At 49.0% G+C, this 72,089-nt stretch overlaps 1 long non-coding RNA gene across 1 annotated transcript; it reads right to left on the bottom strand.

Moving 5' to 3' along the window:
- Positions 1 to 12,331: 12,331 nt before the first annotated feature.
- Positions 12,332 to 41,717, bottom strand: LOC121836317. Its single transcript, XR_006077880.1, has 4 exons — positions 41,679 to 41,717; positions 37,985 to 38,035; positions 15,169 to 15,219; positions 12,332 to 12,430 (listed from the first exon to the last, which is right to left on the bottom strand). It is a non-coding gene; the product is annotated as an uncharacterized LOC121836317 (long non-coding RNA).
- Positions 41,718 to 72,089: the final 30,372 nt, after the last annotated feature.

The raw sequence follows: 72,089 nt of genomic DNA, 5'->3' as shown, positions 1-72,089 counted from the left end.
TTCCATTACCTGTCCTTATCTATTCCAATGTATATTTTATTGCTTCTAAGCATAGGCGTAGACTTCGGGGGGGGCATCGAGGCTCGTGCCCCCCCTGGTGAGATCCGCGGGGGGGAGAGGGGGGCAGGGCAGGGCCTTACCCTCGGGCCCTGCCCTGCCCCCCTAAGATACAGCGGTGTGCTGTATCTTAGTTAAGTAAGCGGCAGTCGAAGGCATACGCTACAGTGCGAGTAAATGGAGCGAGCGTGGGTGGCCAAATCACAGCGCGCTCGGCTCTCGCATCACGATAGTTGATTCAGAGCTGTGCCTATCGCTATGACATGTGCGCGGCTGTTCATAAACGGCTCCTCTCGACTGTACGCGGGTCTAATTGAACCAACACAAACAGCTAACAGTGCGATAGGAATCTGTAGCAATGGTAGTACTCATACCGGGAAACGACGCGCGAAGCGGCGTGTTGTCCGTCGGCACTCCCATCGAAAAAGGCAAAATAAAGACACAAATACTATATATATACAAAAAATATTGTGCACAGAAGAGAATAGAAACCCTTGGAAGCGATAAAAAATACACTGGAATAGATAAAAATATGTAATGGAATCGAAAAACAGGATTAAGAGAAGGCAAGCGACAAGGCAATGCGATCTCAAGGCAGAGCGGCCAGGCGAGGACAATCTCTCCCACAATTCCTCGCGGGCGGGCCGGGGCGCTCGGGAAAATAGCGAATCGTCTATTAACTGAGCAGCACCTTTCTGTAGGATGGCTAACCCAACCTAAAACCCCTGAATATGTTTGTGTTAGTTTCTTAAGTGGTGTCAAAGTGCCAGTGCACGAGGCCCGTGCAGCACTTGGACGCAAATGGAAGTGTAGCCCTGAAATGAAAGGCATTTGGAAGTGAGTTGCATGTGTCTCGCGTTCATACAATTCAAGCTGAACCGTATGTATGCGATTTAGCGAGCGACGGCAATGAGCGATGGAGAGCTCTCATTGCTCGGTTTTTGGATTTCTAGAAAGCTTTGCTCATCGCCTCGGTCGCTTGCTCCCGTCGCTTTCATGTGGCTTGCCTCGTCGTGCAGCTGATCGAGCGATAGCAAAAAGGGTCGCCATCACTTTTCTAGTTGCTCGCTAAATTGCTTACATGCGTTTTATGCTTTATAGTTGTTGGCACTTGCCAAAATGTGAAGCATGCATTTTATTCAGGGCTTTGCCCTTGCTGACTCTCAGACTGCTGGGATAACTTTGGGTTCCAGTGAAATACGACCACGTGATTTCTCCCTTTGCTTATGAGCTGAGGAGGAAGTAGTTTAAAACACTTTTTTTTTCTGTTTCTTTTGACACTAGTCAATGCGCGTTTTTTTTTTTTTTTTTTTTTTTTTTTTCTCTTCTAATCTTTACAGTGAAGTACTGCCAGAGGGTTAGTAAATAAGTGCACCATACACAGAATTTTTTTTATAAGAAGTCAGTGCCCCAGTTGAGAGAGAACTCGTTTATACTCTTCGCAAGCAACATCATCAATACAGACCTTACTGCTAAAGGCGCACGTCACGCAATGTTTCGAGTAGTTTCCGAGGACGAAAATCGAACTTGAATCTAACCTCGCACAGTGGAAGCGAATACAAGCGCCATCACACTAACGGGTACCTTTAACAGTCATGGGTTCCGCAAAACACACCGCCTAGCTGTCTGGTACCAAGCCGCCACCCGATTTGCAGAAATCAAGCTCCCTGATACACTCACCAAGTGTCTCGCTTGGCCCCCCTTGCCTCCGGTGGGACCTTTGCCTTTGGTTGCGTTCCCGCAATCTGAGTGCCCGTGCAGTGACAGGTCGGTTCCGTGGCTTCCTTGGCAAAAGCTCGAGGGTCATCCAATGCGGAAAGCACCTGTGCGACAAGGAACCGCACACGTTCGCTTTCACGCCGACTGCACACAAAAGGATCACGTTATAAACGCTCCGAACAGAAAGGACTCAAAAAGTAAAACGAGTGAGCGAGCACTCACCAATTAGACTCATATCCACAGCTGGTTTTATGGGCACGCCGGCACCTAGGACACTTCCTTTTTCCAAGAACGTTCTTCGATGTTTGTTCCTAAAGTCTGAAAGCGCCCGAAAGTTGCGAAAGTTTTGAAACTCGCTTCGTTTTTGAAAGTTTTTGCGTTTTGTTACGATGGCGATGGCGATGCGGCGATGCTCGTTGGTTTCGAGTTCCGACCAAGTTTATTTGACGCAACGTGAATTTGCTTGTTTTATTCGACTTAAATTAAAACTTTAAGATATAAAAAAATTGTTTTAAGATTTATAAAATTATTTGTAATAAAGCATGTCGAAGCGCAATGTGTACTAAACTGGAGCTTGGTTTCGTCAGCTTCGTTTCAATTTGACATGGCGGCGACCACTATTGTGCCGTGTACCGTGCTCGACCTATTTACTGTGCATTGGTTGTCCTGTTATCCACCTCTTGCGATCCTCATCAGCCCCAAGCATGCTGTCTAAGTATTGTGTCCTCGCCGGAAAGAATATCCAGTCTTCTTGGAAGCGTTGCTCGAATGTCGTCGGCACCCACGAACCGACTCGGCAAGCCTCACGTCGTTGCTTGGTTCCTCCGCGTTTCCGGCGATGGATCCCCCAGCCCTGGCCTCAGCCCTACAGGACGTAGCCGGTGAAAAACAATCTACGACAACGCGGTGTCTTTGGAATGCGATTGCTACGATCAGTGGCTCTTAAAACCTCAGTAGCCCCCCTTCAATAGTGAACTCTGCGATGTGAGCGCCCTTACCTTCAGTGTCCGGAGACTGCTGCAAACCTCCGACGAGAGCGGACGTCTTCTCCGGGCTCCGCAAAGCCCAGAGAACTGTACGCGACTGTACGTGATCCTGGTATAAACATCGCCGCGCTCCGTCGGCCCGCCGCAGCACGTCCGCCGAGAGATCGGTTCGCTCGAGTCTCGTTCTGCGAGCGGCACGCCCGTTTCTGCTTCGAATATGGCTACAGCCGACATCGCCGCTTCGCAGCTCACCAATATCTCTGCGTCCATCCTGAGACAGGACATGAAAATCTCTCTAGAGCGAGACGACCAAGGTGGGAAATGAATCACCCCTGGAAAGCCCCGCAAATCTCGTCTTCCGGCCGACTTCGACCCCGAACTTCACGTAGTTATAGTGCATCTCCCAGTCCGTCCTGCTGGCGCAGCTGCGCTGCCTCTTGACAGTTTGCCGGCGTTCTTGCAAGCCGCACAGCTCCTTGCTCATACATGTACCGACGTGTCGCTCCACCTCCGGCAAAATAACCGTCCTCCGCACCCATCACGAAGCGATCGTCAACTGGCTACTTCGCATCACCAATATCACCTTACAAAACATTTCCCCTCCCGTCCACTCCTACCTACCCCCGACGAGATCATCAATGATCTGGAGTCTTATCAAGGTGACATCCTTCACGCAAGGCGAGTAGGCACAGCAGGTTCAGCCATCATCACCTTCATCGGAACCCATGTCCCTTACACAGTGTACTAACGCCGCCTTGAATTTCGCTGCCGTCCCCACAAACCTCGAGCCCATCATTGCAACAGCTGTGTCGAGTATGGACACCGCACTCTGGCCTGCCCGGGCAACCAGCGACGCTGCCCCCCGTGTTCCACCACCCTGGCCCGCCCAGACGAACCCCAACCCTGTACTCCCTGGTTTGCGTTGCTTCAACTCGCAGTGTGGTTCTCAAGCAGGGCACTTGGTCCCGAATAAGCTGCTGCACCTTCACTCACTCCATGAGACGCATCCCTGAACAGTTCTAGCGGCATGTAAAGCGTGGATGCAGGATTCGGTTTATGGCAGTCACCTTGACAATTGCTGCAGTGGAGCACACTGCTTACAGAAAGGATCGTGCTAAGAACTGTAGGGGTGTGCTGGTCATGGTACCTTTTCTACTACTCTTTTGGCGACGCCACGACCTGGAGCTGGAGCTGGAACCTCTCACAAGCATGGCAAGGGGCTGCTATACTGTGCATGCTACCTGGCTTCCGTGAAAGCTGAGTCCTATGACCTGCCCAGCGAGCCACTGGTGCTCATTAACACGATTTAATTAAATGTGTGCTTACTAGACGTCTTCAAGTTGAGTCGCTCGGAGTGCAGTGTATACCATGGAACCATTTCCAGTGGCCCCAAATACTCGACAGTTCGACGGTACAGTGTGCTCAGTCCACTTGTTCTCAACATGTTTATTAATTGTGATCCCTGCAATCAACTCCACTGCTGTTACGAACGACCTGATACTGGTGCCGCTTATCAGGTGGCCCAAGAAACCACCAGGGTTTGCAGAACAACATCGACAAGGTCTACTATAAACAGCCAGCTATGCTTCTTCGCACAGCCTGACGACAGTTTTGTTCAAAACGTGCGGAACACTGGGTTTTGTACTTAGCGTGTCCAGTAGACCAGGCCATAACAGACTTACGTGCCTTTCACCAGTGGCGTACCAACTTGGTTTTGAGTGGGGGGGGGGGGGGGGGCAAACCCCCTTCCCCTCCCCTCCTCCCCCCCCCCCGGGACCGAGGAGCAGTACCCTTGGTATCCCTTGGGCGCTGCCAGCCAGTGTTTGCCCTGCCCAGTGGTGGCTGTTTTAGGGGGGGGGGGGGCAAAACACATGACTTGCCCCCCCCCCCCCCCCCCACCCACTCTAAGAACTGGGGGACAAGCGCCCCCCTTGACCACCCGGTTGGTACGCCCATGCCTTTCACAGCCCTGGTTCTGCCACACCTAAAGTATTGCAGCTCCATATGAGACTCCTGTGAGGTTGATCTTGTAAGATCAGTTGAAAGTGTTCATCGAAGGGCAACTATACACTATTCTTCGGCAGCCAAGCTCACTCCGGATCACTCACTGCTTTGACATTGGCTAGAATTCTGGCCCTTCAATGGACGACCAGAGTTGATCTCAAGTGTGGCCCTCCAGCGGGTTGTCTTATTATGCCTCCTAAACAGCGTTGTGGAACTGCAAGTTCATGAGACAGCACTGAAGGGAGTTGTTTGCAAGAATTGGGCTGGTGCCTTTCAACCGTTTCATACTGTAGAGCAACAGCCTTCCTTCTTGGTGTGGTCTTCACTGTTCTGGCAATCCCTTTATTTGCACTCCCGCAGAACCCCCCTAACAATCATCACAAGCTCGAAAACATCTGTAGACAGGAAACTCGCTACCTTCACTCCCACTGAGGTAGAGCAGTGCCTATGTGCTTTAACGTGAATTGCAGACTTTTACTTGATTTCTATTTTGTGTTTCCCCCCACTTTTATTTGTTCCTTTTGCAGGGTACTGCGGGTTTCTTGGTATAGTCTTTGGCCTCTTTACTATAACGAATTGCTCTTAGCAGGATTAGACGATAAAAGCACTTCTAACGCTTTTATCCTCTACTATGGTACTCTTTGGCACACAACTGTACTATTTTATTCAACCTAACGAAAAACGGGTTTTATGTCCGTTAAGTAAGAAACGGACACATTGTCCGTCAGAATTACGACAAATTGTTTGTAAAATTACGGAAATTTTTTACAGTGTAGCGACACTGCATTCCCCACCTCCTAGTAGGACACAAACAGACGCTAACGACCAAAAAGTCACGGGGCAATGGACGGATCGGTATCCGTTGCCCTGGCAATATCCATTTCGGTCCTTTTTAAATCTTCGAAGCGTCGAAAGAGTCGTACAGAACCGGCCGCGTCAAGATCGCGATGGAGCGTTCATCGTATACAGAAAGCGTACATTCAGTCAACTTATCAGTATTTCTTGTCTTCCCGGGACTCTTGCAATGATATTGTTCTTGTACTCCGTTACGCTTTACGTCCGGACGAAGAGGACTCTACGAGTTATCTTAGCCAATCCCGCTTTGTGAACGCAGTCCGTGATGCGCTTTCCGCACGCGTCGCCGTGCCCCCTCTCCGAGGTGAAGTGACGCTCACACGGCCTTGGATTGGCTCCGATGGCTCGTAGCATCCGCTGCGCCCGGATGTAAGGTGAGACAGAGTATAATGCATATTTGACGAAAAAAAAAAGTATATATTTATATATATTTTTATGATATTGAGCCTTAACGCCGCATGCGGTGGCTTGCGAAAAAGTGCGTCTTTTCGCGGGAGTTTTGGTGTAGTACAATCTCGGTATACGAGAGATGTCTTTATGCAGCAACCTGTGTGTCACCGCGAATTTGGATCGGCCCACCAAGATCGGAGAGACCCTGGAACAAAATGTGACCTATGGTGACCTCGGCGCTACTTTCCCAAAATCCAGTGACTTTAGTCAAAGGAAGAACACGAAGCATTTACAAACACAGAAGTCAAAAGAGAAAAAAAAAAAAAAAATACACAAGCTTATTTACGTTACCGGGAAGAAAAGAAGAAAAAAAAATTGTTGACCGCAAGCTTTGTGGAATTGCAGCGCAGAAAAAGTCCCTTCCGGAAAAATCCCACAGGACCTCTCGTCAATCCCACATTGCACAGCGCGGCGCGGGGTATTGTGGTTCCTTTTTCTTGCATATACGCTCGGGCCACACTCTCAAGAAAAGAGGGTGTAAAAGGGTGTAACGTTACACCTTTTGTCCCATATAATAGACCCCAAAACTTCATTTCGATGTACAGAGCCCTATAGTTGAACAGACGGCCCCAAATTTTACGAGGGGCTTGATAACGGTGCGATATAACTTTGTAAATAGCTAAAGTACGTATCAAAAACCACATAAATAAAACAGTAGGGCCAAGGAAACCCCGATTATTTTTCTTTTGTTTTGTCTTTTGCTGTCGGTAAAACGTACATTAGCTACTTTATCCCGGTACTCTATCTTGGAGATACCTTTCCGCTATTTTTTTTTTTGCATTCGCGTACACGCAAGCGATTCTTTGTCAGCACCGTCTGTGGTGTTGGCAAAACGCAGAAGCAACCAGACGCTCAGTCTATACGACAAAACTAAGGAAATTGCGGACGGGGATTTTCTTTTTTCTTTTTCTTTGGAGCCGTTCGGCGAGCCATTTTGGGCCACCGAGGTTCCGACTTTTCAAGTACCAGCTCGTCTTAACTCCGAATGAAGACTGCAGCGTAATGTCGAAATTCGACTGCCAGCCCCCAACCGCGCGGGTCCTCCCTTTTTTATGCTCTCGACTACTGCTCTGGCCTGCATGCGCAGTCGATCACGGTGCGGAGCAAACTCGAGAGATCTGGGGAAAACAAAAAAACAAAAAAACAACAAAAAAAAAACTAGTTCCCCTGTGGCGTCAGCTCACAGAAATACGGAAGCCAAAATGTCACCGACGTGAATTATGGGCGAAGATTTCGAGCTGGAAGCAGCGTCGCTTCAGTCTCACCATCCCGTATATATACGGCATACGAAAGACACGGTGTTTGAACCAAGGGCCATTCAGTAAAGTAGTACAGGCAATGTCTCCAAACCCAAAATTCCAAAAAGTAAAAAAAAAAGAAAAAGTGAAAGCCGTTTACACCAAATTAGAGCGCAGCTCTCGAGGAGGAGGAAAGGGTACTGAGGGTCACGTGTCATCGGGAGGGGGCGGTCACGTGACCTCGGGGGGTCACGGGGGGTCACGTGACCTGCGGGAGGGGTCACGTGACCTTGGGGGAAGGGGGGATCACGTGACCTGGGGGTCTCGTGACCCCCAGGTCACGTGAGCCCCCAGAGAAATTTTTGCGCTAGATTTACCGGGGAAATTTTTCCGCTAGATTTAGCGGGGAAAGTTTTCCGCTACAATTAGCGGGAAAATTTTTCCGCTAGAATTAGCGGGGAAATTTTTCCGCTAGACTTAGCGGGGAAAATTTTCCGCAAGATTTAGGAGGGAAATTGCTCCGCTAAATCTAGCGGGAAAAATTTGCCGCTAGATTTAGCGGGGAAATTTTTCCGCTAGATTTATCGGGAAAAATTTTGCGCTAGATTTAGAGGGGAAAATTTTCCGCTAGATTTAGTGGGGAAAATTTTCCGCTAGATTTAGCGGGGAATTTTTTCGCTAGATTTAGCGAGGAAATATTGCTGCTAGATTTAGCGGGGAAATTTTTCCGCTAGATTTAGCGGGGAAAGTTTTGCGCTAGATTTAGCGGGGAAATTTTTACGCTAAATTTAGCGGAGAAATTTACCCATAATGCACCGCGCGGTTACGCCGACGGCGACGGCGACGCCGCTCGAGCCGGAAACGGGCGCCTAGGAGCTGCGCTCTAAAAAAGAAAGAAAGAAGGGTTGTTCTGGAAAGGGGGTGCTGCTCTTCAGGTGTTTTTACATTTTTGGGTGGTGGTTTACATCGCAGAGAAATAAGAACGTATTACGAAAACATGCATATACGTACATACGTCTCCGTGCAGGGCTGAAAAAAGTTACGTAAAAATGTAAAATGTTAAAAAAAAGAAAAAAGGAAAGGGGTACAAAACAGACTTCTGCCTATCTCGAATATACTATGCTCGATATGCTCTATTTCAATTACTTTTGGCAGTAGTTTGGTATCTTCCAAATACATTTCAATGAGAGCATTTGGTACTTTATCTTAATTTACGTTTCTCGGTGCATTGTATTCCTTATGTAAAATAAATTTTCTAATCATTAAAAAAAAAAAAAAACATGTTGCAGGAAAATGTTACCGGAATAGGATCCGGCACTCATAAGCTCAAATGTCAACCGATTGCAAACTTGAACCGTATACGACCGAACACGAAACACGAAATAAGCCAGAATCCAATATATGCATACTCAAAATGCCTTCAGAGCAACCAAGATACACAAATAAGGAATGGACGCAAGGAAAAAAGTTTCCAATGTGCTTTTTGTGTATGTTTTGCTTTGTCATGCCAGGAAAGTGGCCTGGTTGCCAAGAAGTGTGGCATGGTTGCCATTTTCCTGGCAACTATCCCCACCGTTTGTGGGAATGGTTGATAACCCGACCCTGAGTCGAGGAAAATGATTCCAACAATGCAGAAAACAAGCTACGAGCATGATGGGGTGTCAAAAGGGCTGGGCGACGATTAAAAATTATAACCCGATCAATTGGCCCCATTCATTACCATGCATAATATTTTTTAAAGATCAAAATATATATACATTTTTTGCCTTTGTTAAAGGGGCCATGGAACGAATTTTGGGTTGGGATGAATGATTTTAAATTGGGACTTTACTAATCGCATATCGTTTAGCTGACCAAAAGAAAGAGGCTAGAAAGTCAAAAGCCAGCTTTTCGGTACGAACATTTGAAAATATAGCGGACTATTTTGTACCTTCTTGCCTTCGAAAGCTCTCCGCCTTTTCACTATGATACATCCGCGGTTCCAAAAGCTCGTCACCGGCGCCAAACTGACGTCAACAGAGCCCAGCTCACGCACTGGACACGAGAACTGCGTCACTCGGACGTATGCGCTCGTCAACAATCAATCCGTCGACGAATATTTGGATTCGCGTTCGTGGCCAATGAGTGCCCTGACGGAACTTATTGTCACTGGGGAATGACAAGTTCTATGGTGTGCATAAAAAGCACGGTGGAACCTAGGAGTCATCGCACCGGTGCCGAAGGAATGTCACGACCACGTGATTTCACAATTCGCGTTTGAGTTGAGAATTAAAGCTAAGGAGGAAGAAGTAGGGAAATCGTTTTATGACAATTTCCATTACGAATGAACTGGGATACGTAGTTGAGAGAACAGTACAAAGACACCGAAATTATTACTTCACCTGCATGAGGCAAAGAGGTTTGTTGATATTCTCTGGCAAGGGCGGCCTCCTTTGATTGTTCCCAATAGTATTTGCTGCCCTAAACGGAGACTCGCACGGCGTTCAAGTGGCTAGGGCACGTGTAACCTTCCGCGGTTGTCTGGAGTTACGAATCCTGCCCTGAGGGTTTACTTTACGTTACCCTTCATGTAGGTGTATTCGTCCATGTCTGCGTGGTGAAAGCATTTAATGTTTGCTTTCTTTTAGTTGTTTCATAATTTTACCGATTAACCGGTTAAAAAAAGTAATCGCGATTAAAGTATGCATCGATTAATCGGTAGGTTAATCGATTAATTCCTCAACCCTAGTCCTCTCAGGAAGGCGTGGAAGTGACATGTTACTCACTTTTTTTTTGTTTGTTTGTGTATTTAAAAGTCGTTTAAAGGGGCCCTGCAATCATATTTAAGCGTCTACCTTTTTTGCGGTTTCCACGTCTCTTGGAATTCGGGCAAGCCAGCGGGCACGGGGAGAGTAACTAAATATTAGGGAATTGTAGTAGACCGTTTCCGCAGCCCGCTAAGCACCCGGATAGCTCTCCGTAATCCGCCACAAGACCTTGAACTATGCATGGAAGGCTGGCGGCGCGCATGCGCAGCTGCACCGTTTTCTTTGGGGATACCGTAGCGGAGGAGAAAAGCGATCTACTACAATTCCCTATTAGTGCGTCATATTTTAACCGAACGACGCGGAAACCTCCTCCACCAACGGGGGCGACCCGCGGTACCGAAAGCGCGCAAAATGTGACGTCTTTGGTCCTGGGCTTACTACTGGTCAGAGCCGCTAAAAGCTTCTTTTTAGCCGAAATACAAAATATAAGTGGCGGGAACCGTTTCAATTATTTATAAAAGTAGCTTTTGTTCAGTATTTTACATCAGAAAAGAAACAAATACCGTTTATTAAGGACGGAAACAAGAAACGACACGTCGACATACCCGCTTGGTGGAAAAGGTGGCGCATACTAGAAAGGAGTAGTGGGATCAGGCGCCGACACGGAAAGGTCCCTAATGTATGCGGCGGCACTGCGGTCGTAGGGACTGGAGGATCCGACCGGCTCCGAGCGTCCCGAAGGCCTTCGGCGAGCAGCTTTGTCTAGCGGTTTGGCCGTTTCCCGGCCAAACCGTCGCGAAGTGGCTCCCATTCTGAACTGATCTTTACCCCGTGTTTGCTGTCGTTTGTGGCCAATAAAGTGTCATGCCAAATTAGTGTTTAATCGCACAGCGAATGCAATGAGAGCCGCTCTGGCTGCCCGCTGCACACAGCCTATGCAGAACATGCTTTAGTGGCGTTCTCTCGCGCCGTCGACACGGAGTGCGGCAGCCGTGAGCGGTCGCATAGCTCACTACCCCTCCTCTAGTTCACGGCCACTCAAGCATTCAAGAACGTCATGAAGGAGGTTATTTTTTGCTTGTTTTTGTAATTTTAATTTGCCTATAACTTTTAAAATGAAGCGAAATTCGAGAAAATAAAAGTTACACTAAGTTACTACGTTCAGTGCGCTCAGGTTCGGTGCAAATTAAAAATTAGTAAAAAAGTCATTGCAGGGCCCCTTTAACGTGAACTCCGGGTATAATGACTATGCCGCTAAGTAAATCTGTGCATACAAGGTGCGCATTAGAAAATAAGCACAAAATAGGCTTTTCCGCGTCTTAAAAATACTGAAAATATTATCTTATAAAAAGCACCGGAGATACTCCACGTTGTCCTGGTACCACATAGAATAACACTGTGGCGTTGTCTGCTTCTGTTGACTGCAAATAAACCAATCTGGTGTAATCGAAGTCGATACAGATGGCGCAATGTAGAAGCATTTTCGAAAGTGGTTGAACTACATTTGCAAGTATTTGTACTCTACTTGAAATACTCTGCAGTAAAAGTAACCTGGATAGTACTTTAAATACACAATGAGGCGGGTATTTAATAACTTATCTTAAATACTTTTGTCGAGTAACTTGTTCAACACTGGTATGGAAGCAACTTGAGGCATGTTTTGAGGGACATTTCGCTTATGAGCGATATGCAACAATACTCCGTCCTACCATAATTTGGTAAACCACGAAGGCTATCGGTTTGAGTGAGCCATACAGCGCGTCGGAGGGAGACACGTGGTTACGCTTTATGTCACCATAGTTGCACGCAGTGCTGTGAAGCCACGGGCGGGAGAAAGAGGACAGCCGCTTTTGTGAATTTTGAGTGACAGGCAAGCCTCCGTGGTAAGCTCGAACTAAGTGCTGCGAGAAGTGTCTCCCTCCAACGAGCTGATTGGTGCGCTGGGACTCTTCGTCGTTTACCAAGTTACGGTGAGACGGATTCTACTAATACGCAGTTCCTACTACGCGGCCCCTGTTCTTACCCAGTGAAGGGGAGGGGGGGTGTATGCACCGCTCCTTCCCGCCCCCACAATCTGGACGCAGCAACGTTATTGGTCAAGAGCGCAGTGACGTCAGACCAACAACTGCGCTCTGTTGGTAACACCCTCTTCCATGACACTTGATACGGTGTGACCGACACCAACACGAGCGAGGTTCGTGCAAGGTTTTCATGTAAACTAAATACCGCTTTCAAAGAGAGCGCTTTTCTCTCGATACCATATACTTACATTTTGCGTGTGCATTTCCGGCGTGGTTTGGCGGACTGTTGGTGCTGCTGTTTGGCTGATTGTTGATGCTGCTGTGGTTGTTGGCTCAGTGTCGGTTCGTGTTTTCTGTGGGCGATAATGCTGACTAACTAATTGTTCTTTCTACCCAAGTACCGCAGATTCCTAACCGTAGTCCAAACCCGGCGGCGGGTGTCAACTGGTCAATTTCTGCACCCTGAATGGCGCGTTTTAATGGACGTCACATCGTCTGGTTTAAGGGGGGGGGGGGGGGAGAGAAAAAGGGGGGGGGGGGGGCTGTGCCGAGGCAAATTTAAACGCGAACTTAGGAATTCACGAACTAGCATTTTAGTCAGCTTCCAGATTTGCTTACGCTCACAGATGGTTAGTCAGCGAGCAACGCGAGGAAACCATAGAAGAATACAGGAGACAGGATAGACGCTTACGTTTATCCGGTGAGCCAATCAGGAGCCCGGTGGAGGCTATAGAGGCTGATTGACAAACATGTGACCGTTTACGACCGTGTGCCTTCAAACCGCTTAAATATCTCTAACGACGAAAGGACGCACTGGAACCATCTATACCGGGCAGCCTCCCGGTATAGATGCACGAGGTGTATCCAGTTTTTCACAAAGCCGTAAAATGCTGCGCGTGCCTTCTATCGTTCTGCAATTTGTTGATATAGTGTTTTTCGATGATGCTGAGCAATTTTTTAATTAAAACCATGCCCTTAACACAATAAAAAAAGTTAATTATACGCAGAGGCTCGAATCCTATCAACTGCTAAATGTACAGGGTGTTTCACGAAAGGTGGACAAATTCGATATTGCGAAAACTACTCGTCGCAACGAAAAAGGCTCGTGTCGTTTTGTTCCTGGGCCAGGGGCCCATTTAGGAAAATTATTAAAGTCCAGGATAATTAGAATTTTAATTATTTTTGTGTAATTAACTTTTTTTTATTGTGTTAAGGGCATGGTCTTAATTAAAAAATTGCTCAGCATCATCGAAAAACACTATATCAACAAATTGCAGAACGATAGAAGGCACGCGCAGCATTTTACGGCTTTGTGAAACACCGCACGCATTCGACGGGTTTTTAAGTTTCGGTTTGCAATCGGAGCGCAGCTCGGCCCCGACGGCACCGCGCCCCGTGGAGAAATAGTGCAACCAACCTCTGCTGCGTTGCGCGAGGTCTGGTCGATCTCTCTCTCTCTCTCTCTCTCTCTCTCTCTCTCTAAAATCTAGGCTCTAGTCGAAACTCGAGGTTCGACTAGTAGGGTGAGCTATAAGACTTTTTAGCTAAGTTAAACTTTTAAACAATTTGGCCCTACTTTAACGCAAAAAAAAAAAAAAATCAAATTTTGTCAAACAAAATATTTTTTGTTGTTGCAATATTGGGAAAGAAAAATTGTAATTGACGCTGGTTTGTTACGAATCTTAGAAAAAAATTTCCAGCGTTAATTCTCGCAACATAAAATCCAACAAGCGAATTCAAAAGCGGCACTCGATCGCGGTGCTGCGCTCGTTACTAAAGATAAGTAACCAAATAAAGCGTTACTCGTTAGTGTCTCAAAATGAACGCGTTAGTAAGACCCGTTACGGTGCCCCGAACGTAACGGATACCGCTGGCGTGACTCGCAAGAACTAATCAACGGCACTTACGCGTTGCTTCGGATTGCAGTATTGTTTTGCAGCGTTAAACTGCGGATGCCAACTTTCATGACAATTAAACTTTTGCAGGGTGATTTCATAGCGTTTATATATATATATAAAATTTGTATCAAAAGTTTCGAACTTTTTTAAAAATTTTGATTGGATTCATTGTTTTCTAAGTAAAGAATATATATAGAAAAAAAAAATATGCCGCGAAGAAGAAAATCTTTTTTGGTGGAATTTATAGAACGCGAACTAATTGAAGTTTAAGTTTTAATAACACAAAGTAACTAAACAAAAAACGAAGAAAACGAAAATTGGTTGAAAGGAAGGAGTAACGTAATTTGACAATCGATACCATCAAATAGTAAAAAAAAAAAAATGAAAAAAAAAACTGTGGTCAGTCGTTTAGAGAATTTAAGGAATAGGTTAATGTGTTTCTTGCAAAAAGAAAAGTAATGCATTATCAGTCACGTCGTTACTTGTAACGCGGTACTTCCGAGTCTGCACTCGTGTATGACGGCCGTCCGTTATACGAGTGCAAAAACGGAAACGGTTAGGTGCCAACCATAGAAACATTAGAGAGTTTTAACGAAGCGTTTTTGCACATCCGATGATGGGTCCTCCAATTCGAACTGCGCATGCGCTACAGCAGAAGAATCTCACATGAGCTTTTAGAATCGGAGGGCCAATCTTACCGCATCGGATGTGCATAAACGGTTCCCTAAAACTCTCTATGCTATGTTCAAGAATCCCGTAGTCTCTATGAGTGAGAGCAAGGACCTTAAGCCGCAGTCACACTACAAATACACTATTAATACACCACTAATACACTATTACACTATTCATACATTGGACAAGTCTGAGGACAGTCTTAGGCGTGTCGGCAGATGATACTGTCATCATGCCTACAGGGAAAGCCGCGTCCTTTGTACAATGTACGAACAGTGTGACTACGACTTTAAAGGCTGAACTCAATGGAGCGAATTATGCGACGAATAACTGACGAACGTCGCCCGACGGCACGCTCGCTTTGCGCGCGACGTAAAAACCACTGTGCTGATTCCACCCGCAGAGCAAAGGCCGCCGAGCAAAATTGGTCGATTTTTCGCAGCATATTCGTCCCATGGAGTTGAGGAAAACCGCTTTCTGTATCCGGCCATGAGCGTTCCTTCTGCGTCTATGGTTCTTACCTCGTTCACTCTTTCCACCATCTCCCGCAGTCTTTTGGCGGCCTTTTCGACCTGCCAGAAAAATTCCCCAGTGTAAGGTCACTACATTCGAGTACACTAGTCAGGTATACCTATACGCCTTGCTTTCGAATCGTAGAAACCTGTAGCGTATACGTTTCCTCGAAGCACTTGTGGAGAGCCAACTGCTGCAACCTACGAAGGAAGCTCGGCGAATGACGGGGCACGTAATATTTCTAGACTTTAAAATAAAAAAAAGTCATCCTGCACTGTGGCACTAAGCATGTCGTTCCACCACACTCGGTGCCGTTTTGGGTCAAAACATAAAGCCTCGTGCTTGGCCGGGAGGAAACGCAATGTTATATGTGTGGCAGTGCTCGTGCCTTGACGTGCAGCGTGCGCGCGAGACTATCGCGTGAACTGACTGACTGCCTACCCGAGCGACAGCATGCAGCCGTGTTCTAACCGGGCTGATTTCTGTAACCCGTTTTTCTTGTAAATACACCGCATTTATTGGCGACGAGGATGAGATACTCGCAACGAATTCCTGCTGCCATCGGGTCCACGGGTTGGATCATCGTCTGACTGCTGGGGGCTTGACTGGAGCCAAGGATTGTCCAGCCTCGGAATCCTGGAGCGGCCATCAAGCGGCAACCCCCCAGCGAAGACCATGAGCCGCATCGGGAACATCGAGTCTTTCGACGATACGACGAGCGACTGGCGCTCCTATGAAGAAAGACTGGCGTCATACCTCCTGGTAAACGAGGTTCCCGAAGGTAAGAAGGTCCATGTCTTCTTGAGTCTCATCGGTCCGAAGACGTACGCTTTGTTGAAGTCGCTTACGGCCCAGCAGTCACCGTCCGAAAAGTCGTTTACCGCGTTACTCAAGCTTCTGGGCGATCATCTTGCGCCGCAGCCATCCGTCATAGCGGAAAGGGCGAAGTTCTACAAGCGTTCGCAAGAAGAAAGTGAGTCCATCGCCGAATTTGTAGCGGTACTTCGAGATCTAGCACAGAGCTGCGATTTTGGAGGCTTTCTTGATGAGGCGCTACGCGACCGTTTTGTGTGCGGCCTTCGCCGAGAAGATGTGCAGCGCGTCCTCTTCACAGAAAACAAAAAGCTGACTTTCCAGAAAGCGGTAGAGAGGGATCTTGCGATGGAAATAGCAACTAAAAGTGCAGCGTTAACGCACACCAGCGGTGCATTGGTCCCTGACGTCCACAAGGTTCGGGTCGACCACAAAGCGCGGACCGACAAGCAAGTACCAGAGCAGTCAAGTTGTTTCCGTTGTGGCTCGACCAACCATCGCAGTGATGCGTGCCCCCACGTCGGTGACACATGTTTCAAGTGCAACCGGAAAGGGCACATTCAGCGCGCCTGCCGTTCGGGTAACAAGAAGCCGACAAAATCGAAACGACAAAGGCAGGTGAAAACGCTGACGTCCGTTCACGACGCGGTATCTCTGCAAGTGGTCAAGGCTGCGGGCTTGGAACCGATCACCGTACCCATAACGTTGACGGTGTGAAGCTTACAATGGAACTTGACACAGGCGCAGCTGTGTCCGTTGTCTCCTTGACTGAATTTCGGAAGCTGTTCCCAAGAAAGCAGCTACAACCAACAACGCTGACACTTCGCACGTACACAGGAGACTTTGTGAAGCCGAAGGGTCTGGCCTTGGTCTTTGTGCAGCACAGCGACCAAAGTAAGGAGCTTCCACTGTACGTCGTGGAAACCAAGGGACCGGCATTGCTTGGCAGAGAATGGCTGCGAGAAATTCGGCTAGACTGGAAGAACCTGGTCCCTGTCAACAGGCTCGACACGTCGGAGAGTCTCAAACAAAAGTTGGACGCCTTGTTGGAGAACCACAGCGACCTGTTCAAAGATGAGCTTGGCACCATTTCTGGAAAACCAGCCGAACTTTTTCTTCGTGAAGGTTCACAGCCGAAGTTTCTGAAGGCTAGGAGCATTCCATTCGCACTGCAAGCAGCAGTCGAGACAGAATTGGCAAAAATGGAAAAGTTGGGAGTCATCACGCCCGTGGCTACCAGCGAGTATGCGACACCCCTTGTGCCTGTAGTAAAAAAGGATGGAAGTATACGCCTCTGCGGAGATTTCAAGGCTAGGCTCAATCCCTGCCTGGAGGTGGACAGGTACCCCATACCACGTATTGATGAGCTGTTGGCGGCCTTAACTGGTGGACAAGAATTCTCAAAGATCGACCTCAGCAGGGCTTACCAACAGGTGGTTATGGCGGACAACTCAAAAAAGTTGCTAACGCTGAACACGCACAAAGGGCTGTACGTCATGAACCGTCTTGCTTTTGGCATCTCATCAGCACCAGGCATCTTCCAGAGGATAATGGATAATATTCTGAAGGGCCTGAAGCGTGTCAGCTGCTATCTCGATGACATCCTGATCACCGGAAAGTCGAAGCAAGAACACCTCAGCAATCTCGAAGCCGTCTTGTCCAGATTACAAGAACGTGGTGTGCGAGTGTGGCGTGACAAGTGCTCGTTTTTTCAGCACGAACTACGTTATCTAGGCCACGTCATCAACGCCGAAGGTGTTTGCGCATCCCCTGAGAAAGTGTCTGCACTACTGAATGCTCCTGCTCCGAAAAACAAGCAGCAACTGCAGTCGTTCCTTGGGATGGTGAACTACTACGGAAAGTTCGTTCCGCAACTTTCTACGCTGGCACACCCCTTGTACAAGATGCTGAGACAAGGAGAAAAATGGAGACTTTGACGAGCGTGTTGGGACAGATGTAACAGTAAGAAAGCACAAAACAAACAGAGGGACAAAAACAGACATGTACAAGCTTTCAGTTTACAACAACATATATTTGACGCCAGCGAAGTCTGCACCAACAACCGTCGGTGGGGAAAGGGGGAACGAGCAAGAGGGAGAAAAGAAGGGAGAGAAGGTTGAGAGGGAAGAAAAGGGGGGAGGGAAGGGAAGATAGCGTTTCCGCATACGAAGCTGATTGACGGCCGAAGGCCGAGGGGGGTCTTGTTGTTCAAGGTTGTGCAATTGGAGTCCGAGAAAACGCCGGCCTCAGAAACACCAGTTCTGGTTTTGTCAACGAGAGGGATGGGGAAGCAATATTATTCTTGGTGGTAGTCATCCTATAAGCTTCAATTATCTCCCTCCCATAGCGCTCCCGGTGTCCCCCAACTACTTTGGTCTCGTTGAACAAAGGCGTGCATGCCTGGCACTCCTTACCGTGAACTATAATAGGATGCAATGACCCCTCTGGCTGTGACGCGCATTCAATGTGGTGTTCTCGGAGGCGCAGCTTCCGAGAACACCACATTGAATGCGCGTCACAGCCAGAGGGGTCATTGCATCCTATTATAGTGCCAGGCATGCACGCCTTTGTTCAACGAGACCAAAGTAGTTGGGGGACACCGGGAGCGCTATGGGAGGGAGATAATTGAAGCTTATAGGATGACTACCACCAAGAATAATATTGCTTCCCCATCCCTCTCGTTGACAAAACCAGAACTGGTGTTTCTGAGGCCGGCGTTTTCTCGGACTCCAATAGACCATTTGCAGTCTCTCCCAAGCGCCCCGGCGCGCGCGCGAGGAATCTTGGGATCGGTGTTCTGTCGGCCCCCGTCGTCTGGCTGCTCTCCGTTGGAATCGCATCACCTCGCCCTAGACATACTTTTCATCTTCGTTGTTTATACTTAATAATCCTCTTTTTTATCTACTCCAGTGTATTTTTCTTGTTCATAAGTGTATCTATTTCGTTCAGCGCTTTGTATTTCTTCTGTATATTACGTGTTTTTGTGCATATTCCATCGTTTTCGACGCGGCCGTCGACGGACACCACGCCGCTTCGTTCGCCGCTCCCGGGGTGAGTACTGACTGTTGCCGTTACGCTCTATCCCGCTCCTAGGCCGTTCATTTAACTCGTGTGCGGTCGCGAGAGAGCAGTTTCGAACATCACTACAAATGTCACCGCTGTAAGCAGAGAAATAAAGTAGTCATCACGAAGCGAAGGCCGACATGCCTTCGCTTCGTGATGCGCTCGCCCTGTGAAATGTGAGCGTGGGATATCGAGTACTGCTTGCGTGCTCAACATTCGGGACGGTGCTTTGTCGTTGCGATCTTTTTGCCCTTCGGACGCTTGCGAAGCTGTACCAGCGGTCGGCGTGCCTCGGCAGCGCTCGTCAACAACCGTCCGCGCAGCATCACATCCTTCGCGTTCGGTTCTTCGTCGCGGCGGGAGAAGGGGTTCTGACTGCGTTTTATGCATAGTATGGGGGAGATTCCATTGTTTATCGAAATTACAGTTCAGCTAGCGCGCTCACTGTGGTGAGGCAAGATTGCCCCTGCGAACCGCGCTAACACAGCGTCCCGCGAGTGCATATCTTTATTGATCATCCCGTTTTCACGCAAGCGCGTGCATATGAAATGCTAGACACTTTTTAGTGGCTCTGCGAACTGCTTCTTTTGGACGAACACTGACGCATTGAAAGCTGGAGTGTCTTTGCCACTCCTGTACAACACTTCACGGTCGTGCCAGCAGCTTTATGCTGCTGGCACGAAACGGATTATGGTCAAAACGCGTTCTTCGTATTCAGAGCTGCACTATATCATGGACACTGACAGGGCAGCAGCAACAAGCAGCTCAGTGACACTGGAGATGCTTGTCCCCAATGCCAGTGCGTGGCTTGCTTTCAGAATGCTCCTTCGACTGTGTAATGTTCGAAAGTGCACAAGAAGTTGTAGATTACAAAAGCTGGCATGTTTGCCTAATAGCAAACGCTCTTTTTTTAGCACAAAGTTTACAGCAGGCTTTTTTTGAGGGGTTGTTACCCTAGATGAACTCTTACTTCGCAAGTTTAGGTTAATTCTGTCAAAACAACACCAAACCCATTAAAAAACTGTGTTGGTCAAATTTCCGTCCTCCTTTTAAAACGCTGACTGAGCTGCCTTTTTTTCAGGGAAGGCTATGGCGACACGGGATGTACCAGAGCCGCAAGAGCTACCACTTCCAGCAGGACCTTGGACCAAGCAGCTGAAGGACTTTCCTTCCGCATTCTCGGAAAGCCACATCCAAGGGCATGGCCAAGCAGCTGGAGCACAGAAGCACACAAGTTCTGGCTACAAAATGTTCAAGGCCCACAAAGTGCAGAACATCTTCCTCCACACCACAAGTGCATCAGAGACAATTGTCAAGGCTAACGTGGAGGCTTCCATGACCCTTACGAAGCGATACGCAGTGCATGCTGTGCTCTGCCAAGATGGGCAGGTCAGCAAGGCTTCCTGTTCCTGCAAGGCTGGACAAGGCGGTGTGTGCAAGCATGTGGCAGCACTGCTTTGGCACATGCTAGACCTGATAAGGGAGGGAAGGTCCTACATCCCGGATGCTCTGGCCTGCACTGAGGGAGCAAGGCAGTGGGGCCCATCTTCAAAGAGAGGTGCAAGTACGGTGTCGTTCAACGAACTAGAATTCGTCAAGCACGACTCTAGCAACAAGGCGAAGAGTGCGAGAAAAACCACGGAAGTGCATGTGGACGTGGCGCAGGCAACCGTCAAGAGGCTGCATACAGATTTCATTGAGAAGGGAATATTCCCAATGTTTGCGGACGTGATGGAAGAAGCTGCCTTCACACCCTTGCCAAGGAAGGTTCAGGAGCACTCGAACACGGATGATGGGGCCTCTGCAGCACGGATCAGCTTGCCCATAAAAGAGTGCTGGAATCACCAGATGCCACCAAGCGATCCATGCACCCTGACTCTTACACAAGCTCAGCACCTGGAGGAACAGACACGTGGCCAAAGCAGAAGTATGCTGTGGCACACGGAACGTGAGAAAAGGATCACGGCATCACAGTTCGGAGACATCGTCAAACGACAAGCACCCGTGAACGAAAAGTTTCTCAGGACGATTTTCTCGGGCGGACATGGCACGACACGTCACATGAGGGCGGGACTTCAGAATGAGGCGGCTGCTCTGAAGCGCTACAAGGCCAAGCAAAAGGTCCAAGTCTTCAGTGTTGGCCTTTGCATCAACCCTGGCCTTCCCATGCTGGGGGCATCACCAGACGGGCTGGTCTGGGACGAAGATATACAGGAGTACGGACTAGTCGAAGTGAAGACCGTGTCACGGGCGATAGATGCGAACCTGACGACCTTCGAGGAGGTGATGAGCAGAGGGTTTGTGGAGTTTATCCATGCGGACAAGAGTGTCGACAAAAAGCACAAGCACTACTACCAGGTGACAGGACAACTTGCGCTCACAGGACTGGAGTGGTGTGACCTTGTTGTTGACTGGGCGAAAGACTGCTGGGTCACACGGGTGCCCTTTGATGAGGCACTCTGGGTGAACGTTATGGTGCCACGCCTGACAGACTTTTTTTTTAAATATCGGAAAGACTGAGTGTTGATCATAAAATTGTAGTGTCTGTTGTGGGCGGTTCTAGTGCCAAGTTTGGACACTTTTGGTAATCGGGTTGCAAACACTGCCCGCGTGGGTGGGCGGCTCCGTACGTCAGCCTGCTGGTTTCGACTTCGACAACACCGGTTCTTGGCCTACCCGGTTTACGCAACTCGAGGAGTACGCTTATGCCTCCGTACTTCGCCAAGCACCACCGGACATTCAGGTGCGGACACTTCTCTACTGCATGGGCCCCGAGGCTCGGGTCCTTCTCGACATGTTCGGCTTGAACGCCGCCTCCCTGAACAACTACAACACGGTGGTCAAGCGCTTCTCGGAACACTTCCTGTACCCCGTCAACGAGGTGTAAGAGTCCTCGAGGTTCCACGAGCGGGTTCAGCAGCCGGGAGAGAGCGTCGACAGTTACTACGCCGAGCTCTGCAAGCTTGTCAAGTGGTGCAACTACCCGTCCCCCAAAGTCGAAGAACGCCTGGTTCGCGACCGGTTCGTTGTTGGTCTTTGCGACGAACGCCTGTCCGGCCAGCTCTGCTGGAAAGCCAAGCTCAGCCTCAAGGACGCGTGGACGCAGGTGAGGCAGATCGAAGACGCCGAAAAAGAAAAAAACTGCTCGCGGGAGTCGAGAGTGTCCAGGTCACCGTCAACGTTGACGCCACCAAGTCTTGTCATGGTCCGACGCACCAACGCAAGACAACAAAACGGTCAGACGACGCATCAGCAGTGTCTTCACTTGGCGATAACGACCCAGGTTCCTGCAGCTACTGCAGTCGGGCCCCCCACACACGCTCAGACTGTCCTGCTCGGCAGTCTCTGTGCAATTATTGCAAGAAGAAGGGCCACTTCGCGGACGTCTGTTGCGCTCGGAAACGAAAGCAGAGCAAGGTGGCGTTCCTTACCGCTCCACGCAATCCTCGAGACTGAGAAGGCCAAGGCCAAGTACGTTGAGGTCAATGTCGACAACTACACGGCGATATTCAAGGTAGATTCCGGCGCGGAGGCGTCTGCTGTTTCGGAAGCCTTCCCGAACTTACCTCATCATCTGGACAAGGTCGACGACCTGCTGACAGCACCAGGAGACCAGTCGCTAAAAGTCATTGGGTACTTCATGGCTACCCTCCTGTGGCGAGGCAAGACCGGTCATCAGCGTCTGTACGTGATCAAGTCCCTCTCTATGCCCCTGCTCGGGTTCCCAGCCATCCAGGCTCTGGGTGTGGTAAAGTTCTTGGACGACATGAAAGTGCCGGCACCGCAGGGACTTTTCAGAGGTCTCGGCACGCTCAAGGAGGAGTACAAGATTCGGCTACGCCCGGATGCGGTTCCGTTTTCACTTAGTGTTCCATGCCGCATACCGATACCCCTGCGCGAGGTGGTGCAAACAGAACTGGCCAAACTGGAGCAAGACGGAGCCATTCGGCGTGTCACCAACCCCACACCTCGGGACGCTGGACTGTTCATGGTTCCAAAGTCGTCGGGAGGTTACCGTGTCTGTATCGACTTTACAAAATTAAATCAAGTTGTCCCGAGAGAACGTCATGTGCTCCCCACCGTCGATCAAGTCCTGGGACTTCTGGGCGATGCGGCAGTCTTCTCGAAGCTCAAAGTTACCTCAAGCTTCCATCAGGTCAAGCTTTCCAAGGACTCTCAAGAGCTTACGATGTTCATTACGCCGTATGGGCGTTATTGCTTTTGCCGACTCCCATTTGGCATCACGTCGGCCCCTGAGTTTTTCCAGCGACAGGTGGCGTGGATCTTGGAAGTCCTAGACGGATTGGTCAACATGGTCGACGACATCCTAGTCTTCGGCAGAACGAAAAAGGAACATGACCAACGCCTGCGGCAGGTGCTGTTGTGTCTCTCCGAGGCCGGCGTCACCCCTAGCTTCCGTCGACGGTTCGGCCTCAGGTGGACCTGTCTACTCGCGTCATCGTGATGTGCCTCGTCCAGCATCACCACCACGTGTTCGTGGTGATGGTACGGGCCGACACTACTCAACCCATTCTGGAAGACAAGTGGTCGCTCCCAAGAGACTCAATCTGTAAAACTTTGTTTTTTTTCACAGCCAAGGTGTCCGATACTCTCCTTGAACATTCTAAAGGGGGGATTTTGCGGGCGGTGCTAGTGCCAAGTTTGGACACTTTCGGTAATCGGGTTGCAAACACTGTGCCCACGTCTTGTGTAAAAAGCCATTGCCTCGTGTGATAAAGGTGCCTTTTGGTTCCTAGCTCTGGACGCTCAGTTGGTTGCTTGCCGTCGCTGGTGGGCTGTGCAGTTTCACCGCCGGCCACAGCCCGGCACGGCAGTGTCACAAAGGAATCAACCTCATTTTTAATGCCAAAGACTTGGAGAACATATAATAAACCAACTTTTGTGAACTGAAAGTGGCTGTCATGACAAGTAGTTGGAATGCCTCAGACTGCTCATGTCGGCACAAGAATTTGTTGCAAACTGTAGCGCGTACCTCTGTCCGATATAGTAGTCGCAATATTTGTGTACTGAAAATAGAGTTTGTGCACTGTGCATGCTAAATTTCATACACTTTTCCATTGTTTACAAACCCACGCCCCAGCGTGTAATCTTCACAGCCTAGCATGCGCGTGGTCGTCAGTTGTGAAACCGTCCAAAGCACGCGCCATACACACAAACACTAAAGATGGTATGGGAGCGTGTGACACCTAAAGAGGGCATGATCCTCTTCTGCATTATGCGCGAAAGTTCCAACAACGACCATGTGCTGTGGCTACCAACGCCGCTTCCGGCGGCCCACCTGGGAGCAAAATTGGTTTACGGTAGTGTCGTTACTGATTTCAGCGCTATTGATGGTGAAATTTTGGTTGCACGTCAAGGTCCCCACATGTTCTTCCTCTGGGGTGACAGACATCTTCCTTTGGTTTAATCTGTAAACCCTCTAATCTTCATTTGCTGGGGCATATTGACGGAGAATTTTAGTAATTCGCACAATTTACAATGCAACAGCTTGTTTTCAACATCTTGAATTTTTGCCTGTGGCACACGCAATGGCATCTCAGTTAAAGCCCCTTCATGTTTTAAAAGTAGCGCAAAGTGCGTCGATGCACGAGGCACGTGCAACATGCAGCCCTTGGGAAGATCATGGCGACACAGCGCAGCACTGAGCTAGATTTCAGACGCCATGTCCTTCCCAGAAGTGGCACACGGTACGTGTCTCGAGAATTTCCACAACAATGAATGGCGCCACTTTTCCCAGGATAGAGGGGCTTTAATCTCAGTCTGCCTGTTGCCCCACCAAACAGTTCTGCTAGGAGTCGACTGTGGCCCCACCATTACGTCTATTTTTCTTTATTAACCACTACATTTCCGCCCTTTTTAGAGGATATGTGTGTATTAAAATAAAACATCCAAAAGTATTGAAATTAATTTAATCAGTCCTAGTTAAAAATTAAGAATAATCAAATGCTCGCTACTCTGTCGTGTAGTGTGCAACCAATCTAAAATTAAAACCTGGCAAGTTTGGACAACATTTTATTGCGTTGAGTACTTCTGACAGGAATCCTAACGTCCTTGATTTCTTTCATCATGACCATCTACCTTTGCTTTGAAACATTTATTTAACGACCAAAGAAGTGGCCACCATATCTGCCCTGCTGTTTGGGCATAAAAAGAGGAAAAGCTTTTAATCTTCTCGGGAGCTTCCAGGGCGAATGAGACAAGTGGCAGCGATCAGGGACTCCTGGGGCTTCAGTAGTCTGGAGTCACCTGGTTGATCTCGGCGAGTATGGTTTCCTTGAGTGCCGTAGGGAGGTTCTGAAGTTGCCCGACTGTGACGTTGTTGGGGGCCAGGTGCACTGCGAGTGGAGGGTGAACGGGCAATCCATCCCAAGAGCTTGGTGACAGGGTGAACACAAGTGTAGCATCCAGAGTCATGTTGCGCTGGTTGCGGAAAAAAGACGTCCGAGGCCCGTTCAGCTAGCTCCTCGGGAGAGACACCTTTGCGAAGGGCAACAGTGGCAGCAAATTGCCTAGGTTTGTGGTCCCCGAGGAGAGAACGGAGGAGCCTTCAAACTTTCGAAAGATGGCTATTGCCGGAGATGGATCTGCACAGGGAAGTCCAGCAGTTGGAAGCGAGTTCCGAAGTGTAGCACGAGATAGTCTTTTGGAGTTTATGTGAAGGTTTGAGGAGTCGTCGTGGTCTGCGAGAACGGCGGTAACAGGCCAACAGGTGAATGCGGCGGTCCAGTAAGTAAATGCTCGTCAAAGCGGCGTCGTCCGGTACGGTTAGCCGCTTTGTGGCAGACTTGTGGGCGGACTGGATAGCTTGTATAATGTCGGAAAAGCCAGCAAGTTCCATGACAGAAGAAAGAGCTGCTCGGAAGTTGTCCCACTTAGTGAAGAATGTGTCGCAGCAGGCGCGACAGTGAGATAGGGTTGCGGATAGGAAGTCGTAGCGTAAAATAATGGGGAGGTGATCACCGCCGAGGCGGTCGCCGGCGACATGCCATCTCCAGCGTCGAGGGTAACGAGCACAGGTAAAGTCGGGGCAGGTGTCCTGCTGTTGGGAGGATTGTTTGATACGTGTGGGGGTGTCTGGGATGTTGAGGAACGAAAGTTTCAGCCCTGTGAGGTCTGCAAGAAGCCGCGTGCCGTGGGGAAGGTCAATGTCGTAGCCCCATGCGTGTGTTTGGCATTAAGATCACCGCAAACGGGAACGTCGTCTTTTGGATAAAGACGGGCGAAGTGCTTAAAAAAAGGGATGTTTAGCGGCTGCCTTGTCCAGCGGTTTAGCGATGTGTCTGGAGCCACATAGACAGAGAAGAGAAAAACGGGCCGTTGAGGAATTGGCGGCAACCCGTAACGCTGGTCATTGCAGAGCACCTCTGTGAGGTGTCGAGAAGAGTGAAGCACACTGATCGATGAACGTACAGGGCGGAACGAATCCAAGGCAAGGGGGCACTAGTCTCAATGTTCGGAGCAAGTCCATCGTACTGTGGCAAAGAAGGGAGGGGGCCGTTGATTTCTTGTAGAGCAAACGCAGCGGCCATGTCGGATGACGAGTGAAGATAAAATTTTTCGATGAAGTCTGCCTTCTTCTGTTTAAGCGAGCAACAGTTCCACTGAACAATCCTGGGGGCGCTAACCATGTTTGCGTGGTGATAGTGGGGGGCCGCCGAACGGAATGATGCCCTGCATCGCGAGGCGCCCGATTACTGCACGGGTGCAGGTATCCACGAGAGTAAACAGCGAGTTTTGCATCGTCGGAATTCGCTGCGTGGCTGCCAGCATTTGTTTTGTGAAAAGGGTGATTTGTTGTTGCAAGCCAGTAAAGTCTGACCCTGACGGAAGTAGGGCAGGCGTCTCACTAGTGCTGTTGACAGCTCTCGCTGATTCTGCGAAGGTGGTCCGAGGCGGTTCTGATGTTGGGACTTGTGTGAGGTCGGCGGTGATGTTGTGTGCCGGCGTTAGGAGTTTTGTGGCGAGCACCGGGCGGGAGTCAGTCTTCTGCTTCGCAGACCTCGGTGCTGCGATGAGGGCTTTGGGCGCAGATAACAGCACAGCTTGCTGAGCAGGAGCTAGTTTCAGGCGTCACTGGTGGTGACGCCGGCTTCTCTTTGGATGTTGATGAAGGCAACTGACGACGCTGTGTTGTGCCGTTGGCTTGGGTGCTGTTGGGGCACTGGGCAACGCGAGGCTGGTGCCGTCGAATGTAATGAGTGCCGACCCAGAGTTTGTGAGAGGACCGGCCTGGAGGATAGCAGATTTCCGGCAATGAAGGTTTTTTAGGACGCAGAATCCAGGTCGCCAGACTTTTTTTATGAATCCGCGAACCTGGCCACGGCGAATGGCCTCGTAGCCTTGCACGGAGACCTGCAGAGTGCCGATCGGGATGTATGTTACATTGAGGAATGCATCGCACACTTGAGACAAAGCAGCATCAACTGCAAGTTGATTACTGCAGTCGAGGTACCTCACTTGGTAGGGGGCTGCAATGGTGTAGGAGACCTGAGGTCTATCTGTGCAGCAACTGCAGAGTCAATGGCAAGAAAGACCCCGTCCATGATGCGGCATGGTTTGGCCGGCCGTAGAATGACAGTGTGGGAGAACTCACTGCAGAACGATGCTGCTGGAGGCGCCGCGGGCGGGGCCGCCTTACGTCGGCGAGAGACAGGATGCCATCCGTCCTCCAGGGGGAACGAGTCAGGGTTCGAGTCACGTTGGATGCACCGGGGTGAGGTGGTAAGCTTAGTCGCAGCGGCGCCGAAGAAAAAAATGCCACGAGCACGCTTCGTTTCATTGGCGGCAGTGCGGATGTGGCAACTGTTGTTGAGGGGCGACAACTTGCTTTCGGGATCATCGTCGCCGAGGATGGAGAATGGATTCTGAGTAAAGACCGCAGGTTGAATTCACGCGGCAACAAGTGGTGCATCAAGAAGCGACGTGACGGCAGGAGTGGTTGCACCGGCTGTGGGTGGTGCATTGAGCGGTAAGCTTCAGACAGCGGGAGAAGCCAGCGTGGCCTCGGTGGGTTGTGAGTCCATTTCGTTGGGTAGAGGAAAGTCCCGAGGGCCGTAGTCGGTGCTAATGGTCGTCATGGGTCATGAGGGCGTGTGGGCACAAAAAGTTGCCGGAGCTGAAGTGAGCTAGATAGAGAGATATGGCCTCTTTTTTCTCCACGACCATCTACGAAGCCACAAGACTGCAGCTCTAGCTTCGACTGAGCAGTGGCTCTCTCGTGAAATTGCACAGCAAAGCACAGACCTTCCAGATAGAGTCCAGGCTCTTGCTCATACTGTTTGGGAAAGTACCCCTCAAGATTCGAAAACACTTCATTTGTCCAATCACTCGTTCCACGTGGATCCGGACCTTCGCAATCGCCCTAGTTTTCGCTTCGTCCTCCAGGGAGAGCTGTAGCCTTCCCCCAAGGAAAGGTGGAATGTTCAGGTTAGCCCCTGCAGCTTCGACCTCTTCAGTGATCAAAAAGCCTCTGTCCGCCATGACAGAGTCTCCGGGCTCAAGAAGGTTGCATAGCCCGGAACATGCGGTCAGGGCTTTGTCAGAGACGCGGCCAGGGGCAAGGTCGCTCACGAACGACACGAACCCATTGGGGGTGATGCCCAGCAGTCCCTTGGCAGTGTTGTGGCACTTGTAGCTTGAGTAGGTATCACTCTGCACCCTGAAGTCGCTAGGTGTCTCGATGAAGATTTCCGTGCAATCCAGAATGACTCTCGTCGATGGATACGCCTCGATGAAGCACTCCGGCATGTGCTTGTTCACAACCTGTCGCGACGGCCAGTAGTTGAGTTGAGCAAGGTAGTCCGCTAGGTAACCAATCCAGAATGTCCACACCCGGCTGACTGTGCTGATGTGGATACGAAACCGGTATGCAAGGTCCTGCTCCAAAAGTCCCACCCTCAGGCGGGACAACACGAGCAGCAGCTGATCATCCATGGATAGATAAGGTGACCTTCTCTGCGGACCTTGACTTTCCTTGTGAGCTTCATAACCTGCCTGAACAAACTTGTAAAAGGCGAGAAATCTCTCCAGGGAGTCGAATCCCGTGTAGAAGGCCAGTTTCTTTGGGTCCTGTTGCACGGCTGTGAGCGTGAAGTTCTGAAAGGGGATTGTAGCATCGATGACCTCCTCTGCTTTGTCATACATCTCCTCAAGATGGGCTACTTTCTTCCGCAGAGCTTCATTTTCTTTCTGTAGACGGTCGTTGTCCTTGCGCAGTTTCTCGTTTGCAGAAGCGAGCTCCTCTAGCTGCCTGATGCGATCACGCAGGGCTTGATCGATACATCCTGTGATGCTGTACTGGTGGTCTGCCAGATGGGGAGATAGCAAAATAAATATCACATCATTTTTGCAGTCAAATATCAAAACAAAAAACTAGGCTTTCTCCTTGTAATTGCCTTGGCTCTGCCAAATAGCATATCATGTGCCATACAAAAAAAGCATCACATGTTAAAGGGGCCAAGAAACGATATGCATTTGGATGTTCTGCACCTCATACAAGCATACTGACGTCTGTAGCACAAATATAATCTATATAATAATCTATATACCACAAACCAGAGGCTCCCCTGCCAAGGTTATATTCTGAGGAATAGAAGGCTAATTTACAGTCAGAAATCACAATGTTGAGAAAGCCTAGGGTTCACACCAGGGTGACGACACTTGAATACAGACGGCTTATGAACTGGACCCAAGCACTGAGTGAGCACCTGACTATTTGGTTACAATCAATGCCATGGTAACTATTGGGGCTTGGGCTTGTGTCTAATCACTGCGCCAACAGTAGCAGCTAACCCCTAACAGTAATCATGTGATTATTTTACCTGGCTGTGAGGAAGAGCAGAATATTGCTTGTTCTCAAGCTTTATTGTGCGACAGCAGCATTTAGCAGAAGTAACTGAGTCGGTTTATGACCTCTTTAATGCTGCTCTGTTCCACACGAAGGAGCTATAATGGGAATGCTGGCTATTCGCCTTGAGATCCGATCGTCAGGGGTGCTGCGGGGAAATGCGGAACTAAGCTTTGTTCTACACTTACTTGGAGCACGGAGAATGCTGCGGACGCTAACTCGAAGCCCTGAGAGGCTCCGGTGCAGCGTTCGTGCGCATGCATTGGAGTCAACTGCGAATTCTAAGAGCATGCATAGCCTTGCCCGTGCTCCATAACAAAAGTGGGGATGGTTTTTTTGTGGACGCCAGAGAATCGCCGCTTGTCTTGTAGGAAACAATGGATAAACAAAAGCATGTGTCCCCACTTTTCAATCTGGATCTTGAGGCAAATAACATGCAAGCAGGGCTGTGGCAGCATCTCCTTTGTACCTGGCAGACAATGAAGTGAGGGTGTGACCGCAATCTGAAAGAACAACTCCGCGGGTACCTTGCATGTGCGGTATCTTAGAGTGCACCGTGCCATATGGTGCTGCGAGTATGGAACGGCCACAACTTGCGTGCTATAGCCAGCGGTGACTGAGTTAGTACAGTTTGTAAAGTTCGACGTACTGCATGTAAGTGTTCCATGCACCTATCGGGACTGCTGCACAGTTGACAGGGATGCCAAATAAACAGACGAGCAACACTGATGCTCAATGTTAGGAGCTTACCGCTAGCTATTACATCATCAGTGTCAGGGGCACCAGCGGAGGCCAAGGGGCTGCCGGGTTGTGCTGGCTCCTGGCTAGCAGGCAGGGTCACGGTCTGTGCCAGGTCAAGGTCCGACAGAAAGTAGGCCGGCAGCGGCTGCAGCGCATGGCGCTTCCTTGCGCAGATCATGTTTGGGACCTTTGGGCAGGCCGCAACATCTGCAGGCAAGGATAAGGCAATTGTTCACGCAATTATTTTATAAGCATTACATACCGGCTGGAATTCTGTCTAGCACAGGGCACAGCTTACACTGTACGGAGCACATAACATGTCAAACAACCAAGAGCTCAGCTGGATCAATAGCGGTCACTGTTTCTACCCTTTGGTAGCTGGTCTGGAATGTTGTAGCCAAATAGCGATTGTTGCAGTTCTTTCTGAGACGAAGTGCATTCAACAGCCACCGGCGTATAAAAGAAGGGAACAAAGTTTATATCCTTATTCAACATAGTTTGGCACACAACAAAAGGTTTGTCCCAAGCGAGCCAATCAGAGTACACTTCTCTAGTAAAGAGCTGTCACATACATTTGACTTCAACACTTCAATCAGTTCACAGGGGTTATAGAGTCTGCCACCTGCCATGTTACTGTGAAATCGACTATATTCGGTGCCATCTTAGGCTGTCCATACTTGCCTAAAGGGCCCTTTATTAAACATAATTATATTTCCGCATTCATATGTGTTTCCATTTGTGACACGAACGATATGCACAGCTGCAACTTCTTACAAAGCAGTTGGCTCAAGCATATTACGACCGCAAACTCCTGACAAGGCATGTCCAACTCTATCTGCTTGAATGGTCACTAGGAAGCTGCCTAGTCAAGCAAACACGGTGGACAGTAATTATAGAGTCCTTGCACCTGACGTCAGTTTTCGCTCAAAATATTTCTAGAATTCATGTTGGTACATTTTCTCCTATGTTTTTCTATGTGCTAAGAGAGTGTTTTCCAGCTCGCTGAAGTCCTCTTGCATTGTGACCGACTGTGTCAGATAGAGCAGTCGGAAATATAAAGAAGCATCGTCTGGTACCGTTCAAACACACTGCTGTTATTTAGAGTCGAGATGAGCTGGCACTTCAATGTACGACAGGAAACATGCAGAGCCTTCACTACTTTCCACAACGAGAGAGCTGGATTAAAAGCTGTCATTTGGGGCCATCAGAGATGAAGGCAGCAGAGCGACATCCCCTGGTGCCTTGAGCAGCAAGCTAGCTAAGCCAAGCCAAATCCTTGAAAAAGGCAGTCAGTAGGTTTATATGCCACCTATTCCCACTGCAAATTTAATGACGGACGAGAATGTTATACTTTTTCAGTTTCAGTGATATCCTTGATGCTACTTAACCGCACGTCGCAAAACCTCTTTTCGATTGCAGTCCATTTGCGTCGTCTAGCCGTTGAGAGATCTCATGTATTCAGACAAAACATTGTTATTATGTCTGCAGCTCTACAAAATCTGACATTACGATTGCTTGAAGCTCCGTCTTTTTCTATGAGAGCGATGATTGCTTCCGTAGGTCACGTATTTCGCCATGCTCACTGGGTAGCACCGCTGTCCACAAATCACCAGACGCCACCAGCAGTGACGTAGCTCACGTGAGAAACGACCCATGTATACAGTGATCACAAGCAAGAATATAAGCAGGGAAAAACAACTATTGCAGAAAGAAACAAAAATAGGCAAATAACATACACTTCGGAAATGTCCTGGTTGGAAAAAACCGGGGAGCTTTGTCCTCGTACTTCTTTCTCCCAGTTTCGTTAAAATGAGCGCCGCATATTCTGCTGTCAGAGGTTGGCGTCCACAGAGAGAACCGTCCAGTGGTACCTGCATGCAAAAGAAGCAGTTAGCACCATATTAAGATTCACCCATTCAACTTTGGAGCAAGTGCAACTCAATCTCAGTGGTAAGAATGGATGCAGCAGCCGTGGCGTCTGAACAGGGGCGTCAGTAAACTATCCGGGCAAGGGGGTAGAATTCAGTTCTCCTCCTCCCCCATCGTCACCCCACCGCCTTCTAAACACTTCCAGTACCATTGTGCAGCGGGCACTAAGAACAAGCACATAGTTTATGCCTAACAAACCTGGAGTGGATGCACGCTGAAAATGATAGAAGCACTGTGAGAGTATCTTTGCTTTAGCTGTAGGGTAGTGAGATGAAGCGACATTCCTGCGATGCAATCAAATATTGGTATGTCGGTGCAGGTGGAAGTGGCCAAGAGAGTGAAAAGGGCACATGCAACATCTGGGATTCTTTGAGATTGTCTTTTTTGTTTCAGTCGTATGTTGCACTTATAGGTCAAAAATAATGAATGCTATTTTTATTTTTAAAAAAAATGTGTTTCGCAGGTATGTTGTACATATGGGTAAAATGACTTGGGCCACGTCGGACAGTACACACACTGTACCTTCCTGATCATTGTCAGGAAAGTGTAGATAACAAGTAAAAAAATATGGTAAATACCTTTCCTGTTGATTCGCTGTACCCAAATGTTGCGTAGATGGCTGTTCTTCGGAAAGCGATTCCAGGACACATGCTTGGCAGTGAGAGTGGTGTGGGCACAGCCCGGTACACAGCAGGTTGTACCGCCCGTCATGTGGCTTCTGAGGGTGACCTAAGAAGATACTACATTCAGCTGACATCTCGAATAGTGAAATAAATAAGTGAAGTGACCATCAGTTTCAAAGTTGCAGTTGCTGACATAACTCGCTTGCTAAGGGCCCGCTCAACTCACAACCGCTGTTAAGAGCGATTGTGAAGCTATGCGATGTACTACATACGCATACCAGCCGCGACGATGAATCACCGGCGCTCGCGGACGGTCAGCGAACGCGAGAAAAGTGACGCCGCGCGGACGGTTGTTGACGAGCGCTGCCGAGGCACGCCGACCGCTGGTACAGCTTCGCAAGCGTCCGAAGGGCAAAAAGATCGCAACGACAAAGCACCGTCCCGAATGTTGAGCACGCAAGCAGTACTCGATATCCCACGCTCACATTTCACAGGGCGAGCGCATCACGAAGCGAAGGCATGTCGGCCTTCGCTTCGTGATGACTACTTTATTTCTCTGCTTACAGCGGTGACATTTGTAGTGATGTTCGAAACTGCTCTCTCGCGACCGCACACGAGTTAAATGAACGGCCTAGGAGCGGGATAGAGCGTAACGGCAACAGTCAGTACTCACCCCGGGAGCGGCGAACGAAGCGGCGTGGTGTCCGTCGACGGCCGCGTCGAAAACGATGGAATATGCACAAAAACACGTAATATACAGAAGAAATACAAAGCGCTGAACGAAATAGATACACTTATGAACAAGAAAAATACACTGGAGTAGATAAAAAAGAGGATTATTAAGTATAAACAACGAAGATGAAAAGTATGTCTAGAGCGAGGTGATGCGATTCCAACGGAGAGCAGCCAGACGACGGGGGCCGACAGAACACCGATCCCAAGATTCCTCGCGCGCGCGCCGGGGCGCTTGGGAGGACTGCAAATGGTCTATTGCACAACCTTGAACAACAAGACCCCCCTCGGCCTTCGGCCGTCAATCAGCTTCGTATGCGGAAACGCTATCTTCCCTTCCCTCCCCCCTTTTCTTCCCTCTCAACCTTCTCTCCCTTCTTTTCTCCCTCTTGCTCGTTCCCCCTTTCCCCACCGACGGTTGTTGGTGCAGACTTCGCTGGCGTCAAATATATGTTGTTGTAAACTGAAAGCTTGTACATGTCTGTTTTTGTCCCTCTGTTTGTTTTGTGCTTTCTTACTGTTAGAAAAATGGACATGGGACGAAGTTTGCCAGTCCGCTTTTCAGAAAATCAAAGCTGCGATGACTTCCCCACCGATCTTAGTTCATTATGATCCCAAAAGACCCCTGCAGCTCGCCTGTGACGCATCGCAATACGGCATAGGCGCCGTTCTTTCTCAAGTTTCTCCGGACGGAACAGTTCAACCTGTGGCTTACGCGTCTCATATCTTATCGGAGGCTGAAAAGAACTACAGTCAGATTGAGAAAGAAGCACTGGCCCTGATCTTTGGAGTTAAAAAATTCCACGTGTATATTTACGGCCGTTTCTTCACCTTGATTACGGACCATAAGCCTTTGCAGACCATTTTCGGCCCGAAAACAGGCATTCCAGCAATGGCTGCTGCGCGGATGCAGCGCTGGGCAGTGACGCTGTCTACGTACAGCTACTCGCTTCAGTTCAAGAAATCAAGTGACAACGCTGAAGCAGACTGCTTCTCAAGATTGCCACTTGACATTGTGGCAGATGAATCTACCGAAGGAAACGAAACTTTTTATTCTCTGCGTCTAGATACGCTACCTGTCACCAGCCGTGACATTGCTCGTGCCACACGCCACGACCCTTTGTTAAGCAAAGTACTCGACTTGACACACGTGGGCTGGCCATCGTCCATCACTGACAAGGAAATGAAGCCTTTCTTTGACAGACGTCTGGAGCTCACTGTGCATCAAGGGTGTCTGATGTATGGCATGCGGGTAGTCGTACCACCAAAACTGCGCTATCTCCTGCTTGAAGAGATACATCTGGGTCATCCAGGTATTGTCAGAAGCAAGGAATTAGCCAGGAGCTACATCTGGTGGCCTTCAATTGACAATGACCTGGAAGAGCAAGTGAAAGCATGTCAAGAATGCTATCAACAGCGGAACGAGCCAGTCCCCGCGCCCCTCCACCCTTGGGCATGGCCGACATCGCCCTGGCAAAGGGTGCATTTGGATTTCGCGGGTCCAGTCAAGGGGAAGATGTTTTTGGTCGCCGTAGATGCACACTCAAAGTGGCCCGAGGTCTATGTGATGGAGAAGACGACATCATAGCACACGATCCAACGTCTTCAGGACTTGTTTTGTCGTTTTGGTGTACCTTAGTCCATTGTTACGGACAACGGTCCACAGTTCGTCTCAACAGAATTCAAGGCTTTTATTAAGAATCTAGGAGGACGTCACATCTTGAGCGCGGCCTATCACCCGAGTACTAATGGCCTCGCGGAGAAGTTTGTCCAGACATTAAAGTCTGCTCTCCGAAAAGGACGACCGCAAGACTCCCTGGAGTTGACGGTACAAACGTTTCTTCTGACGTACCGCAATACCCCTCACTCGACGACAAAGGAAACACCTGCCAGTTTATTCTTAGGCAGAAGACTTCGCACAAGACTCGATGCCATTAAGCCTTCCGTTGGGGGAAGAGTAGGACATCAACAGTTCGTCCAGACCTCGCAGCGAAAGGCACGAACAAGGATTTTTAGTGTTAACGACAATGTTCTCGTGAGGAACTATAGAGGCTCCCAGAAGTGGATTCCCGGCACAATTCTCAAGCAATCTGGCCCAGTGTCGTACCAGGTTCGAGTCACGACTGCTCGGGGCATATATATCTGGCGCCGTCACCAAGACCAGATGCTTCATCGTCGTGAAAACTCGATGCAAGCCACATCAGACGGATTCTTGCCCGACCTGAGGGTTCCAGAGAACTGCGCCGACGAGAGTGTGGTCAGTGAGTGTGCAACCACCCCACAGAGGGCAACCGACAATCCCGCTGTGCAACAGCGCTACCCCACAAGACATCGCCGTCCTCCAGACAGATACGACTCATAACGTTTTCGGTATTGTGTGCAGTGTGTGTTTTCCTTTGGTTTCTTCAATTACGCCGGGGGAAATGTTATATGTGTGGCAGTGCTCGTGCCTTGACGTGCAGCGTGCGCGCGAGGCTATCGCGTGAACTGACTGACTGCCTACCCGAGCGACAGCATGCAGCCGTGTTCTAACCGGGCTGATTTCTGTAACCCGTTTTATTGTAAATACACCGCAACTCCATACCTTTTGAAGATTTGCGTTTACTCTTACCCCCGTGTGTTGGACGCTGGACCTTTCTAGGAGGAATGTTCGAGATAACGAGCGCAAAAGATACGGAAGCCAGCGTGGCCTTGCCGAGTCAGTCTGGCCCTATAGTTCGAAGCTCGAACATTCTAGGACTGAATGTTCGAGATACCGCGTCTGCTACACTCTACACTCTCGCGCTGGCCAGCTGTGACGCCGACACTTCGACGCTCGCCGCTACTTTCTCGACGCTCGTTCTTCCTTATAGTTTCTGGTACGAGTTCGCCGATGAAGCGTTTCATTTTAGTTTTACGTTTGTCTATATCATTTTTGTTTTTCATCCGCGACAATATTTTCATTTTTGTCGTTCGCCGAGATCCCTCCATTGGTGGCCGCGACTGGCTCTTCTGTGTGCTTTGTGGGAAAGTATCGTCCCTGGCAGCTTGAGAAGCGAAGGCCGTGGTGTTGCACGAGTATCTTAGTACATCGCACTTCAGCCAATGAGGTTTCGGCATTGGCCGAATGGAATCGCGAAGCAAAGAGCGCGAACATACTAAGCCATGCCCTATGTTTCTTTAGTTGTCGATGATTACTACACCACTTAACTTGTTAGACGATATCAGTGTAATGGGATGGGGAATAGACGACATCATTGTGTAATGGGATGGGGATGTCTAGCGCAAAACGTTCTTTGGCTGGTTGCTCCGAATTTCGTGAAGCCGTGGCCTGTGACGTCCCATAATGCAACGCGCGCAGTGTTGCATTATGGGGACGTCAGAGATCTACGCACCAATTCAGTTTTTCCTCTAAATTTAGCGGGGAAGTTGAACTGGTGCATGAGTCACGAGACATCAGGTCACGTGATGTCTATTTCCCCGCTGAATATAGCGGGAAAATTAACGTCTCGTGAGCTACACACCAATTCAGGCTCCCTCATCCCCCTGAGTTTAGCGGGAAAGTTGACGTCACGTGACCTATACGGCAACTTAGTTTCACCTCTAAATTTAGCGGGAGGATTAACATCACGTGACCCGTGTCATGTGATGCGAGAACGTTTCACGTATGGAACACAATTGCCCAGCCGTAGAATTTTTAGTGCAGTGTCCGATGTAGGCCGGCGTTACTCGCGGAAAGAATGCAAAACTTACAATCTTTGAAAACAAATTTATAAAAAAATAATTTTGTATGACTTCAATGAAAGTATACCGTCTTAACCTTAAGAAACACTGGGAGACACTTGTTTTATTCGCGCTTCTCGCTTCGTAGTTCGTACTGCGGCGTTTTCTTTCTTTTTATTTGCTAATGCAGCGATGTCAATGCAGCAATGCCAAAATAAGATGTTTGGGTTTTCTGCGTTTCCTCATTTGTAAGCGACCCAAACCTCCTCTCTCGCCCCCGATTTGAGGAATACACGAATTACAAAATCACCATGACATCATAAGCCGTTTGTTCGAAACTTTGATCCAACTCACTTCTTTCAGGTGGTGCCTGATTTTTTCCAGCTCGTCGGGATCGTACTTGGCCTGTGGCAAATATAAACACGTGAATACCGTTGGCACAGGGGGGCGCCGTTCTATCCTCGTCCGCTGTAGTGTTCCCCGGGCGTTTTGAGAGTAGCGAGTTTTAGTAGACCGCGTTTCTCCCTCCGCTAAGCCACTCCCCTACCCGGAACTCTACAGCCATGGCCATCGGCACGCAGGCGCAGAGGCGGTTTCTTCGTAGCGGAGGGGAAACACGGTCTACTAAAACTCCTTAGTATTTCCGACTGCTCGATTGGGTTCATGTGTACGGTTTAGGGGCTGCGTTTGCGATAACAAGCTGCGAGGATCGTGGCGAAAAAAGCGTCCATCGCCCGCGAGCGTAAACTTTGCTCCAGAACATGTACTATACACGTTACTGAAATTAAGCAACTAAACTTCCTTACTCGTTACTCACTCAAAAAGTAACAAAGCAAGGCTACTCGTTACCGAAGAGGGTACTTCAGAACACCGTGTTCTGATTGGAATGATTAGTGGGTAGACTTAAAGCTATAGATGCCTTTGTCTCCACTGCGCTCATCGAACGCTTTAAAACGCAGGACGCCGGCGTCCGGTGTTTGGCTCTCGTATTCGAACGCGTTCAACGAGTGCAGTAGAGACAAAGGCTGCTATAGCTTTAGGTCTACCTAGAGCCACTGAATGAGCTGCGCTTAGAGTATCGGCACTCCGTTCCCCGGCATTCTTGTGGGCGCCGCCATTTTGGCTCGTATGCAGAGCAGACGCAACTGCCGATCGTCATGATTCAAAAGTGCGACTTCCTCAGCATTAGATTCGGTGTTAGGAACCTCATGCAATATTGCTTTCCTCTGTCACGAACTGTTGAAACATTTGTAGAGAGCGGAAAAGTGTTTCCTGTGATTTCAGATAAAGCTTCAGATAACTGGCAACCATGATTTTACGACACAAAATGGCCAAGTGTCGTTACTCTGAAGCGTAGCTTATTTAGTGGCACTAGGTCTACCCACTAATCGTTCCAATCAGAACTCGGTGTTCTCACGTTCCCGCTCGCTCTTGTCTCTCCTCCTCTCCCTCAGTTTCTCGACCTATACTTGCATCAAATACTTTACTATAGTTGATGACGCGTTAAAGGGCGAGGGAAAGAAAGGCTGGGAGGAGGAAGCAGATGAATTGCTGGAGAGGGTAGGAGGAAACATCCTCCTCCCCCCAGTATTCCGCCTGCTTTCTTCTCCCCAGCCTTCCTTTCCCTCGCCCTGAACTCTAAACCTGTCGCCGACTATTGGGGAGGAGATCTGGGAGTGCCCCACTCCCAGATCCCTATACGGCCAAATCCGAAACTAACGCTGTGTGGCAAAACAAACCCGTCGACCGCAGTTATTAGAACGTTGGTCATTACTGCATTCGCTGCCATAAAAGACGACGACACGAGGCTCGGTAATGTTATATAACGCTGTTCTTTTCTCCTAAATGCATCTAGATAAAGTCAGTCTAGCCTCTCTTGCGTTCAATGTCATCGAAGTCCTCGTGAATGGCAAAACAACCGCATGCGTGGTAGTGGAGGATTAAGAGGACGGGTCCGGGATATCCTGTTGAATTTAGTACGTGTAAAAATTTAGAGCGGAGAAACCGGGAAAGGGGGTGGGTGGGGGTTCTTCAACATATGATATGCTGACCCCGCCCTCTAAACACCCCCGCGCGCAGGTGTCGGGCCAGCCGCATCGAGTCTGCCGCGCGCCCTGGATCCTGCGTGGCCGGTGCGGCGTCCGTGTTTTTCAGAATTATTCGCGAAACACGCACATCACTTTTCAGTTACCCTGTCTCTTGCGACAGTCATGGGCGACATCGGCGAAAGCAAGCCATGTCTCGTTGAAGGAGAGGACGCCTGCTCTACTGCGATCACGTCATCGAGTGCAGCGTTGCACCAGAGCCGACGGCGGACAGTGTCCGTACCGTCGCGTACGTGCTGCAATCCTCCGCGCTGTATATATACCCGGTTCGAAAGCATGCTTCGGGTACTGGGGTACGCAGAGAGTGCGCACCATCTTCGCTACCAACAAATATGCAGCGAGCGTGGAAACGATGCCGCGTACGCTAGGCGAGTGCTGGCGTCCGAGTTGTTTGGCACACCGCGATTGTTTCTGGTGATGACGATGGTGATAATGAAAGTGCGCCCCCTATAGTTCGATCTCCTCGCCAATAGGAAGAATACTTTCCGAAAGTACATGGGAAAAGACGACAACCAAGAACCGCGGAAACACGCGTGACGGCTGCAGCGGCGCCGTCTTCGAATCCGCGACCCCGTCAACCGCACCGCCTTCCATGGGCTTCGCCTGGTCACGTGCTATGGCAGCGAGAGGAAGGGGGGAGGGAGGGGGGGAAGAGGCGTTGCCAAATAAACCACTCAACCAGGGGAGGCCCTGTGCGCGGCCGTCGTTCTGCCTAATGCAACTGAGAAGAATGTCCGGTATTTCCCTTGAAGTATTTGCTTGTATTGTACACGTTCCGCTCCAGAAGTGACTAAACACCGTCATGGGTTACCACGTGAAAAAGCAACAAAAATACGTTACACGTTCCCTCTAGGAAAGGAACTAGGTCATTACTTTGTTACAGAAAAAAAAAAAAAAAAGAAGCTAGGTACTATAAGTAACGCGCTACTTGCGTTACTTGCGCGCTACTTGCGTACAAGCCTCCTTCACTCGGTTCCTTCGCCCGCTATCTTCCCGCTCGCCTCGCGGCAACGCGCATGCGCATAAAGTACCGAGCTGCGCCATGGCCCGCCATTAAATTCCAAGCGCTCTCCGTAATCGGAATCTTAAAAGTTTTGTGGAGCGCAAGTTATTCTGCATCTTTTGCAGGGGTTGTGGTGACGTCCGAATGCCGAGCTCTGCTTGGTTCCGAATGAAGGACAGTGGGTAGACCTCAAAGAAGCTTTCTTTGAGGTCTACCCACTGTGCTTCATTCGGAACCAAGCAGAGCTCAGCGTCGTTCTGACGTAAAGTGGAGATTTGGACCAGTTGGTTCATTGCAAGCAAAAAGCGCCGAAAAAATACAGGAACACAGACAAAGGGAAGCGCCTTGTCCTGTTTCCCTTCGTCTGTGTCCCTGTATTTTTTCGGCTCTTTTTGCTTGCTTGTCGTTCTGACGTCACGACAACTCCTCCGGAAGAAGCAGACGCCTTGCTTTCCGCATAGACTCGCTGGTTCCGCAGTATAGAACACTTAGATTGAAGAGATGGACCGACTCAAACCAGGGAGAGCTTTTTTTTTTTTTTTTTTGTAATTTAATAACGAACATTTTTTTCCGCACAGATTGGTTGCTCACGCGTATGCGTGTGAGCAACCATTTCGTAAAGGCGTGGTTCACACACAGACCGGCTAATCAACCCCGATCGAGCGGTTGCAAAGACTCTTAAATCTAGGCACACTCTGCACCGTTTCACATGTCGAGTCCGACCACTTATGCCACCGCAACGGATCGATGATAGTTAACTCACAAGAGAGAATCGTTAACGCACAAGAGATCGACGAGCGCCGAGACGATATACGCTTTTGGCGCAGCTTCATCGGCCGTGTCGGGTCGTAGCGTATGGTTGCGGTCGGGCTTAGGGTGAAATAGACGACTGTCCCGACCCCTGGCGACATCAGAGCTCGCAATATTTTGAAGGAATCACCTTTTGCAGCTCCGCGTCTATCTGGCGCAGTTCATCCCGGAGGCTTTCGACCTGGAAGACCGCGCGTGTCGCATTAGTGGACCAAAGAAAACATGCCAAAGTAACAGAGAGGAAAACAACAACAACAACAAAAAAACTCAGTCTTAATACGGATCGGCATGTTAAGTTGAACTTATTCACTGACAAAAGCCTCAAAAAATCATTCCTTTACTCTTACATACACAACTAGAAACGAGCTCAAAGCTCGCTCACTCTCACACTCATCTCAACCGCACTCAAGAACTCGTGAACTCAACCGAAGGAACTCGCGCTCCTACACCGAACTTACGAACTTGCCGAGCACACGAACTCACGCCGTTCACCGAAATTACTCGCGAAATCGAGCCCCTCGTCGGACTTGGAAACTGGCCGAACTCAAGCCCCTCATTGACCTCATGCACGTCCCTCACTCTACCTCAAACTTGCGAGTCTTCGAGGCCTACGAACTCACTCTCAACTCGCGTCTGAGAGTAAGGGTGAGTGAGCTATGCGCGAGTGCACTCGTGAGTGAGTATTACCGAGGTATCCCCAAAGAACAAACGTATATGGCGCGTCGACAAAGTTCGAAAATAAAGTTGTACCCCTTTGTGGTAGTTCCGTTTCTCCTCAGGGTCGCTGGATTCGGGTGGTTTCTGTGTAAAAAAAACATAAAAAAACAAGAGACAACAAGACACGCCTCAGACATTGTTTGCAGACTGTTTTTTTTTTTTTGTATAATATATTGCCGGTGTTATAGCGGCTTACGACATATTCACACGACGGACCGAATCGCGATTTTTCATCCGCGGATCGTCTATCGCGTGACCAGCTCGCGTCACGTTACGGTTGAATTTAGTTGGGAAAAATGACATCCCCCGTAGTCGGGGCCAGTACGTACAGCGCGACTTGAACCCCTTGACGTCGCGCGATTACCTGGCGTCAATTGCCCGCTAACTTTAGCGGCGAAATCGGCATCGCGTGACGTCGTGGCATCCCGTTACGCTTCAACTTGAAGCTGCGACGTCAAGTTTCCCGCCAAAATTAGCGGGAAGAAAATGATGCTACGCGACGGCGTTATAGTTCACACGACCACGACCTGCGACCTGACACCGTGACGCCGATTTCCCCGCTAAATTTAACGGGGAAACGAATAAGCGTTAGACGTTCTCCTTTACTCTCCGAAAAGTCTGTTTCGCAGCATCTGACAAGATTGTAATTATTGCTTCTTAAACAAGTAATTATATGCATTTCAAGACATTGAAAATAAAAGTTGCTCGTAATTTCTCTTTTTTTTTTCTTTTAACCTTTTTCAGAAGTTATCGATTCCAGCTGCGATGCCAAAGTTCCGATCTGCTCGATTCGTATTAACTGATTGGTTTAGAACCGCAGAAAGTACGGAGTGTCCATAGGCACCGACAACTTAAGAAACTTTGGGATATGGAAAGTTCTGGGAATCCTTTTATGGCTCCGAAGTCGATGAGATGAGCCGATAATGAGCGCCGATAAGAAATGCCCTGGCGGAGAGCGACGCCACCATTTCTTGAAGCGTCGGTGACGGTAATGCTCACGAAAGACCAGTCACCGTTGAAGGAAGAGTGTTAAAAATTCGAAGCAACTTTCCTTTCAACTCACCTTGTCCAGATATTCGTTTACCGCGGCTATTGCCTTCTTGATATCCGCGACCTGAAAAAAAAAAAAAAAAGTATTCTGCTAAACAGACTTGAGAATCGGCGTTAAGATAAGAATGTTTCATTATTGATACACAACTAATTATAAAGCTTGCACCGTTGTCCGGCGTCTTGTATACAAACACCTTTCAAAAGAAAAAAAAATTTTGTCTGGTGTCTGTGGAACGCCTTCTGATCATATATGTGCTGTATAGGTCTGTTGCGGGTATGTCCGCGTTTACAAAGCTCAGTGACTCAGCATTTTTTTTCCTGGGGGTGATGAGCGATGAAAAGGCCTACATAAATTGCCGCTTGTCAATATAGAGCCGCAATTTCCATTTTGCTGCGAGAGCAGACAGGCTATGCGAAGCGCAAGTTCGTCTGCTTCTTTTGCAGGGGTTTTGGTGACGTCAGAAAGACGGCGAGCTCTGATTGGCTCTGGGTAGACCTCGATACTGCTTGCTTTGAGGTCTACCCACTATCCTCCAAGCAGAGCCAATCAGGGCTCGATGTCTTTCTGACGTCACGACAACCCCTGCAAAAGAAGCAGACAAACTTTCGTTCCGCATTTAAGATCAAAAACCCGCAGTCACTCTCCGCTCCTATATAGCTCTTCCGACCCAGCCAGCACGTTCGTCCGGGTGCATGGAATAAATTAAAACGAGTAGTTTGTGCATTTTTCCGCAAGGGGGCTAGTTGCAGCCCTTCCAAAATGGCGCTTTCCCCGAAAGACGCGCGCCGGCCGCCTTCGAGAAGTAAGTGCATCATTTTGCTTTCTTTTTTTGTGTTCATTTTCAAAACTAGGAATTGGGAAGCAATCCTGAAACTCGCTAAAGAGCATTCGGCACACAACAAGCCCTATCAATATCACAATAAGGTGCCAGGCACGGTCAAAACAGCCACCCACACATTTATGCGGGGTGGGTATGGAGAATGAGAAAAACACCATGCAACGTCGCCATGAAAAAATGCTTGTTACTTAGATGTATTTTATTTTATTTCTAGAAATATTAAGTCCTGAACGCGATGCTGACCTGGAGGAAATTCTCAACATTCTCGAGTCGTCAGACATCGAGTGGTGCAGCAGAGATGACGACGCCCCCGATTGGCAGCTAGCTACATGCTCTAGATGCTAAAAGCAGTGATGATGAGGAGGAAAAGGAGGAAACTGCTTCGGTTCCTTCAACGTCGAAAGGGTTCTGTCCCCCCCCCCCCCCCCCCCCCCCCCCCTTCATCGTTAAATGCCACATTGAAGAAAAAGGCCAGAAACGGTTTATGGAAAAAGAAGACCTTCACCGAGAAGTCGCATCCGCTTCGAGCAAGTGAAGGAGACCATGAGCCCCCTGCTAATGGCACGCCATTGAGCTACTTTGTGCGATATTTCGACAACAAGTTTTTCGAGAACGCCGCTGAAAATAGGAGTATGTATCACTTGTCTGAGACGGAAAAGGTCTTGAATGTGACTCTGCAGAAGATCAAACAACTGTTGGGCATGCACATTATCATGGGTTGCATCCGTATTCCGCAGATACAGATGTACTAACGAAGGCGGCCTCAGCTTGAGCTTGTGAGCAGCATGGCACGTGTAGAGTTCAAAACGCTGAGAACATGCCGCTACCTTGCTGACACGGAGGGGCCACCTGCAGTGTCAGACGAGAACAAACTCTGGAAAGTGCAGCTAATAATCGATACTGTCAGAAAACGTTGCCATGAGCTGAAGAGGAGACCTTCTTTGTATTCCATTGAACTGATGATACCTTTCATAGGACGGTCCTCTCTGCAATAAAGGAAAACCACGGCCTGTGGGACTTAAAAAAATTTGTCCGGACCAATTCCGAGAGCCTAGCGATGTACTTTGAGATATATCGAGGGAAATCAACCCCCCCTTGCTGACACAGCACTTGGCCTTGGTTCTAATGTTGTTTTAAGACTTGCGAAAACCCTGCCGGAAAAGTCCGTCATCTTCCTTTACAGGTACTTTACAACAATTCCTCTCTTGAATGAGCTGCTCAAGAGGGACATTGCAGGAACAGGAACAGTAATAGAAAACCGTGTTATGAACATCTGGTTTCAAAGTGACAACACCCTGAAGCTGGGAGAATACTAGGAGTACACCCGTGGCGATGGAAATGGTGTTGTAGTCAAGTGAAAGGACAGCAGAGGCGTGACCCTTACATCAACTTCTACTGGGGCCGATGCTGTTGAACCTCTCTAGCGCTGGTCAAAACAGGAGAAGTACATCGACGTGCCAGCACCGGCTATTGTTCTGAGGTACAATGCGTGCATGGGAGACGCCGACAGTTGTGATCAGCTGTTAGAATATTACAGGATCGTAATCAAGACATGGAAATGGACTTCAAAGGCCAGCCTACACATGATCGACTTCTCTGTTTTCAACTGCTGGATGGAATACAGAGACGCCTGCAGGGCAAATGCTGTGCCACGACGAGACACCATAGACCTTCTGGACTTCCGCCTGGCAGGCGCTGAAGCTCTCCGCTCAACACACACACAAAAAAAAGAAGCGAAGCCGCGGAAGAGGATGACCTTTCAAATGGCCAGACTCAACAGCCTAACAAGGTGGCAAAGCTTCCCGGTGAAGATAAGCGTCTAAATTCGTTTGAGCACAGGCCCACCGTGAGCACCCTGAAAACTCCCCGAATATGCAGGCTGTCGGGATGCAACTCACGGTCGCGGACACATTGCGAAAAATGCAACGTTTACCTTTGGTCTCACAGGCAAGAGGAAGTGCTTCAAGTTATTTCATACTTCCCTGTGAGGCAAATGTGTGTGTGCAGCGATGTTTTCTTTTGCACCTATTTGTTTACAGTTGGTGAGATTCATATCTATAAAAGCCCGACCCAGCAATTTGTGTGGGTTTGTTCCGAAAGTGATAGAGTTTATTTTTTTCTTTTTAGTCTTTAGTTATGTTATAAGAAGCGCTCAATGGTCTGAAACTGCACAAAAAGTTTCATACTTGTGGTCAAGTTTTTCCCCGTAATACAAGCTTCCTTGTGAGCTAACAAAGCGGACATTTTCCAAGGTGTGGTGTGCATGAGAATTTTTAACTTACAAAGTGTGCACTAGTTGCAGACTATTCACCTAAGTATCTAAGGAAATACATTTTTTTTTCAGCCAAAATTTGTTTTTACGGGCTATGCAGTGGGTGCAGTCTATGGTCCGAGGAACACGGTAACTACTTTTTAGAAGTTATACGGTGCAAAAACTTACCAAATCCAATAAAGCACTTGAGAGACTAGAGGAACTATTAACGGATATCTGCCTTCGAAACAATGAACCTGTCGCTATCATATGGAAGTCATATTTAAAATGGGTGGAACGTTATCCTCAACTTTTTTGGCCATCAACGCCCCGGCGCATGCATTAAAATTAAAATTTCAATTGAAAAACAACGAACATCGGGATTTTCTCTAGGAATAGTTTAGCTGACAGTCATAAAATATAAATAAGCAATAATTTAACTTTTGGGCGCGTTTAAGTTTTCAATAACTCTTCATTTTTATTTTACATTTACTTTTCTTTTTTTAAATTACATTCACAAAATAGTCAAGTTCCGCTTTTCATGACAAAGTATCGCAACGATCCGAGGACCGTAATTTCCTGGGTATCATAGATCGCAGTCCAATTAGAATTTTGATGTTTCCCTGCAAATGTTATATTCTAGGGGATGTTTAAAAAAGCTGGCCATGCCCCCCACCCCCTTTTTTTTTAGACCCCCTCCCCCAAAAAAAAAATTTTAAATAGGCGTTCATAGTGTGAGTTGTCCGTAATAAGGAAACAACGATGCATGTATTCAACCCAGTTCGTACCCGAAAACGTTTTCTATATAGAAAGGTATCCATATTTACGCGGCTCGTATTATCGAGACACGTCATCAGAATCGGCTCAATCCAATCTTAAATGTTGTGCATCGTAATTCTCTAACTTGTTCTACTTCTGGCTACTTTTTTTTTTTGTCTTTGTTGGCGACGAGTGCTACAAAAAAAGCGTCGATGTGATTGTCCCTCCACGATTGGCAAAATGCTCATCTATGACGTGTTGAAGTGGGATTATTTTTGCTCTCGTTACGGTACTGAGGGCAAAGTGGGACTCTCAACTCTGGCGGTGTTGATTTAGGCACGTGACGAACGCAGAGCGTCAGTTCGTCTGTTTTGTGTCTACAAATCCTGGCTGCTAGTAGACGAGGACGAGGAAGAGGAGGGATACGAACGGAGCACCAGATGGACCGGCTGGTTTTTCCGTCCTGTCTTACATAGACGCTCGTATTAAAAACACAACAATTGGCGCAGCCGACAAAGCCTCAACTCCAGCATGAAGGTCGATCCACCACCGCCTTTCCTACCGTCCCCAGGCAAGCCTTCAATTCCATGGAACGAATGGTACGACATTTTCGAGACGTACATGATCGCTTCCGGCGGGTCGACGATGGCAGACGCCAGAAGAATGGCCATCCTACTCAGCTCACTTGGAGTTGAGGGTCAACGGACCTATCGCAGGCTACCTGACCTTCCAGACATGTCCGCAACGAACCGCGGTACATCACCAAGTACCTCAACTGCTCCTTCGGTTTTGGGCACTCCTGCAACGCCTGTTACCACTGCCTATGAAGCAGCGGTGAAAAAGTTGCGAAAATTAATCTTCCTGCCGACCATCAACCAAACGGTCGAGAGATTTGTTTTTTTTTGGTCCCGTGCTCAAATGCCCGGTGAGACAGCACAAAAGTACGTTACGGTCCTCGTGGCCTTTCCACCAATTGCTAATTCGGAGTAATGACAGATGAAATGATCTGTGATCAGCTCGTCGAAAAAACGGTCCATTCCGAAGTTAGGAACGGCCTCCTTTTAGAGTCCGAGCTTTTCCTGGAATCTGCTATTGCCATCGCCTCTCAAGTTGAGCAAGCGATGAAGGAGGCCAAGCTCTTCATAGAAGAGGGATCCAGTTCACAAGTGGCAAAAATAAAAGCCAAGAATCCGAGTGCAAGTACCAGCAAGTCGCCCGGCACTTGTTACAGATGTGTGCCACCGCACCAGATGGCGGACTATCCTAAGTGTAAAGAACGAAGCTTGCAGAAAATGCATCAGGAAGGGACACTGCGCCTCTGTTTGCGAGCAGAGAGTTTCACAAGAAAATCCCATGTACGAAGCGTGGAACAAGCGCAGGACCAGGTCCGTGCTAACTACCAGCTTTACCAAACAATCGGTTACGTGCGACATACATCTGGCAAATGTTCCCACCAAACTTTTAGTCGACACGGGTTCATCCGTTTCAATCCTGCCAGAAGACGTCTTCCGAAGACGCTTCCACTCTTACAAGTTGGAATGTTCGAGTACAACGCTTCTGGACTACTCCGGAAAAGGCCTTCCTGTCCTGGGGAAATTCGAGGCACCCGTGCAGTTCGCGCAAAGACGCGGCGCCTGCGCATTCCACGTCGCACGAACAGGCGCAGCTGTCATGGGCCTAAACGCCTTACGTTCTTTGGACATCCCACTAAACTTTGCTCCTCCCAACGGTGGACAGGTGGCAACGGTCTCCACGAGAAACCTTCCAGAGATCGCACAAGACTTCCCCATCTGTTGTCCGAGGGATTAGGTCATGCGAAAAGATTCGTACATAAGGTAAAGACGAAAGATTCCGTCGCTCCTTTTAAATAAAAGCTACGAAGACTACCTTTCGCAGTGCGCGAGAAAGTTTCTGAGGAACTGGCGAAGCTGGAACCCTCCGGGGTTATCGAGCGCATCGATGCTTCGGAATGGGTGTCGCCCATCGTGGGGGCCCGCAAGAAGAATGGGGAGATCCGGCTCTGTGTAGACTTACGCAAGCCGGACACTGCAATAGTTTGGATTCTCATCCTGTACGGTGCCTCGACGAACTTTTTCATCAGCTTTCCGGTGCCCGCGTCTTCAGCAAGCTAGACCTTTCGTCGGCGTATCACCAGTTGGACCTGGCAGAGGAAAGCAGAGACCTAACGGCATTTGTGACGCGTGAAGGTCTCTTCAAATTCACCAGAATATGTTTCGGGCTGGCATCCGTCGCCCCTAACTTTGAAAAGATGATGGACTGCATACTCCGAAATACTCCAGGTACAATCGTCTACCTGGATGATGTACTTATTTTCGGACGCACAATATGGCAAATCTGACCTTATCAAAGATAAATTCGATATAGCAAATCTGACCTCATCAAAGATAAAAAGTTGGGAAGATAGCAACTCCTTGAAAATCAGTATTCATAAAACAAAAGCTGTGATTTTTCGTCCAAAAAACAAGCCCGTGGTGCTGGCTAAAGTACTCACTTTTAGCTGAACTTCAATCGAAATTGTTAGTTGTTTTAAAACTCTTAAAGTCATTTTTAGTGAGAGTATGTCTTGGGATAGCCATATAAATTATCTTATCCCAAAGCTAGCTCGAGTAGTGGGGATTATAAATCGATACATATCTATGTTACCAACAAATGTTAAATTATTGCTTTATAAATCATTATTTTTCTCCCACTTAACATATTGCCACCTTGTTTGGGGAACGTCAACATTTACCAATATTGAAAACTTTTTTATTTTGCAAAAGAAAACATTGAGATGCATATCTAACGTGCAACGCGACTTTCATACCGCTGATTTATTTAAGAACTTTCAAATAATCACTATTCACAAGTTATATCAGCATCGGCTTTCTACTAGTTATAAAAGTGAAAAAAACAAGAGGTACATGTCTTTTGGAAAACTTTGCGTTGCTGAGGAAAACTTCTCCTCCATATCCTACCCGTAACCCAGAGAAATGAAAGATGGTCACGCAGCGAACAAATTATGGCTCTCAAATGATAAGTTCCACACTCCCCCTTTTGTTAAACAGCCTTAGCAGCAATAACATTGATCTAGAAAGTCTAACCTTTAGAGACTTGCGCTTATTTTATGATTGTACGTGGTAATTTTCTCTCTTAACATTTGCAAAAGGTGCTTTTAGTTTTGTGCATTGATTTCTTACATCATTGCCTCTAGCACGCTGTTATATTGCTTTTTGTTTGTTTTCCCGCACGCTTCCTGCTGTCCATTGTAGGGGCCCAGGGACGCGTCAAGCTGCTTACTGCAACTTTTTTTCTTGGGCCCCACCATCATAAAGGATGGAAATAAAAATTGTTATTATTAAGAGAAGAGCATGATGCCCGCCTGAGGCAAGTTCTTTCACGCCTTCAAGATGCAGGTTTGAAACTAAAGCAGCAGAAATGTTTTTTTTTTTTTTTTGTAGTCCAGCAGCTTCAATTCCTAGGAGATGAGCTGACACCGCAGGGAACAAAGCCATGCCAATATAATGTTGAGGCTATCATGCAGGCTTCACCCCCCACAGACGTAACATCACTACGATCGCTACTCGCGGCCTGCTAACATATTACCTCAAGCTTGTACCGAACTTCGCGACCATCGTAGAGTCTCTGCACGCGCTCCTGCGGAAGGATGTCCCCTTCCAATGGAAAAAAGCCCAAAAAGAGGCATTCACTGCTGTCAAGGATCTGATACGAAACAGCGTTCCACTGACTGTTTTCGACGTGGCGCTGCCCACCGTCGTCACAACAGATGCATCTAATTCCGGATTAGGCGCGGTTCTACAGCAAGTACTTTCGGAAGGAATTCGAACGGTGTCGTTCGCATCGCGAACACTTTCAAGCGCCGAACGCAACTACTCTGCAGGGGAGAAGGAGGCATTGACGTGCCCTTGGGCCTGCGAAAAATGGCACGTTTTTCTCTTCAGGCGCCATTTCACCCTCAAGACGTATCATCATGGCTCTCTTTACTTTGCTTTCTACAGAAGGGACCGGTCGACAACCAATGAGGATGGCCAGATGGGCTACGCGACTCCTCAGGTATGACTACGAGGTACATTACCAGAAAGGAAACGAGAATGTCGTAGCAGACGCACTGTCACGCCTGCCTACTCCGAATCCTTCGAATCGCAGCGAGTTTAGTGACAACGAGGAAGAGTTAACTTGCCTGGTACGCAATCTATGCACAATCGATCAAGAAGAAATCAAGAAAGAAACCAGGCAAGACCCTAATTTGCCTCGAGTAATTCAGTGTACCTGCACCGGATGGGGTCACGAGGAACAACGTGATAAAGTACTATCTACATACTTCAAGTTGCGAGAAGAGCTTTCCTCCGTGGATGGCTTACTACTAGGTGGTGAAGTGTTGGTTCCATCTATTTCGCTACGGCGTCGACTCATCGATCTAGCTCACGAGTCACATCCTGGAATTGTGCGGACGAAGCAGCGGCTACGCCAGCGCTTTTGGTGGCCCAGAATGGACATCGAAGTCCACATCTACGTTAGAGACTGCCACACCTGTCAGGCGAACGACAAGACAGCTGGGATGGCAGCGGCACCCCTACAGCTAGTCTCATTCCCATCAGGTGCATGGAAACAACTAGGAATAGACATTGTCGGACCTTTTTACAAACTTCTATCGACTACTTCAGTAAGTGGCCACAGTTAGCTTTTTGTAACCAAGCTACGACTGAAGCTGTATGTGAATTTCTCATTAGAATCTTTAGTCGGGAAGGGTATCCGGAGGTGATTGTTTCTGATCATGGCCCACAGGTTTAATCCCGCATATTCCAGGAGTTGCTGAAGTCCAGAGGAATTTCCCTCCATCGGTCTGCGATATACCATTCGCAAGCCAATGGTCAGGTTGGGCGCTTTTGACACAAGGCAACATTCGTACAGGCTTTGAGGAGTTTCTGGGTGTCTACCGAAGCACACCACATGCAGTGACGAAGCTCTCCCCCCACTGAGCTCATCCACGGACGTAAAATGCAAACCCGTATGGACATCGTGGGCTTCCCAAGTTCTGACAACCACATTCACATCGAGATGCAGAAACTCCGCCAACGCATTCCTGATTACCAGATGCACAGCAAGCAATACACAGATGATAGGCGGAAAGCCAAATCATTTACAGCGGGTGTAGGAGATTATGTACGGGTAAAGATCCCTACACACCGACCGAAGGGAACACCATCGTTTCTTCCCCCCGAAAGAATTCATGAAGCGGTTGGACCAAGCACCTTCGTCACGTCAGGAGGAGTATTCTGGAACTCGTCGAGGTTGTCTCGAACACTCATTCCACCACGACACGAAGTACAGGTGGACAACGCAAATCCAGAAGCCGGAGCAGATACACAGCTTCCGCTTCCAGCTCCACGAAAGTCCACAAGGAATAAGAAACCTCCAGACAGGTTCTCCCCCTGTTGAACTCTGCTTCGAAGGGGGATTGTGTTGTGTCTACAAGCGGATCCTGGCTGCTAGTAGACAAGGATGAGGAAGAGGAGGGATACGAACGGAGCACGAGATGAAGCAGCTGGTTTTTCCGTCCTGTCTTACGTAGGCGCTCGTATTAAAAACACAACAGTCTGCTTCTTGCAGAGAGGTTGATGCGGTGTCAGAACGCTAAACTCTTAATTAACTGATTAAAAAAAAGTCTGTGGATTTTAATGCTAGATGCGATGAGTCTGTAGACCTCAGTGCATCTAGCATTGAGGTCTACAGACTATCTTTTCAATCGAAGCCAATCAGAGCTGGGCGTCGTTCTGACGTCACCGCAGCTCCTGCGCAAGAAGCAGACGACGACTTGCCTCCCGCATAAACTTCCACCGCGCTTTCTTTATGCACTATCAAACTTGTCGCTCGCTTCTACTTATCTTGGTCGTGAGAGGGCGCCACCGAAACATTTCGTCGCCAATAGATAAACTGAACGAGGAATTTTTCCTTTCTTCAGATTCGCCAGGCAATGGAGAGATCTTTGCAGCTTTCCTTACAGAACAACACGATGTTTACAGACAAGCTGGCGTTTGCGCACACCAGAGGCACTGCGCTTGCCCAGCAAACAGGTTTGCGTGAAGCGTCTGGGCATGCGCCCCGCGACAGCAGCGCCACCGCAGCCTAGTGACGTCAGCTGCGTGTTGGTGTTTATTTTGCGACGCATGCCTAGAGTGTGTGGGAGGCTTACGTGTTTTTCGTGCTTTTCAACCTTCAACATGTCCTCGGGGGTGACCTGAAAAGAACGACGGTGTCTAGAAGTATGTCTAATAATTTTATTTCGCCTAGCCCGAAATACATGAAATTTCAACGGCAATATATGTATATAATGCACAATGAATCCCAGCACGGCAAAAAAGAAGAGGGAAAAATCGGCGCCTGTACGTAGAAGGTTCAAACTTACACCGGATGTGCATTTAGAAAGAAAATTGATGACACGTAACATCAATTTTCTCGCCATATTATGCGGGCTGTGCACAGGTCATGTGACGTCTAGTCACGTGACATCAGTACATCCGCTAAAGTAAAGGGAAACTGAATTCCTGTATAGATCACGTGAAATGCATTTTCCCGCTTAATTTAGCGAGGAAAGTGAACTGGTGTTTAGGTCGCGTGACTATTTCCCCTCATTTTAGCGAAAAATTCACGGAAGGACGGACAATCAAATGTACACATCGCGACACTGTTAGCGCGAACACGAAATCGGCGCATTTTCGCATTTTACTTTGAAATAGTATTAGCGAGCACGGAATTTTACTGCTTACATTATAGAACTAAATGAGCTCTTTCTGTAGCAATAATAACTTTGATGATATCCCTTGGTTTCAAAGAGAAAAACTGGAAAAACCGGCGATCGCTTGTTCGCGCTAACAGTGTCGCGCTCTGTACAACATCTTAAAATAAAAAAAAAGATTGTTAAAAAAAAAACAAAAAAAAACGCATATGATGTTTTAAACGCAAACACGTGATAAGGAAGTTCACCGCCTTATCGTACATCGCGACGATGCAAACATAATTTGTGCCGATTCAGGCAACTGCCTGGTGCTCTTTGCCTGCGCATTAAACTAGGTGGCGCAAACCACCGCCCGATTCCAAGGATTCAGCCGTGTTTGTCCATATCAGGTTTCTATGGGCCCATTGGCGCGCGCTCGTATCTGGTAATAAACATGGTATTAGTTTGGACTATTGTTTCTATAATCAATTGAGCCCCGTAAGTGTGCCGTCACCGCTCCGAACAAACCGTTGCCAGGGGCGTTGTTATGGACGAATACATGATACTGAATCGCGCTCCGAGTGTACGATGGGTCAAATATCGGACGTGGAATTTAAACGTGTAAAAATAATGGATAAAGGAAGCCTAGATTTCACACATACAACGACAGAAGCATGCTGAGAATCGGCTGTTTCTGAAATATTTGCGACGGGAACTTCCGTTTCTCAAGACGCCTCGAGATGCCTGCTGCAAACGACGAGCGCATGATGAACGCACACGGTATGACTTAAGTATGCTACCTGCAACTGTTTGAATCGTTTGCAAAACAAAACGATTTTGATTTTGTATATATGGGGAGCATAGCAGCCTAAGAGAACTCATCAGGTTTATAAAAACGAATTGTATTTGCTTGCGATACGGGATACTGTCTGACGAAAATCATCACACGCATGGACGCATGGAGATATGCTAAAAATACAGCGAGAAAATGAATCTGTTTAGAACAGGATATCAAAGCAGCGCCCGTCCCTCTTTTTAATTTTGCAGTTGACGTGCATTCTAATGAGAAAGAAATCATTTGAATCTAACATGAAATGAAATTAAATGAAATCTTTATTTCCAGATATTTATTCTGGCGGGCCTCAAGACAAAAAGGTACCATATAGTAACTTGACTGGGTCTGGGGCCCTAAAAAAAACAAGCAAAACCACTGATATCTAGGGTGCCTACATGTTTCCACCGCTCCGCTGCATGTAGGCACCCTACTGTAAAAAAAAGCAGGTTTTGCGCATTGTTCATACGCTGCGCGGAGTAGTTCTTACGAGATTTGGTCATTGGAGGAAAAAGCGATGCTTTTGGCGTTTGGAACCTGTATGTCTTGATGAGATAACATTTATCTAATCTAAAATGCACCTCCATATATCTCAATAATCCATTTAAAGGGGGAAATTAGTAATGCTCCGCGAGGAGCCGGACTTGTTTTACTACGGTTCTTGAGGTGAAAACAGGTATAGTGTTGAGTGGCACCACGGGCAGTAATCAGCTAACGCAAGGGACTCTATGGAAAAACGATAAGTGCCGTTTCCCCCGTTTCTAAGCTGTTGTCGGCACTGAAACGTTTTGGCTGCTTTTCGGGAAGCCTGTCAAATAGCTTGTGCGCAAACATTAAAAATTACCACCCTCGAAGTTCTTATAAACATATATTTTGAGATCAAGAGTGGCTTCAAAAACCGCTGTCAAAATAAAACTTTTATATATTTATTAATTTTTGGGCTTCCTCGAGGACGGTCTTATTGACTGCAAGTTCCTTTGCTTACTCCGAGAGCAAGGATGCCAGCTTAGCCGTAGGTTCTGTGGAACTTTTAATATATATATATATATATATATATATATATATATATATATATATATATATATATATATATATATATATATATATATATATATATATATATATATATATATATCTTGCAAGGGTGAGAAATAGGATAAATTAAGAGGAAGCGAGGGAGCGACAGATATCGCGAACCGTTCGTAAGCACACAGCGCGGCCTCTCGAGCTGCTCGCACGTTCCCCCGTACCCAACCGTTCCTCGTCTTTATCTTCCTAACACTTCCCGCCGGTCGGGTAAGAGCTGACATAGGTCAGATCAATGGGGGTTGTCCGGACTGTAGAATGGCTTCATCCTGGCAACGTGAACAATGTCTGTGGTCTTCGAGCGATGATCCTGTGGAGGCGTCAACGGTGACACTTCATAATTCGTGGGGGAAAGGCGACGAACAACACGATAGGGTCCAATGTACTTAGAGAGAAGTTTTTGAGATAGTCCCGGTTGACGCAGCGGTGTGGCTAGGAGAACTATGTCCCCAATCTCGTAAGTGACGGAAGAGTGACTCTCGGCGTGGCGAAGCTGCTGTTGCTGCTGCGACTTGAAGGTGTGGAGGCGGGCAAGGTGACGAGCATCTTGGGCTCGGCAGACGATGTCGGCGGCAAAGCCACTGACTGGGGGGTGGTTGATAAAGGGCAAAACTGTGTCAAGAGTTGTGAGAGGTTCGCGGGCGTATAAAAGGTAGTAAGGGGAGAAGCCCGTTGTGGCCTGGTGTGCTGTGTTGTATGCGTAAGTCACATAAGGGATGACGGTGTCCCAATTGGTATGATGGTCGTCGACATACATAGATATCATTTGTGATAATGTCTTGTTAAGGCGTTCGGTCAGTCCGTTAGTCTGTGGGTGGTACGCGCTCGTCCACTTGTGAACTGTGTTGAAGAGGCGTAAAATCTCCTCAAGAAGCTGAGCGATGAACGGAGTGCCTCGATCGCTGATGATGACTTGTGGTGCTCCATGACGCAGTAGGATCTTATGGAGAAAAAAATCCGCTACTTCTTGGGCAGTGGCCTTTGGTACAGATGTCGTCTCAGCGTACCGCGTCAGGTAGTCGACGGCCACAATAACCCATCGGTTGTTGTTGGCAGAAAGCGGAAAAGGACCCAAAAAATCGATACCAATTTTTTTAAAGGGAGTGTCCGGTGGAGTAATAGATTGAAGAGGACCAGGGGTCCTGGTCGTACGGCTTTTCTTCGTTTGGCAAAGGCGACATGTTCGGATGTATCTGTTAATGGTGCGGTACATGCCGTTCCAAAAATAGCGAGCACGGATGCGGAAGTATGTCTTGCTAAATCCAAGGTGACCAGCAGTCGGGTCGTCATGATGCGCTTGTATGATATCTCTTTGGAGTATTCGGGGTACAACAAGCAGCCACGGACGCCCATGTGGTTCGTAGTTTTTTCTATAAAGAAGACCCTCGTGAAGCGTGAAAAGGGTAGCATGTCGTTGCAGTTGGCGCGTGGAACGTGTGGCGGTTCCCAATAGGTAATGTATGATAGGTTTTAAATGTTGGTCCGATAGTTGAGCGTCGGCTACGTCAATTGTGTCCAAAGCTGCAGAGAGCAGAGGGGAGCCCTGGGGTTTCTGTCCAGAAGGCTCACTAGGCAGTGGACACCGAGACAAGCCGTCAGCATCGAGGTGTAGCTTTCCAGACTTGTGGACGATGCTGAAGTCGTAGTCCTGAATCTTGAGGGACCAACGTGCAAGGCGTCCAGATGGGTCCTTAAGATTCGTAAGCCAGCAAAGGGCGTGGTGATCTGTGACGACTCGAAAGTGGGTTCCATAAAGATATGGACGAAATTTGGTAATGGCCCATACGACAGCCAAGCACTCACGTTCGGTGATTGCGTAGTTACGTTCGCATTTCGTAAGAGTTCGGCTTGCGTATGCAATCACTCGCTTTGTGTTACCAACGTTTTGCGCCAGGACAGCACCTAATCCGTGACCGCTAGCATCGGTGCGTAATTCTGTGTCGGCGCCTTCTAAGAAATGTCCAAGAATCGGGTCAGAGATGAGGGCCCGCTTAAGAGAGTTGAAGGCGTGTTCTTGGGGTTGATCCCAGTGGAAGGCTCGGCCCATTCGAAGTAGCTCGTTCAGCGGTTCGGCAAGGTTGGAAAATGCCGGTATAAATTTTCGAAAATAGGTGCAGAGGCCAAGAAAACCGCGAACGTCTTTCAAGTTCTTAGGCACAGGAAATTCGGAGACGGCTTGAATCTTGTCGGGGTCGGGGCGAATTCCGTCGACACTGACCAGGTGGCCAAGTACTTTGATTTGCCGCGCTCCGAACCTGCACTTCTTGGAGTTTAGCTGTAGTTTAGCTGCACGGAAACAATCGAGAACTTGGCGCAGCCGGCGTATATGCTCGTCAAACGTCGCTGAAAAAACAACAACGTCGTCCAGATAGCATAAACAAATGTTCCACGTAAAGCCCCTAAGCAAATTGTCCATCATTCGTTCAAATGTCGCGGGGGCATTGCATAGTCCAAACGGCATTACGTTGAATTGATAAAGGCCATCAGGAGTGATAAATGCTGTTTTTGGTTTGGCGTCATCGGAGAGAGGTATTTGCCAGTAGCCGCTGCGTAGGTCCATAGAAGAGAAAAAGGATGAGCCCTGAAGCGTGTCTAAGGTGTCGTCAATTCGAGGTAACGGGTAGGCGTCTTTTTTGGTGACTTTGTTTAAGCGGCGGTAGTCAACGCAAAATCGCCATGAACCATCCTTTTTTTTCACGAGTACTACAGGCGACGACCAAGGGCTGGATGAAGGTTCGATTACGTTTTTCTTGAGCATGTCAGCGACGTTTTCTTGTATCGTTCGGCGCTCTGCTGGTGAAACTCTGTAAGCTCGACTTTTCACTGGAGTTGCCGTACCGGTGTCAATGCTGTGGTTCACAGTCGTTGTCTTCGTGAGGGCACGTCGGTCAAAATCAAATAAATCACTGTACGCGGTTAGCAGAGTGGAGAGAGCCTGATGCTCTGTGTTGGTCAGGGAAGGGTCGATCATCTGAACAGTCTCGCAGCTTGAAGGAGTGGCAGAAGGTGACCGCGGAGAGGTGTTGAGAGCTCCCGGAGATAAAGCAGCAAGTGTATGCTCGTCATACGTTTGAATGGTGGCGACACGAGATCCCCGAGGTAGCATTAACACTTCCGCTGAAGGGTTTGTAATGCACAACTGGACTCGTCCTGCTTTCTGTACGGCAATTGAGTACGGTACAAGAGCGGCTTTTTTTTCAAAGCTGGTGCGAATGGGCTCGACAAAGCCGCAGGAACCGCTAAAGGGCGCCTCGGGCACGAGCTCGACAAACACTGCGGTCAACGGAGGCAAGGATACGTCCTCTTCGACACGAAGGACAACCGGAGTCAAATCCAAAGAGGTGGCATCTTTGTTGTAAGTGTTCAGATGAAGCTCGCGACTTCCGCAGTCAATAAAAGCATCGGTTGCTGTCAGAAAGTCACACCCAAGGATTACGTCAGCGACACAGTTCGCCAACACTGTGAAGATGACTGTGTATCGGCTACCCCCAAGAAGCACTGAAAGGGTTGAATAGCCAAGGGGTCGCACCAGTTCCCCGTTACCCATCCGTAGCAACCGTCCGTCAGCAGGCGTGAGGACTTTTCGTAGACGACGACGAATATTTTCGGCAATACATGATTTGGCGGCGCCTGTATCCACTAGGGCTGTAAACGTCTTTCCGTCAATTTTAACTTGAACAGTCGTTGGGCTGTCAGAAGGAGGTTTTTTGTCGAGATTGGAGAGTGCAGTCTGACCTCCGGTGTTCGCACAGACTGCTGGCTTTAGTTTGACGTCTCGGTGAATTCGGCAACGGCGTTAAGGGGCGACACAGAGCGTGGGCGGCGAGGGTAGGGTGATGGTGATCGGCCACGGCGATTGGTGATCGGCGAAGAAGTACGTGGGTCGTGTCGATCGTCAGAAGGGTGCGCCTCATTCCGGAAGGTGCGGGAAGTGCCCGTCGCTAAGGGTCGGTACATTGTAGTGTCCACTAGATGGCGGCAGTAGCGTGCGACATGGCCCGGTGTGTGGCAATGGTAACAGATGGGGCGGTTATCTTCGGTTCGCCAGATTTCAGTTCGACGCCGGGGCCCATAAGGCCGGGAAGATTGGGGCGGCTGTTGAACCGCAGGCCTACAATAGCGGGGGTATGAGTCTTGGGGCATTGAACAAATGAGTGGAGGCGCCGATGGCGCTGGCGGGCAAGCGGCAGTTGGTAGGGCAAGGTGACCTAACGCAGCGCGGATTTCTTGTTGGACAACTTGCTGCATAGATTTCACCTGTGGTATTTCTTGGGCAAGAGCAGCGGCTGGTGTTAAATGAGCGAGGTAAGGACGTAGTTCATCGCGGATGATTGTCCTAATCAATGTAGCTATGTCGGTACTGGAGGCGGTAGCAAGACACACCTCGGGGAGACGCTCGAAAGGTGCCTTAGCGATTCGGGCACTCTGCAGCTCTTCATACTTTTTGCATTCGTCAATGAGCTGCTGTACTGTTGGTGGAGATTTTGGCGCAACGATGGTGAATAGCTCCTGCGAAAGTCCTTTAAAAAGGTGGCGAATGCGGTCATCTTCTGGCATTTCAGGATCAACGCGGGAGCATAGCCGCAGTACATCCTCAATGTAAGAAGTGGATGACTCGGTGCTTGCCTGATAGCGGCTAGCCAACTTGTCCTTTGCTTGCTGCTTACGCTGCTCTGGCTTGCCGAAGGCGTTTGCAAAAGTGGCCTTGAAGGCGTCCCACGAGTTAATTTCTTCTTCGTGATTTTCAAACCATTTCAGAGCGGTGTCTTTGAGGAAGAAAAAAACGTTGGCGAGCTTGAAAGAGTCATCCCAACGGTTGTGGAGACTTGCCCGTTCGTAGGTCTTCAGCCAGTCGTGGACATCGGAATCTGGTGTGCCCGCAAAAAGTGGCGGGTCCCGCTGCCGGTTCTTGACGGTTGGCGGTGTGGTGGCTGGAGCGGCAGTCGGTGCGCGGATGGTGACGCCGGTTTGGGCTTCTTCAGCCATAGTGGTGATCTTGCGACCGCTACGGAGTTCCAGACCGATGTGGTGGGAGAGTTGGAGGGGAGCGAGAGGTTGGGGAGCTAGAGCACCTCCACCACTTGCAAGGGTGAGAAATAGGATAAATTAAGAGGCAGCGAGGGAGCGACAGATATCGCGAACCGTTCGTAAGCACACAGCGCGGCCTCTCGAGCTGCTCGCACGTTCCCCCGTACCCAACCGTTCCTCGTCTTTATCTTCCTAACAATATATATATATATGTATATAATGGGTTTTCGCAAGCTTGACAAATACCGATTCGATATTCAAACAGCCGATGCAATGATCGCAGCACATAATAAAATGATTGCCTCTGAAGACCGCGTACAAGCTTCAATATTACTACTTTGTGTGTTTCTTTCAAGATTTCCGTGTATCGACTGGTGTCAAGCAATAGCCGCCGGTAGTGCCACAGACGGGCTTTAGACCGCATAAGGTCTATTAGACCTTATGCGAAATTGCTTGGTGGTCTGACAACACTGAGAGCGTCGCCATTTTAATGTTGGCGAGGGTCGTCGGTTCCGAAGCACTGTGGAGGCATCCGAGACTACCGTGCGGGCAGTGTGCAATGGCGCGGCAGCTGGGTTTTTGCGCTTTCCGACCATAAAATGTGGACGAACTGTTTAAACCACTGAGTGCCCACATTGCACTCGCTGTTCGTTCATTTCGTGGCGCGCTCGGACGAGTTGCTGGCTCGGAGGGGTTCGTAAGCGCACTACTGACACACTAGTCAGATATTGCACATTATAATTCGCTTTCATTGCCTTTCTCGTTTTTTTTTTTTTTTCGCGGCCGGCCAACAGGTTATTTTCACTCGCAGGCACCGGCCTGCTCTCTCAATAACTGGCAGGTATAGTCAAAAGAAACACGAAGGGCCGTTTCAGCCCATGTTGTCCGCGATAGTACAGTCGAGTGCGGTTTGTACTGTGGGCAACCTGGCGATTCCAAGCGGTTGGCCCAGTCTGCCCCTCCGACAATCATAAGTAGTCCTCTTGACCACGAGGGGGCCAAGGGCAACTGGCCACGCGAGCGGCGCTCCGCCGCTGATAAAAGGCCGTCGCAGCGGATGCGCGGGGGCTGTTGGGATCGCGGCGCAGGCGATAGCGCTCATTAAATGTTTACGTGTTGTTGAACCGGTGTGCTGTGTCATTCCCCGAGACGGGTAGCAGCAAGGGAAATCCTACTGTACGCAATCGCACGGTTGGGTCGCGGGCGTTGGTTGACCTATCTTCTCTTGGTAGCCGAGGGTCCACGACACACTTCTATTTCTCTTAGCCCGGGGCAGAAAACAGCGAGGAAGCAACGACACGTTCTCTTTGCCGCCTTCCGCGTCGGTTTCACGACCGTCGACCTGTGCGATCACATCCAAATCACGCCTGCCACCGAACTTACGTAGTAGTGGTTTGCATGTGCCGAACGCGAAGTTATAAAGACTCGTATCATTCCCCGCTAGACCTTGCAAGCTGCTTTGCCAAGAGCGGGGGCTTGTCTCTCAAAATCATCTAATTTAGCCGCGAGGTCGTCCAGCACGGAGAAAACATCAAGCATTGTTTGTGGCCTTACATTGCAGTAAGAGCCGCTACTCCGCCTGTAGGTTCATCCAGTTAGAGAGACTCCTTGTCACCGCGAAAGCACAATGCCCCGCGCACCGTTTAAGACCCTGCATCAGCGTGCCTGCGAGCACTCGGACCGGTGGACGACCAGCATGAAGATACTTCACGCACCGCTTCTTCAGCACTTTCCGTCTGCTTCGTTTACTGCGAAAAAGGCAAACTTTGTGCCACATCTTCTTTCCATTGTTGCCCGTGATTCCGCGTTGTTTCCGCAACGTCACGAAGCAGTGTGCAGGCATTTGACCGGCAACGAACGGAACGGTCGCATACGCCACGCAGTCCCGACCAACTCCGCTTCTCGCCAACATTAAAATGGCGGATGAGCTTCTTTTCGCGTTTACCACATGGCGCAGCTAATTTCGCGCATAAGGTCTATTAGCGATCCAGCCTACTACAATAGAGACCAGCACTTGAGACCTAAAACTTTATTTTTCAGGCTCGCAATATGGGTGTGTGTTTTGTGCCCGCCTCGGAATCCTCAAACTGATTCGGCTTTCCAGTGGTTGCACCATCGCAAATATTTTGGAAGCGAGTTCCACGGGAAGGCGTTCGCGGGCTCGCGCTCTTCGAGCGTCGATCGAAGCTGTTCACGTGCGCTCTTCGCTTCCGACATCCCACAGAAAGTTGACCCCGAGAATAGAAGTTTCGTCGATCGTCACCAACCTTATTTCATCCAGTCGCGTACTCCCTCAGACAGAACCCCTGAACCCGCGAAGCCATCGTATCGTCTGCTAGCAAAGCAAATGCGGTTCTGTAACTTTATAACGGTCATTTGTCGTCGCTTTAGGGCACTCAGACGATAGAAAAGTCTTCATGATTAGATGTTAAGATGACACAATGCTTACAAAATATTATTTACTTTCTTTTTTATCAGACGATTTTTAACTTTACGTCGAGCCCCCATGCATTTGTCCGTAACAACGCCCTTAGCAACGGTTTGTTTGGAGCGGAGCGCCATGTTGTGACGTCATCAATTACGGGAGTCAATGCCAACATTATTAGATTACCTCAGTTGTGGAACTCCCGCGGAAGGTTGTAACCCCCCTCACTCACTTCAGTCCGCCTCCCGTCGTTCGAAGCGCCATCTAAATTTTTATCTATGAACTTAGTTTTTCATAGAGTGGTGGAACGCCATCTAGACGCTGCGCTTCGAAACGTACATGTTTCATAGAATATAATGCAGTTACCATAACAGCCGTCCGGCGCGTCGAACGACAAGAGGCGACTTGTGGTGAGCGATGGGGGGTACTGCTCGTGCATGCAGCGTCTATGAGCAGTTCCGTAACTGAGCTAATCTAATAGCGTCGGTCAATGCTAACGAGTAGGGTAAAATAACGCTTACATTTTCTCCTGCTTTTTCTCTTGCCTCGAGGTCGTCCATTGTTGGTTTGTTCAGCTGCGCTGGCAAGAAAATGTATTAGCGAAAACTCTCCTAGCAATGAACAAAAAAAAAAAAAAAAATATATATATCAGCACAATTTTGCGAACAGTTTTACCTGAGCTAAGAAGTCTTCGATGTTGTCCGTGTAGGTTCTTAGTATTCGTTTCTAGAAGCGAATCCAAAAGAAACACGTATATTATTTTGAGCATAGGTCTCGAGCCCACTGCTGTGATGCGGTTTCACGGGGCTAATTCGGACAAGCAACAAAATTCATTCTCGGACATTAAAACAATCCATCCATGACGTCTTCATTGGCACGTCCACGACCAACGCTGAAGGACTGTTTAGTGAGACTGTAAATGAGGCACTTGAACATCTGAAAGAACATTGCCCTATAGCCTTTACTATACTAAAAAGTACCGCAAGTCATTTTCAAGTTGCCTTGCAAGGTCGTGCCTGCAGGATGAGTTCGGCCTCTGTTTAGTACAAAACTATTTTGGTCTTTTTCTCAGTGTATACTTTTGACGTAAGTTAGTAATATAATAGGTATTCATCTAAACAAAAAAGCGAATCGCGGGTTATGGTAGCTATATTGAATGGAGCTCATAAAATATTTGAGGGGAGGTGACGTAAAGAAGTAAACAGCGGTACACAAATTTAACGAGCTGGCAACGGCATAGAGAATTGTTAATATATTTGCATTCGTGAAGTGGCTTTAATGAATAAATTAATGTATATTTCTTTTTGAAAATATGGCGCCTTAATATACGTACGAAGAAAAATGAATAAAGTAAAAATAAATGCCAAATAATCCATCGGGATTTCCTGCTTTATTTGTTTTTGGCTCACGCGAGCTTTTTAAATATTATTCGGTGTACGTTTGTTGGTGTTTTGATAGTCATTCTATTAACCCTGTTGGCGTAGCAGACTATCGCGTTCCTTTTCTTTTTTCCGACGCCCTCTCATTGGTTGAGGGCGCTCAGGCTTAGCCTCCTCTATACTCACAAAGCCTGGACAGTTCGACGACGGAGCTATATAGTGCCCTGTCGTAGATTTGGAGAGCGAGGATCTGGTAGCACAAAGCATCAAAGAGCCAGCAAGTGGGCTCATTTTCGTCTTCTGCGCATAAGAAAGGAAGTAGCGGTGACGTCAGAACGCCGAACTCTCATTGGCTGATCGCGACCCCCTATCTCAGCGTCGTCTGCTCCTTTGCAACGTTGTCTGCTCGCAACGTCGTCTGCGTCTGTCTTACCTTTCCTGCGACTTTCGGAGCGAACTCGACCTCGCCTTTAACAGAGGGCAGACGAAATAACTCGAGCGGTACGTTGTTTTTGTCTAACAACTAGCAGACGCGCATCAAGGACGGAAGTCAAAGGACTCCCTGGCGAGGTGTCCCGGGGCGCCGAGGTTTGTTTGCTTAGAACCGAGGCAAGTTCCCTCCCAAATACTTTTTCCCTCCATTCGTGTGCGGCGAGACCCCTCACTCTTTAACGGCGTCGGCGGGTTGGCGCAGTTAACGTCGTCTGCTTTACGTCTGCTAGTCAAAGCGGTCAAAGCGATGGCTGCTCCTTTGCTGCGTCTGTCGGAGATTCACCGCTTTTTCATCGGCGAGAGTCACCGTTGCCTCGGGAAACAAGGAGATAACAAGAGGAAGAAATTGACCCCTTAATCGAAAATTGAGGTCAGCAATCAAAATATTATACGGGAAGGGTTCACAAGGGTCGCGCGGGCATATTCCACTCAGCACGCCAGCCGGTCGTGGGCAGACGGTCGCCGAGTCGCGGAGAGCCTGCTAGGCCTAACTGCACAGCTCGTTTGGTCGCGTTCGGTGGGATCGTGGCCGTGGGAGCTTTTCCCGCGTGTTTGTGGATCCAGCGTTCTTGTTCGTCGTGGTCTGTTTCAAGTACTTTTTACTTTTTTCTTGCTGCTTGAAGTCGGGACGCGTCAGAACCGCACGTAAAAAAATAAACGTCCGTGGGTCGTCGCGACCGCGACGTTGTCGGCCATGCTGATTTGATCGTAAGAAGTGCGTAAGACAGCTTCGGAGCTGTCGTAGGATTTTGTCGTAACCTGCGCAAAACTTACGAAAATTTCGTTTCGTGTATACGAATTTGTTCTTAAGTTCTGTCTTACGCACATTTCTGGCGTAAGATCGTTTCGTGAATCTGCACTTCCGAAAGTCGCAGGAAAGGTAAGAGAGACGCAGACGACGTTGCGAGCAGACGACGTTGCAAAGGAGCAGACGACGCTCAGATAGGGGGGCGCCATCAGCCAATCAGGGCTCGGCGTTCTGACGTCACCGCTACCCCCTGCGCGAGAAGCAGACGAACTTGCCCTCCGCATAGGCTCCCTAGGGGAGCCAGAGTTGCGCATTTGTTTTCCCCGCGCCGCCACGCCGCTATTCGCCGAGATCCATCACGTGAGGAGCAAAGCATCCGGTGGCGTGCAAGAAAGCCACCTTTACGGTCGCTCCGCCGACGTTTCTTTCGCCCCGGCGTATGTTTCCCTGCTTTCCGCCTCCTTTTCCTCCTCTCCTGTTCTCCATGCGCGACGGCGCGCGCGGCGCCGCTATTCGCCAAATTTAGTCACGTGAGGAGCAAAGCATCCAGCTCGTGCGGGAAAGCCGGCGCTACGGCCACGCGCCGAGGCTGAATGCGCAACTCTGCTACCGTAGGTAGCATATACAGGAACTCTAGGTTACCCTAGAGTTCCTGTATAGCTAGCTACCTACGGTAGCAGAGTTGCGCATTCAGCCTCGGCGCGTGGCCGTAGAGCCGGCTTTCCCGCATGAGCTGGATGCTTTGCTCCTCACGTGACTAAATTTGGCGAATAGCGGCGCCGCGCGCGCCGCCGCGCAAGAAAAACAGGAGAGGAGGAAAAGGAGGCGGAAAGCAGGGAAACATACGCCGGGGCAAGAGAAACGTCGGCGGAGCGACCGTAAAGGTGGCTTTCTTGCACGCCAACGGATGCTTTGCTCCTCACGTGATGGATCTCGGCGAATAGCGGCGTGGCGGCGCGGGGAAAACAAATGCGCAACTCTGGCTCCCGTAGGGAGCCCATACAGGAACTCTAGGGTAACCTGGACGTCAGCGCACAGCTTTTGCAGCGGCGAGGACCCGAAACACATTTGTTCGCTCGGGAGAAGTGTGTTTCGGCGTCTCGCCGCAGCGAGGCGCCAGTCACGTACGGCTCTCCTCTCATTCGTTGTCTGCCGCTCCTCCTTTTCCATTTCGGCGGGCGCTTCTCGTGGCAATCTGCCAGGCTTTGTCAGTATATAGGAGGCTATGGCTCGGGTGATGAGATTTAGCATCTTCGATCAACTCGCACCGGAATCACCCTGAAACCAGCACAGTGCACACCGCTCCTCGGTCGTGCAGCGCGATGTCGGTGCAACATCGAGGACAAACTGCGCCGCGCCGGTGCACCGCGGCGAGCTCCATCTTGCGTCACTTCGCGTTTTGTTCGTTTATTTTGCGTAGGTCAGCGCACGGTGCCCGTCTGCTGTCAATTTCTTTTATTTTTTTACTCGCGGATTTGACGGTCCCACAGAAATAAACATCGTGGACGTGATTGTCGATGGGGTCACGAAGCGGGTGACAATTCCACATGTATATGTTGGCCATCATTATTAGTTCAAGAAAACGAAACACCAGATAATAGCCGTACCTCGCTGTCATCAAAACGCCTCGCGCCGCTTTCCACGAAGTTCGTGCTTTTCGGGCGCTCCTTGCCACCACAGCAATCGCCAGTGATCGCGGCGATGGTGAGAAGCTCGTCGTCTCGCCGTCAGAAGACCCGAGGAAATCATCTAGTGCAGCTGCAAGGCGTGTTCGTTTTTGCAAGATCGCCATCTCGATAGTCTGCGCGTCTGCTACTCCCGCCATCTTCTCGATTTCCGCTCCTGGCCGCAATGCCTGATGGGACTGCCCCCCGGCGCACCGCCGATTTTCTCGGTGCACGTTGGGGCAACGAAAAGCCGCACCGGGAGGGTGCGCTTCGTTGATCGAGGACGTACGGTGCGCACCGGTGCACTTGATCGAAGATGAAGGGGCGCACCTCAGTGCCCCGGTGCGCACCGGTGCGGATGATCGAGGATGCTATTTATTTAAAGCCACGCCGCTCGTCTGTCGCGTCTGGAAAGCTTGCTTTCTCTCAAACCGTTGGAGCTGCCGTCGTTATGAGCTATAGTGGGACCAATCAAACAGCTTAAAAGCGCAAGTCACTATGCCTTGTTCGTTTACGATTGGTTCAGTGATAATGGAACATGTGATGAACTCCATGCTGATGCTGCGTTTGAACCGATTTTTTGAGCTACCTCAACTAACTATATTTTCTGACTCCCCGGCCTTTACTCTCTCCTGTATGCTATTTAGAATCGCGAAATTCATAATAGTTATTGCGAAATCGGCAAATGAAAATGATGCAAAAACCAACATTCAAATATACGCGCGCTTTTCAGGGCCGTGACGTCAGTGGCTGGCAGGCTTGCCAGTCGAGCGAGCAGCCAAAAAATAGAATATGCCAATCATTTGTTCCGTGCTGGAGCGCGGGTACTGCAGCGAGCTTCCCAAGCATTCATTTGACACCATGAAACTGCTTCGAATCAGTTTAAAACAAAATCTACAGCCCAAAGAGTGAACCCCTGCCTTCCACTGACGTCACTTTTTCATTGTTGGCAGTAGAGACTTCGAGCTTGAAAAACACGGTGAGGACCAAAACTGTAAATTCAATAACTTCTCGAAAAAACAATATTTTGACCTAATATTTGGGATACTATTTTCGCGATGTTTGTTGGTTAGTTTAGCAAAATTTCAAGCAAATCGGAGACAATGAGAAAATCGGTGGAGTAGCCCTTTAAGGTGAAACGAAGTATAGGGATGTCGTGAACCTGCCGAGGTTGCAGTTAGACCGGGTTTGACTTATTTGAACTTCTAACACGAAGTTTCGCACAAATTCGACCGAAGATGGACTTCCGCGCGCTTCTTCGAAAATTGGTAACGTTTTCTCTGCCACCCGGAGAAGAAAAAGTACAATATTTATTTTTAAAGGGGGGAGGGGGGGGGGAGTTGATTGTGTCAGCATTAGTAACAGTTTCATAAATATATCAGACCAGCTATTTTATAAACAATGGGCTTCCCAAAATTTAAAAGTTTTATGTCCAAGTCGGGCAGCACCGTCCTAAGTCGAACTTCGTCGAGCTTAGCTATAAAATGTCGGAGGTTCGCCGATTCAGTCGAACCTCCAGGTCGACAAAAGTTCGCATCATTCTTTTGCTAACGGAAAACAGGAAGCCTTGACCGTCAACGAACAACGACGGACTTACGTTGCGGTTAAATCCGTCCTGACGATTTTTGTCGGCTTCGGCCTTTTGCAGCTGTAAAACGGAGGAAGGAACAAACAACACGATCAATGTAGACCGATCTCACCAGCCAGATTGACAACGCCACCTCTGCCGTGATGCATCGAGGGAACTTTAGTCTCTCTGCACGTGCGGCAACCTCGGTGTAGAGCTCTGGTGCGTGCACAGTGCGAGACGGCACGAGCCGTCTTGTGCACAGAACCAATCTTACTAAGCGTTCAGCGTATGCGTGACACCGCCATAACTTTAGTCCACGTAAACCAGGCGGCAGCGCACAAGACGGCTCGTGCAGTATCGCACTGTGCACTGTCGCCTGCTTCGCGTGGACTAAAGTTATGGCGGTGTCACGCATGCGCTGAACGCTTAGTAAGATTGGTCTAGTGCTTTGGGACATAGAAACAGGGAGTTCACTCTATAGACCAGGGTGTAAGATAGACAGGTGGGGAAACGAGAGCCAAATGAGCGACCGGATTGTGTCCCCCTAGGGTTTCTCTTTTTCTGTGGCGCCACCTATGTGAAGCACCGCGAACTCTCACTCCGGGTGGGCGACCGGTGGCGACCGGCTAAACTGACGGAGATGATTTCTCGTGGATTTTCAATGAAGGAATGTCGTGCTCTCGGTTTATTTCGCGCACTTTCCTATAAAGTTCCATGCAAATTCGATTCCAATTTTTTTTCCTCTCGCCGCAGCGCCATCTGTCGCAAATCAGGGGTCATCTGTCGCAAATCAAACCCGCAAGCAGACGAGTGCGCAATCCGGTCACGGCGCTGCGGTAGGGTTCTATGGGCCGTTCCCCCACCTGTCTATCTTACTTCTCGGGTATCTTCTTTTTAGAGCGCAGCTCTAAGGGGCCCGTTCCCGGCTTGAGTGGCGTCGGCGTCGCCGTCGGCGTCGCCGTCGCCGTCGGCGTAACCAAGGTCATCCCAAGGTCACGTGACCCCCAAGGTCACGTGACCCCTCCCAAGGTCATCTCAAGGTCACGTGACCCCCTGAAGGTCACGTGACCCCTAAGGTAACGTGACCTTGGGGGTCACGTGGGGTCATCTTGGGATCACGTGACCCCCAACGTCACGTGACCTCTCGAGGTCACGTGACCCCTTCCAAGGTCATCTCAAGGTCACGTGACCCCAAGATGACCCCACGTGACCCTTTGAAGGTCACGTGACCCCCAAGTCACGTGACCGCTCTGAGGTCACGTGACCCCCGAGGTCACGTTGTCTCCTCCCCAAGGTCACGTGACCCCCGAGGTCACGTGACCCCCAAGGTCACGTGACCCCTTCCAAGGTCATCTCAAGGTCACGTGACCCCAAGGTGACCCCCCAGGTCACGTGACCCCCCGTGGGGGTCACCTTGGGGGTCACGTGACCTTGAGGTGACCCCCAGGTCACGCCTCCCCGAGGTCACGTGACCCCCTCCCCGAAGTCACGTGACACCCCCCCCCCGAGGTCACGTGACCCCCCCCCCCCCCCCCCGGAGCATATTAAAGAATGAGGGGAGGAGGAGGAGAAGGGGGAGGGGTCTACCCTCCCCTCAGTACCCTTCCCTCCTCCTCCTCAAGAGCTGCGCTCCAATTCGGCGTTACAGGGATTTGTAAACGGCTTTCACTTTTTTTAGCTGAGCCAACAAAGTAACGTTTTTGTAACAACATTAAACACTGGCCAAAATTGAGGGCTCTCTGGTGACGCAAAAATCAACTTTACTTTTGACAAACTGATGGCGGTCGATTTCGTCTCATCGGCACCGTTACTTTCGCACGCCAATGTTGGTTCGCCCGATCACCTCATAATTCTGTCTTATTTGTTTCAGCTTCGATGGTGCGAACACATGGACTAACCGTGCAAAGTGACGACCATAATTAGAGTCTCGATTAAATTTCCGCCATCAAAAGGCTTCACAGCCAAACTTGTGCCGAGAGTTTAATTGAACCCCGCCTCCGAAACCCGCAGTCTGGACTATGGACGGTAACTTTGGGGACGAATTGGGTAAGCACAGGTATTTTTTGTCTGGTTATTGTGGTACGCCAGTACCACAATTAAAATAAAAATGACAAACTATTTCTCGAGGTATCAGTGAGTTCAAGAGGTCGCAGTGTGCAGCCGGAGGTTCGTTGTGGGTGTTTTAATAAGAGATGCGCAGCAAATTATGATTTAGAGCGCAGCTCTTAGGCGCCCGTTTCTTGAGCGGCGTCGGCGTCGCCGTAACCGCACGGTGCATTATGGGTAAATTTCCCCGCTCAATTTAGCGGAAAATTTTTCCCGGTAAATTTAGCGGAAAAATTTCTCCGCTAAATTTAGCAGGAAATTTATCCCTGAATGGGAGGAAAGAAGGAGGGGCATAGCTTCCTCTCCGTACCTTCCCCTCCTCCTCCTCAAGAGCTGCGCTCTAATTCGGCGTTATAGGGGGTTGTAAACTTTTTTTGTTTTGTCTTTTACATAAAATGGGCCATTACTGCTTGCGGTCTTTTGTTGCCCTGAGCCATGTATATGACCTACAACCGGGAGCAAAACAGAATGAACTCTAACGCAGCGAGGTCAGTCACCTCACTGTAGATATCGTCACTGTTTGGGGAACGGGAGAGAATAAGCTCTGGGACCTACAAACCTGATTTCTCGTTTTATTGTAACTTGGCAAACGGAGAAAGCTACGGTTCAAGCGAGCCAATCAGCACGTCGGAGGAAGACACGTGACTCACTAGGTGCGTGCAGTGCTGTAGAAGCCACGGGCGGGAGAAAGAAAAATGCCGCTTTTGTACAAATTTCGATTAACAGCGTTTGGGGGAACAAAGCGACGTCTGGTACACAAAAAACAAAGGTACGGATATGAGTTCCTCTTGGCTGTCCTCTCCCAGGGTTACGTGAAAGCCACCTACGCTCTCGCCTCCGTACTTTTGGTAAGGGC

The sequence above is a fragment of the Ixodes scapularis genome, unplaced genomic scaffold (assembly GCF_016920785.2).
Source record: "Ixodes scapularis isolate PalLabHiFi unplaced genomic scaffold, ASM1692078v2 PGA_scaffold27__4_contigs__length_417560, whole genome shotgun sequence".
Classification (NCBI taxonomy): Eukaryota; Metazoa; Arthropoda; class Arachnida; order Ixodida; family Ixodidae; genus Ixodes; species Ixodes scapularis.
The sequence above is the reverse complement of the archived record's forward strand: the minus strand, read 5'-3'. Positions and strand labels throughout refer to the sequence as shown.